The 71,334-nt window shown below is 48.2% G+C and overlaps 1 protein-coding gene across 1 annotated transcript; it reads right to left on the bottom strand.

The window, feature by feature from the left end:
• Positions 1–22,615: 22,615 nt before the first annotated feature.
• On the bottom strand, positions 22,616–57,741 carry Ttll6 (tubulin tyrosine ligase like 6). The gene is given in 17 exon segments (XM_057774110.1): positions 22,616–22,691; positions 26,615–26,696; positions 26,751–26,948; positions 29,133–29,463; positions 30,826–31,104; positions 32,430–32,604; positions 33,508–33,696; positions 36,030–36,205; positions 38,216–38,441; positions 43,220–43,305; positions 43,845–43,988; positions 45,324–45,480; positions 47,587–47,717; positions 47,838–47,956; positions 48,539–48,579; positions 49,537–49,755; positions 57,704–57,741. Coding segments are annotated over 15 exon segments (2,481 nt in total). The 5' UTR covers positions 49,713–49,755; positions 57,704–57,741; the 3' UTR covers positions 22,616–22,691; positions 26,615–26,643.
• Positions 57,742–71,334: the final 13,593 nt, after the last annotated feature.

The following is a 71,334-nucleotide window of genomic DNA, read 5'->3' as shown; positions in this document are numbered from 1 at the left end:
TGGGTTCTCTATCACTCCACTGGGCTGCATGCATTAGAAATCAGATTGAAGGCTCTTCTCTAGGGGTTAGCTTGGCCTTCTTTTGGCAAAATGACCCTCAGCTGCAGGCGAGCTCTTTAGGAACCCCCTTTCAGTTCCTTTCTCTCAGACACCCCCTTTTGGTAAGTAAGGGTTGCTTTGGGCTGAGGCAAGTTTCCAATTCAAGTCACTACTGGCCCAGTGCCACCCCTTTGCTCAGCCCTGTCTGTCTCCCTGGAGTCACTTAACACTTGACACACACAGACACCTTACCCAAGTAGATACCCTTCCACCATTTGTTCCTGTAACTGAAGGGAACTGAAGAAATGCCTAGAACTCTCCCCAGTCACCAAGCGCCCAAGTACGCAGGCTCCATTTAATCAGCATAGTAATATGGATGGGGCTGGGGCGTGTTGCCATCCATTTTGTAGACTAAAACACAAACAAACAACAACAAAATGGATGTTTAGAGGTGCTGGGGGCACAGCTCAGAGGTTAAGAGCTCTTGTAGCCCTTGCTTTCTGCACCACGTTAGAGCAATCCAGAGATGTTCCGAGTTTCTGGCCTTCTCAAGCACCAGTTTGGCTCCCGCGTGCTCTCTCTCTCTCTCTCTCTCTCTCTCTCTCTCTCTCTCTCTCTCTCTTTCTCTCTTACACACACACACACACACACACACACACTCACACAGACTGGAAGAGCATGTAACAGACCTTGACAAGTTCCAAGTGAGCACCAAGTTCAACACATAACCAAGAAGCCATTTACAATTGATACCAGCAGGGAGGGGGGAAAATCAGACTTCTCTGATGGAGTGGCACTGGCTATATCAATCACATCCCACGACAGGAGTAGTTGTCCAATACAAAATGGCTGGAGAGATGGTTCAGCGGTTGGGAGCATTGCCTGTTCTTCCAGGGGTCCTGAGTTAGGTTCCCAGCAACCACATGGTGGCTCACGGCCATCTGTGATGAGGTCTGGTGCCCTCTTCTGGCCTTTAGGCATACACACAGAAAGAATATTGTATACATAATTAATAAATAAATAAATAAATACATACATACATACATACATACATAAATACATAAATAAATATTTTAAAAAATGGACTTCATGGGGTTGTTTTGTTTTGGGGGTTTGTTTTTTATTTCATTTAGAGTGTGTGTGTGTGTGTGTGTGCTTTTGTTTGTTTGACTGGTTGGTTTTCATTTGTTTTTTTTCTTAGAGATGAAAGAATATGAAATTAATGGTTATGGAAAGAAAATCTTGGAAGAGTAGGTGGACTGAAAGACCGTGACTAAAATGTATAGTATTATTATTTTTAAAAAAATAAAAGTATTTTTTAAATATGATGGTTTACAGCCCTGCTGTGGGACTTGCTTTAAATCCCAGACACACACACACACACACACCCCACAAATGCACAAAGAAGGTTTGGAGATTAACTTATCCAACTAATAGAGGCTAATGAAGGAGGAGGTCTGAACATTTTCTTTCTTATTTTTCTCCCTTTCCTCTTTTCTCCCTTCTTTTGGGGGGCGGGTGAGTGGGACAGGTCCACTCTTGTTATCCAGTTGACCTTGAACTACTGGCTTCAAGTGGCCCCCTTCCTCAGCCTTCTCAGTAGCTGGGCTGACAACATGGGCCACTGTACCTGATTTCTCTCCTGCTCAAACACAAAGTTTTTGATAATGCTTAGAACAGAAATAAATCTCAGTAATCTAAAACCGATATTAAAAGCAAGTCCAAGGTTTCTGAGGAAATTACTGGAAGGAAATGGGGGAGGGATTTTATAACAAAATAAAATTTAAAAAGAAAAAAATACATATACACATATAAACTCCAAGATAAAAGAGCCCCTTTAACGTAGAATAGCTGTCCTTCAGTGCTCCCAGGACTTCTAAAACTACATCTTCAACATTGCACACACATACACACACACACACCTGCTCTATTCACTTCAGAAGCCTTTCCAGAAGCGGCAAGTGAAGTGTTCCTGGAAAATGCAGTTGAATGGTGGGAGACCCAAACTGCTCTACTGGCGAGCCTCGCAACTGCAGCACTTGGGGGGAGGGGAGCAGCCGGATCCAGCCCGTCTGCCCCAATTCCATCCAGTCCTCTCTCTCTCTCTCTCTCTCTCTCTCTCTCTCTCTCTCTCTCTCTCTCTCTCTCTCTCTCTCTCTCTCAGAAAATGGGTGTTAGGTGAACACTGAGTATTCCCACCCCAACCGTGATTCCACCTTAGCTGTCCACCCCTTGGGATCCTGGAAGAAAGTTGGCGTACCCGTGTTGCTTTCTGGGATATGAACCACAGCTTCCTGCAATACTTCCTAAAGGCAAATTTTACACAGACGAAAAATATAATGAAATATATCCCTGGCTCTACCATCCACCACCCAGCTTTGGCAATAACCAACTCAGAACTGGAATATTGCAACTTTTTCTCTAAAATATTTTAAAGTATTATTTATTCGTTATTTCACCCCCAAAACACTTCAGCTTGAATCTGTGGCTTATAAGAACGTCTTTGTTGTTATTGTTCTTGTTTTGCTTTGTTGTTTTAAATATAGCCTCCATGTGGACAGAAACGAAAGAATAAATAGGAAGTGATGTCTGTGTTAGCGTAGATAAGTCTGAAGTCCACGGATTACGTTCAGTTGATATGTTCTCAGCGCCCCCATAATGTACAACAATGTGTTTTCTCCATCTCTGCTCCTGGGATTCAAATGCCAACAAGTGTTCTCCCATCAGACCCTCTTTTTCTCCTTATTTCATGTCATTTATTTATTTAAAAACCTGGGTCTCCAGTCTTGGTAGTGCACATGCCTTAAATCCCAGCAGAGGCAAGTCGATCTCTGGAGCTCTGGGAGTCTGAGGTGAGCCTGTTCTGCATGGTGAGTTCCAGGTCAGCCAGAGCTACAGAGTGAGATCCTGTTTATAAACAGATAAGTAAGTAAGTAAGTAAGTAAGTAAATAAGTAAATAAATAAATAAATAATGAGAGAGAAAGAGAGGGATGGAGGGGGGAGAGAGAGAGAGAGAGAGAGAGAGAGAGAGAGAGAGAGAGAGAGAGAGAGAGAGAGAGGAGAGAAAGAAAGGGATTACTGCTTCAAGATTTACTGTATTGCCGGGCGGTGGTGGCGCACGCCTTTAATCCCAGCACTTGGGAGGCAGAGGCAGGCGGATCTCTGGAGTTCGAGACCAGCCTGGTCTACAAGAGCTAGTTCCAGGACAGGCTCCACAACCACAGAGAAACCCTGTCTCGAAAAACCAAAAAAAAAAAAAAAAAGATTTACTGTATTTTTAAAAATTATTTTTAAAGACTTATTTACTCGGTGTGTATGAGTGTTTTATTTACAGGTATGTGTGTGCACACATGTATGCCTGATGTCTGCAAAGGTCAGACCAAAGTGTCAGATTCACTGGAGCTGGAGTTACAGATGGTTGTGAGGCACCATGTGGGTGCTAAGAGCTGAACCCTGGTCCTCCAGGAGAGCAGCCAGTGTTCTTAACCTCTGAGCCATCTCACCAGCCGCCAAAATTGTTTTCTATTTACCTATGCCTATACTCCCTCATTTATTTTTGCAGTCTGGGGGTTGAATTCGGGGATTCTTACACACTGGGCAAGTAAGTGCTTTAACACTGAGCCCCCAATCACCTTTCCTCACTGTCTTACCTGGTCTTTCTGTGCCAAGCTAACACTGATAGGAGAGCGTGCACTTCCCAAAGAAAGGCAGCCTGGGCCTGGCAAGGTCCTGCCCCGGCTCCAGGACCCCTTTGGTTGGTGCTCCAAGCTCTTGCTTTGCAGGATCTCCCTTCTCCCAGCACCCCCAAACAGCCAAGCATGCCTACTTGATGTAAGCTTCGGAGAGTGTTGAAGTCTGAGTCATTTCTGTCCCTGCTGCACATCCTTGGACTGGCTATGTGCTCTCTGACCAGCAAACTTGTCATCTGCAAAATGAAATTGGTCATCCCTGTCTAGCCTTCCTATCAGGGCTGTTGTGAGGCACACAATAAAGGAAGCGGGGCTAGGATTAGTAGTTCAGCTGGTAAGTGCTTGTCTGAGATCTAGGGAGCCCTGGTTTTTAGCCTCAGTGCCATAGAAACTCAAGTCAGGACTCAGGGAGTGGAGACAGGGGATCAGGAGTTCAAGAGGCCCTCCTAGCTACGTAAAACCCTGTCTCAGAAACAAAGCAAAATAAACAATGAGAGAAGTAAGGACTCTGCAGAAAGGACTGTTTCTGTCCCAGGATCTGTGCTGGAGGAGGGATCAGCTGATACAGCTTCCGTTCTGATCCTAGTCTCCAAAGCATCCATGGTGCCACCCCTTCCTTTGAAGCTAGGAAGAGATCCGGGCTCACTGGTGATGAGACTGAGAAGCTGTGGCCTCCTGGCACAAAGAATGTGCAAGACACCTGCTGCTCTTAACCATCAAAGAGCTACAACCCATCCTTCTCAGCTGGCTTTTCCTCTCTCACCTTCATCTCTTCCTTTTTTTTTAATTTTTATTTTTTCATCTCTTCCTTCTTTAAAGGATGCCCAATTTTGATGCACCACCTACTCCAAAATCGTAAAGTCCTTCCCAGGAGGAAATCAAGAAACACTGACTGACCTCTTTATGGAAACCGAAGCATTGTCCAAACCAAGTGCAAGATGTCAGGCGCATGAATCGGTTCCACCTGCCCAAGCCAGAGCCTCACTCCATTAGGCTTTGCTTTCCATAAAGAGAGGATGTGTCCCCAAGAGTGAGTGCAGAACACAGCAGAAATGTTAGTATCAGAAAACCCTCACATTTTTCATTTCTAAACTACACCTAACTCATAAAAAGCCAGGGAATGTAATAAATTCTCCCCTGCAGGACATGGCTTTAATTAATTATTGGGTTATTCAAGGTGACTCATGTGTGAAACAAAATTTATACTTGTAAATGAGAAGCTCATATAATTCATTCCAAAAGAGACTGTCTGCTCTCTTCCTCGAAATACAAAAAAAAAAAAAAAAAAAAAAGCCCTCTCTCTCTCTCTCTCTCTCTCTCTCTCTCTCTCTCTCTCTCTCTCTCTTTGTAGCCCTAGTCTGGAACTCACCAAGATCCCATCCACCAGCCTCTGCTTTCCAAGTGCTAGGATTGAAGACATTCCCATCAGGTCTAGCAGGAATGTGATTTTAGCCTAAGCAAAACCCACTCAGCCAGCTCAACATCCTTAAGAGACTGGATCATTGTTTTTGTTTTTTTTTCTGGTAAGTTTCTTTTTCAGAAAAATCCAAGGTGTATGTGTGTGTGTGTGTGTGTGTGTGTGTGTGTGTGTGTGTGTTCATGTGCTTGCTCTTGTGTCTTGTGCCTGTTACTCCCTCGGTTTTGGAAGTCTGAAAAAAACAGAGGAAGCCGGCTCAGTGCAGAACAGAAAGAACTTCATGCCCAATAAGCAGCCACGACTCTTCCTCCTGCTGGGACCTCTGAAATTTGCTTTTATCATTTAAGATCAGTGTTTGCCTCACATCTCCAGGGCTGTACTGTAAAGTGTATGCAAGTGCTTTTTGTGGGGGAGTCACACTCCTTTCTGCTCAACTTTAAAAGTTCTTTACTCTGGGCCCCACATCTAGGAACCAGGCAGAGTGAGCATGAGAGTCTCCCTAGAGCCATTAGCGCGATGCCCCGCACATCCCGGAGACTCCAGTTTGGTTTTGTTTTTGTTATCCTTGTTGTCGCTATTGCTATTGTGTGTGCATGTATACTACTTGCCAGAGTTGGCGCTTCCCTTCCATCTTGTGGGTCCCGGAGGATCAAACTCAGATCTTCAGAGTTGTTAGCAAGGCAGAGCTGTGGCAATAGCTCTGACTTTTGCTTTATAAGCCATTTGGGGAATGGTAAGATGGGGGAGCTGAAGCAGTTCCACCGAGCAAAATCTGGAAACCTAGAGGGAGGTGTTTGCCTCCGGGCAGTGCTAGCGATTGCCGGTTCCTCTGGGTTAAGTAAAGCAAAGTCAGCTAAAGAAGAGGGGACAGTTTCAACACTGCGTCAGGGTTTCTGCAGAGCAAAGCAGTTTCCCCCTTCCTGGTTTTCTTTTCTCTTTTGCCTCTTTTAAGACCTGGAAGCTAGATATTTTTCTTTCTTTCTTTCTTTTTCGAACTCAGAGAGATCCACCTGCCTCTGCCTCCAAGTGCTAGGATTAAAGATCTGTGCCACCACCGTCCGGCTGGAAGTTAGATTTTTTTTTTTAAGTTTTATTTTTAAGTAATCATCCCTCAGTTCCCTTGGAACCCTAGGATTTTGAACTGAATATCGGAAGTTCCCTTGAGGTTTCTAAATAAACGGTGGTGGAGTCTCTGCTTAGAAGAAGCTTTGTCCTAAAATCCTGACCCCACTCCCTTACTCATGGCTAGGAATTGTCCCACCCCTGACTCCCCCATTCATTTTTGAGAAGAAACCCCCAGATGAAAGAAAACAAAATCCTTCCTCTTCCAGCCCCTAGGCTACTTGAATTTCCAGCTTTAGTGGGAAATAAATTATAAATTTCAAAACGAGCAAAAATTTAATAAATGCAAGGGCTGGAGAGTCTCCCTCCAAGTTTGCCTGCTCCAAAAGTCATTCCAGACTGCGCCAACACCACAAACCCAAAAATGACAGTGGACACACAGATGGGACAGCATACATGCACACAACATACAGCAACCATGTCATCACATGCAGAAGACCTGAGCCAGCCTTCAACACTTTGACAGAGCTAGTTTACACCGGAGTAATTAAAACCATCACTTGAACCCGAGGCTCCGAATACAGAGAATGCCCTCTGCAAAAATGGATGTAGTCTGTGACTGACAGGCAGGATGGAACTGAGGAGCATAGCGGGAAGAGTGGTGGAAAGCAGAGTTAAAGAGCACCCCCAGAAAAGGGGGTCCACCACAAGGGAGCTGGGACGGGTGGGTGGGATAGGATGGGAAGGAGGGCTGAGGGGTGGGAAGCTTTGGAAACCTTCTTGAGGCAGATATAAATCGATGGGCTCAGCATCCAATATAGTGACTGCCAAGATAATCAGCCAGCTCTGCCAAATTCAGGAGACCTCAGCCAGAGCCATTGTTTGGCCTTCCACAAAACAATAGTTGACCAGCTGGAATTTTCTCTGAGCAGTTAGTTCTGGGAGCGATCAGGGACGCGGAGCCTTATCTAGGATAGATGCCCCTTCGGCTCACAAGTCCCTCTGAGGGAGAATATTGGATATTGACAAGAAGTCTTTTCATTTCTTGGCTATAAACAGCACAACTTAGAGCGACCCTAGAATTTTATCAATTCTGATGTTATCTCTTTTACCAGGTTAAGCCTAGAAGCAATGCCAGGGAGCTATCCACGTGTTTTTGTTTTTTTTTTTTTTTTTTTCTTTGTTTGGTTTGGGTTTTGCCCTTGCAATTCTTGGGATGAGCTCAGGACCTCATCCTTGGCACTGAGTTAAATCATTAGCGGTGACCCACAAGTTTAAAGTCCTAAAATTCCATTTTCATTTTTTGTTTTCATGTGGCATGGTGTTGCAAAGCCACAACCAACCACAAAGAAAAACTGGTGCATTTGGGGAAATATCTGAGATTTTCTCCTTCCCCGTTTACCCACATCAGTACGGTGGGGTTCGGGACGGGTAGAAGGAACTAGATTCCAAGGATCTGCTTGAGTGACTAGGATCGTCCACCTTTCTTAGTTTGTTTGAGGGGAATCCAAAGGAGGGGAGCAGGACCTCTCTCGGGAAGGAGTGGGGGAGATGGAGGGCTGCCCTCTGCGCCAAGGAGAAAGGAGAGAAGGGAAGTTGCTCATTAGGCGATAAATTCGTTCTGTCTGCAATTCCCAAAAGTCTACACTTTGAGGGAACGAATACCCTGGATCCTGGGGGTAGGCTAGCTGGCTCCTAAACTGGAGCAACAGTATATCCTTCCAGGACTCCTTCAGGCGGGATCTCCGCCAAGCCCAAAGCCTCCTCGCACAGCCTAGCCCCCGCCCCACTCCCACCCCGCCCCTGCCCCCTGGGATTCATCCCCACAGAGTTTCTGAAGCCCTCGGGTCCACAAAACCGTCTCCAGGATGCCTTTCCACTGTGTCTCTTCATCTTTCTGTGCCTCAGTTTCCCTGCTCCCCCCACCCTCCAAAAAGGGGACGTTATAGACCGCTGAGACAACAATCCAGTCGGAAAAGGGAAGATTCCAGTAAACTTAAAGGAGGAGAGGGTTAGACCTCAGACTCGTGTTTGATCTGCCTGCAATGGAGGCAGAAAGCGTGTACGGACACGGAGAGCAAGCCGAGTCACGATTCCCAGGCTGGACCCACAGCCTGCGTTTATCTGGAGCTCCCAGTTCAGTAAAGGGCTAGAGAATCCCAGGCCTCTGGCTGACTTCTCACCAGACCCTCGGGTGCCCAGGACAAAGGGCCGCCTTGCTTTTAAATGAGGCTCGGGAGCAGCCAAGCCTGGGACTACTCGGGCCGCAGCAGTCAGGGAAGGGAGGGGGACGAGCAAGGGACTCCCGGTCTCCTACCTCTCCCCAACAACTCTGATTTCTTACGGGGCCGGGCCGTGGGGTGGGGGGAGCTCAGAGTCACGAAAGGGCAGCAACGCATTTTCTTCCCAGTGGGAACTTGGTGAGCACCCACGGCCGCGTCTCCATTCCAGGGCACTCCCTGGCGCCAAACCCGTGGCATCCCCAGCTTCCCCTTGATCTTTGGATAGATCAAGCCCTCCCACACCAAGTGTCTTCACCAGTGGGCTCTGGAGCCTCAGAACGCAAAGTTCAGAAGAGATGCCCTGTCAAGACATCCTAGAACTAGGGAAGCCCCGCAGGAAGAAACAAATTTAAACCTAAAACAAGACTATCAGAACCTGGAGGAATTTTTGGTCTAAACGGTACCAGTAATTTGTGGTTCGTCCCTTCAGCTGTACAGACCTGGTCTGGGATAAACAAGAATTGGTATTTATGCCCCCCGAAAAAATATTTTTACCCAGTCTCTCAGTTTAGGCATTGTTCTCATTGACTTAATCTCGGCAAACTTGCTTTCCGAAAAATAAGGTGTTTTTATTTTAAGAAACGAATGATCAGGTCAGCGATCAAAGAAAATCAGATTTTCTTCTTATTATAATTACCCGAGGAAAGATGGTGTAGACGCGCTCTTAACAAACAGGTAGTTAGTTAAACATTTTACATTTTGAACTTGTTCACTTTTGCCACCTATGTATTAGAAATAAAAACCACTGGAAACAACAATTCGCCTATTTTTATCTATCGTTTAAAATAGTGTATGCTAAAGCGCTCCAAAGTTAAAACGGTACGTGTATGTGAATAAGGAAAGATGCACCTCGAGGAATGCTTGAGCCTACTGTGACGCGGGAAGCTGAGCCAGGATTGTCACAAATTGTGTGTGTGTGTAAAAGCCACTGTTCTCAGAGCCACCCTTAGCGCAGAGGGCAGTTTATCAGATACAAAGCGTTATATTTTTGTTTCAAAAACCTAATGCAGTTGAAACTTAACGCTTCTTTCCTTTAAAAGGCTGAATTTTATTCTGTGGCTATGCCTTAATTTATTTGACTATCGGGAGGTAATTAGGTTGCTTCTGATTTTTTCCCCTTACATAACTTTATATTCTTAGGAATTAATAAAATTGAAGGACTTACACAAAGAAATTTTTCTTTTCGTTGAGGTTGAATATACAGTCTTTTCATAGGTTTCAAAGCATCCTGTAGCTTGCCTTGGTGGCTTATGCCTATAACCCTAGCACTAAGGAGACCAAGGAAGAATCACCACAAGTTGGAACTCCACCTGGTGTGTGGACACATGACAAGACCCTGTCTCAAAGCAAAGCAAAACAAAACAAAACATACAAAAACAAAATGACCTATTTTTATTTTATAAAAAGTACATTATTTGCTGACGTGCATGGCATGCCAAGCAGTGTGAAGGTCAGAGGACAGCTCTCTGAAGTCAGTTCTTCCCTTCCACTGTGGGGATTGGGGTTGAACTCAAGTCTTCAAGACTGACAAAACCATCTTTACCGGCTAAACCATTTCACTAGCCCGGCATGTTCTTTTTAGAAGAATGATCCCATTTTTTTCTATTTTAAAATACAATTTGTTAATAATTTTGTTTGTATAATATTTTGCTGAAATGCGAGGTCTGGTTCAGTCTACAAAGACTGTGTTCATGATAGATTGAAATTTTTCTGACAATTCTTCCTAGGAGGTGGAGGAGAGCCTGGAGGGAGGACAAAGGGTTAACTAGTGCTCATTTGGACACCCCCCCCCCTCGAAATGGCTTTTTGGAAAATGAGGAAAGAGGTCTGATTTTTCCTAACAATTTTCTTAACAATTTTTGCCATCTCTGACCCTTTAAAATTAGAGGACACGGAAAAGTCCCTTAGGGGGGCAGAAACCACTCCTCATTTCTTCCGAATTCAACTTCAGCTCTTGGGCAAATTACAGGTCACTAGCTCCTCTGAAGGAGCTTCCTGTGGGGAAAATTACTGGAAGGAGAAGTAGCTAGGGTTCTCGGGATCGTCCTTCCGTGTACCAGACAGAAGGTCATTTGAGATCCTTCCATCAGAGTTGTGCGGATCCTCCCAGACTCCAATTCTCAGTGAAGGGACAGGCATTCAGCACATTTAGGGTATCTGAAGATGGGGCTCACGGGAATGGGACAGCAAGAACCGGACTGGTGTTCACGAGGTTGAAGTTGGGGTGTAGTAGGAAAGTGAAGATTGACGGGTGCCACGACTCTAGGAAAGTTTTTCTGCTTTCCCAGGCTCTGTCCCCAAAGGCAACCCTGGGGAGACCAGAGAGGCCAGAATGGGGTGGGGCTTTAGGTTTCAATTTGGCATTCCCCTTACTTTCAGGGAATCTCTGGAAGAAATGCTTTTTGACTTTCCTCTCTTGGGCAGAAAAAAAGATGGCAGATGTTTAGAGAAAAGACAAAGAGACAGTTCTTGCCTTGCAGAACCCATCGGTTCTGAGAAGGGGTTACCCATGCAAGAAGAGATGCCAGGAGCTCATTGGTTTAGCTAGACAGGCTGGCAAGCCCCAGGGTCCCGCTTCCCCAGTGCTGCGGAACTGGCTGGCACACCTAGCTGGCACACCTAGCTTTTTACGGCTGGTGCTAGGGATCTACAACCAGGTCCCCATCTACCCAGAGCTCACCATTATTACTTTTAAAAAGGTCTCTCCCGGAAGCGGCCCTGAGGCTGAAGGCGCTAATTTATAACCAAAATGATATTCACCTTTCTAGTTAGGTTATTTCAAAGGGAAAAAATTGTTACATCCTAACCAAATAACTGTTTGAATGAATATAAATTAGTTCAATCGCTAGAACTGATATAAACTTCATATTCAAGACAGCTCAGAGAGTAAAGGGGTCCTTGCATAAAACTAGTAAGCTCAATTAGACCCCTAGAACCCATGTGGTTGAAGAAGAGAACACCCCCAAGTTGTCCTCTGGGCACTGCATGGGGACTGTAGCATGTAGGAGCCCACATGAATAAAAGTGTTTTTAAAATGTTATTTAATTCCCAGCACTCGGGAGGCAGAGGCAGGCGGATCTCTGTGAGTTCGAGACCAGCCTGGTCTACAAGAGCTAGTTCCAGGACAGGCTCCAAAACCACAGAGAAACCCTGTCTCGAAAAACCAAAAAAAAAAAAAAAAATGTTATTTAATGTTATTTATGTATGAATTTTTTTTCGAAGCAAAATTTCTCTGTGTAACTTTGGCTCTCCTGGAACACTCTCTGTAGACCAGGCTGGCCTCAAGCCCATGGAGATCTGCCTGCCTCTGTCTCCCAAGTGCTGGGATTAAAGATGAATTCCAACATCACTTAAAAATAAACTTTTGCGAAAAACCAAAAAAAATAAAAAATAAATAAACTTTTGCCGAGCCATGGTGGTGCACACCTTTAATCCCAGCACTTGGGAGACAGAGGCAGGCAGATCTCCGTGAGTTCAAAAAAAAAAAAACTTTCAGCTGGGAGTGTGGTTCATGCCTTTAACACCAGCACTCCAGAAGCAGAGGGCTTGAGGCCAGCCTGGACTACATAGTGAGTTCCAGGATAACCAGGCTACACAGAGAAACCATGTCTCAAAAAACAAAAACAAAATTACAACAACAACAACAACAAAAAAAATCAAACTTTTAAGATGGGGTTGGGGAAGCACATACCTGGGCTAAGGCCATCTGCCCTGTCTAGGAAAAGAGGTGGCCTTCCTAAGAGAGAAGAGCTCATCTTCCCTATCCTAGGAATCCACCAGCTCATCCTTGTGGATTCTGCCTCCCCCATCTCTCTGGGCAGAACCTGTCTTCCAGGGTCTCCCCAGAAGCCTCTTCCCTCTTTGGTGGGAGACTCAGGGGAAGGGGAGATTGGGAAAGATCTCCCTGAGGGTAGGGCAGTGTACAGGTCTGGCGGGAGCTTGACTGCCAGAAGAGAGCTGAAGGGAAAGACTGGCTTTCTTTCTTTTTAAAAGATTCGCTTTTGCCGGGCGGTGGTAGCGCATGCCTTTAATCCCAGCACTTGGGAGGCAGAGGCAGGCGGATCTCTGTGAGTTCGAGACCGCCTGGTCTACAAGAGCTAGTTCCAGGACAGGCTCCAAAACCACAGAGAAACCCTGTCTCGAAAAAACCAAAAAAAAAAAAAAAAAAAAAAAAAAGATTCGGTTTTAGCTGGGCGATGGTGGCTCACGCCTTTAATCCCAGCACTCGGGAGGCAGAGGCAGGCAGAACTCTGGAGTTCGAGGCCAGCCTGGTCTACAAGAGCTAGTTCCAGGACGGGCACCAAAGCTACAGAGAAACCCTGTCTCGAAAAACCAACCCCCCCCCCAAAAAAAGATTTGTTTTTATTTTTACTTATTTGAATTGAATGTCGTGTGTGGGTGTGGCCCGTGAGTGCAAGGACCCTTGAAGACTTGAAGACAGACAAATCCCTTGGGTGGTCTGCTGCGTGGGCTGACCCACTGCGTGGGTGCCGAGAATAGAACTACATCCTCTAGAGAAGCAGCAAGTGTTCTTAACCTCTAAGGCATCTCTCGAGCCCCATGACTAGTTTTCTAATGGCAGCTCCCTCCATCCTGACTAATGGTCTTAGAACCCAAGGCCTTGACCAAGATGGATTTTTGTCTACACTCCAGTATACCATGAGAAATCACGGTCATGTTTCTTAGCAATCAGTTGGCTCAGTGTAGACACTCTGTATCCTTTCGGTCAAAGCCCTATTTAGTTGTGCACAAGGTCAAAGAACAAAAACAAAAGAAAAAAATTCAGGAAATCGAAGATAGAATTTGGTTGTTCATCTTGTGTGGACAGCCCAGTCCCTTGCCGGACTCAGGGATGGGCTGTGATTTTTTTTTTTAAGTTCATTTCTCAAATCATTGTTGACATTCACTGACATCAATTTCCCCTTTCTCTCTTTTAGCTTTTACTATTTCCTGGAGCTCTCCTGAGTTTGCGTCCACATGGGCAAAGCTGGTTGTGGCGGAGAGGAGAGCGAGGGGACGTAGGATGACACAGAAAGTTTATTCCGAGACAGGAGCCTGAGGTGCTGTGCTTGAGTCCCGCAGACTAGGGAGGCAGACCATCCCATTTGGCCCCCTAGGCCCAGGGGTCGGAGAAAGGACAGGCAGTGCAGCCTAGAAAGGCAAAGAAATTAACGATGTTTGGCCGTCTGGGGGCTTATCAGCGTCGCTGGGGTCAGGCGGCGGCCGAGGCGACGCGCGCGGAGGCAGCCGCCTGCCAGGGTTAGGATTGTACAGGTGAGGAGGGGCTGCTCCGTCACCCCCACTGACCCTGTCGGCGACAGTCTTGAGACTTGGGATGTGTCTTTTTGGAGCTCGCAGGTGAAAGGAAAAGGAAGAGGTGGCTGGTGAATGATTAACACTTTCCGGGTCCTGAAGATGGGGGAGGGTGCCCGTAGAATTACACAGGAAGCAGGGCCGAGCCTCTCCTTGCCGCCACCCGCAGGTTCACTTCTAAATAGCTCAGAAGTACCCAGTCTCGGCCTTGGACAGCTAGTTCTCCGGATCACTTCCGTCCTCCTCGGAGTGAAGGAAAAGTGGCTCAGGTTGGGAGGGCTGAAGGGATGGGTGAGGGAACTCTCTTCTCTTTGGGCAAGGAATGCTCTCCGTAGGTTCATACAAGCCGGAAAGAGAACTAACTGTGGGGTGGAGTACATTCTGGGACATCTCTCCTATCAAGTCCGAGCCTCAATCCTGGACACCGGGTGACAGGGACCCAGTGGAGTATGAGGAAAGCTCAGGGTCCCCCTAGAGTCTTCCCACTGTATCGTTGCGGGCGCCTTTGGGAGGAAAGGCCTGTGGCTGTAAGCTGGCTGGAGTGGGGAGAAGGGCCGGGCCACACAGGACATTTCTTGGCCCAGCAGGGTGGGGTTTCCAGACCTCCATCCCCACCCTCCACCATAGAGCTGGATGCGGGCTAGGCTCGGGAGTCTCCCGGCCCTGAATCAGGCTTCTGACCTCAGCCATTTCGGCTTCGTTCTACAGGGTAAACATCCTCTACACTTTGGAAACTGGAGGGACAAGAAAGTCCGGGGGGGGGGGGGTGACAAGGAGAAGGAGGGAAGGAAAGATCTAGGCTTCGAGAAAGAGGGAGGACTGGAAATTCTCTAATATTCTCAATGGCTTTCCAGGGAGACCGTACTGCCGCCTACTTGAAGTAGAAAATGGAGCAGTCTGATGGGTGGTTGCCTGTCCCCAGCTACAGAAGGGCTCACAGGAACCGCACAAATTAGACAAAGACCGGTCAGGAGATCGAGTGAATGAGAGAAGCAGGAAGGGCAGATTCCCAGTCTTATTTGTTGAGAATCACCTTCTATGGAGGGTTAAGCGCAGGAATAGTCAACTTTCCCCAGAACAAGGGTGGAGAGCCTTACTCTTAGAAAGGGACCCAGGGAATTTAAAGGCAAGGGTGGCTGTGGCTACTCCCAGTGTTGGAGATGGTGCGGAGGCCTGTATGACTCCTATTTGCTCTCCAGTCTTGGTCCAGGGTCTGGGAGACGCTGTGAGGTCAAATAAACCCAGCCTAGGGCAGAGCTGACTTCTTCCCCAGGTCCAGGCCTCACAGCATTCTCCTCTCCCTCAGCATAGCCTCTTTTGTTCGCACAATTTCAGTGTCGATGCTGGAACCACATCAGTTCGGTGATGTTCTTAAGCACAAAAACCAGCCCCAGCACTCATGGGTTCAAAAAAAGCACGCCACTGTGCCTCAGCCTTTTTCTCTGACTTTGCCAAGATTAAACTGCATGCGATCCCCAAAAGCCTTGGCTGCTTGATCTCCACCCAATTCCAAACAATTGACGGGAAAGAATGAAAAGGGAAAGGATTGGAGGGTCTGAGAAGACTCTTTTCCACAGTCCCTGAGCAAAAGAAAGGGAGCAAAAGGGCTCCATTCCCTTTCCTTTGCCTTTCCCGCTGTAGCTGCCTACAATAGGAGGTTCAGTTGCTCTGAGCGGCGGTAGATTGAAGCATAGCGCAGTTAAGCCGGCAGAAACCCGTCTACAAGCAACCTGGCTTCACGACCCTCATTTACCCTGTAGATGAACAATTCAAAAGAGCAACGTAGAAGAAAACTTGGGCCTTTTGGGGTTTGGGGCATCAGAAGACTCGGAGCTCTCGGTTGAATTGGTTGGGAAATTTTCTACACTGTACAATTGGAGTAACTGTGTCAAGACACCAACGGGAACCGTGGCAGTTGAGGTGACCGCGTTGGAACGTCCAGCCTGTACCCTGAACGAAAGCAATTTCGTGCGTGCAGGGCAACTTAAACAACCCATTTGGGGTTGGGCAGGTCCCACTGGGACCTGGAGTCACCGTCAAATTCATTCTTGGCGCTGCAGACAGACACTGGTTTATTCCGGTGCTGCATCCCGGGTTCAATTAGATGCTTGAGGGGAGCGGGAGATTGGGAGGGGGGTAGTGATTGAAGGCGGCCGATTCGTACTCTGGGTGGCTTTGCCAAGAGTGAATTAGGCAGAGATGGGAGAGGAAAGAGTTTGGAAACCGGCGACTTGGCCCAGCCCTGAGTATTTCCACCCGAATCCAAGCTCTACTCCTTCCCATCTGGGGAGGATTCTCCTCCCACCCCGCTGGAGCGAAGGCCTGGCTTTACTGGGAGCCTTCAGGGGCTGCGCGGCGCTGGGCCGGGAGAGCGGAGTCAGAGGGCCACCAGGGACTCAGCGAGGGACCCTGAGCGCAGGGTCCGGGTACAGCTGCTACCCGGATCTAGGCCCTGCGCCGACACTAGCAGCAGCAATCCCGATTTAGGTGAGGACGAAGCGTCGCCGACTAAAATTCCAACTGAGAAAATTCGTCTAAAGGAGCCTTTCCTTAGCGATTCTTCTCTACAGGATGTCCAGCCCCTCACGGGCCTCCCTTTCCTGAAAAGGAGCCCAGGCAAACTATCCCCTAATCCTCCCGTGCAGAAATGGGGAAAAGAAATCCACCCACATGGCCCTCGGTCCAGAGCTCCTTATGAGAAGGAAATTTTCTGGCCCTTTCACTGGAAGCAAATAATTAGAAGGTCTACTAAGAGCCGGGCGGCAGTGGTGCACACCTTAAATCCCAGCACTTGGAAGGCAAAAGCTGTGGGATCTCCGTGAGTTCAAGGCCAACTTGGTTCACAGAGCGAGTTCCAGGACAACAGGATCCAAAGCTACACAGAGAAACCCTGTCTGGGGGGGGGGGGTAAGAAAAAAAAAGAAAAGAAAGAAAGAAAATCAACTAAGAAAATAAAGACCCAGAAGGAGCAATACCTCTTCCTTCTATAGGAAGCAGCCTTTCACTGGATATGAATATAGCTACTATATAGAAATTTCCAACCAGGCAGCTGTTCATGGACTCTAGAGACGGCAAAAGGGCTGCAGGTCATAAGGGACCCATTCAGACTCTGCCCAAACAGAAGCAAATGATGCTCAAGCTCCAATGGTCCTGAGATCGTTCACATTTAAATGCAGGAAAACACTGCAGAAATATCCAAATAAAGAAATATACATACGAAAGCATATTTTTCCTCCCCGGGATTCCATTTGTGTTGATGGGTGTGGAAGACAAAATGGGGGGATTATCAATTGGCTGTTTGCTGTAAAAAGCTAAATAACTGCCCCTGTTCTGTTCTTTTGCTTCTGAGCTACTAAATGGGAAGAGAGAGAAAAAGAATGCGAATTGCCTCTTAGAATGTGGGGGGCTCTGCCTGTGAAGGGGCTCTGGGATGCGGAATTTGGGGTGGGAGAGAAAGGAAAAGCGTTGCACACTGGGTCAGAACCTGACTGAAGACTCTGCTCTTGCTGTCCCCAGCCTCAGTTTCCACCTCTGTAGCATGGGAAGGATACTAAGCTCCTAGGGCTGCTGGGAAGAGCACATCAGGGCAATCTGAACCACTTTCATCTTCAGTAGCCTTTTTTCCATCTGGGGCTGAGCTGAAAGGAGGGTATGGGAACCTAGCCTGGATGCCAGGGCCTCGGGAATGGATGCCAGCAAGCACCCTATGGCTACTGGATGTTCTGACACGTGAGGTTAGCTGGCTCATCCTCTCCCTCTGCCACATCCAAGGGGAAATGAGAGTCCGTTGCAGCAAGCCTGTCTCAGCCTCTGTTTGCTTTGGCCACGTTGTAATGGTCTTGCTGGCTCTGCCAACAGGATTTTGGTGTTTGCTGTCCCGCTGGCATGGCTGCTGAGGCAGCTGGTGCTCTGCTTCTGATAACCGTGCTGGCTAACATTGCTCCAGGCAAATGAAATCTGTCTCCAGGCCGCTGCCCATTTTCTCATGCATCTGCCCCTTTCTCAGATGGATGGGTCCCACTGGGTCATCACCACCGCAAGGCTGCTGGGTTTTTTGAAAGAAGGGTGTGTGCTGGGCCCACAGCCCAGCCTTTCCCTTTGAAACAGCTGGCCCTGAGGTACAAACCCTACGACTAAAAGGAAGTAAACTCGGAAAAGGAATGAGCCAAAAAGATGTGGGAAGGCTTTGCTGCTCAATGTGCTTTTATGTTTTCTGGGGGCAGCAGTCAATGCTGGAGGCATAGCAAGGAGCAAGAAGGCAAGAAAGACTTGCACTGAAGGCTGTGCTGGACCAGTCCGGATGCATGGTTTTGTGGCAGGGTGGAGGGAGCATGATTAGCAGGTGCCTGACCAGATGGGAAGAACTTTTACTCACGACAATCTCATCCCCTCCCAGTCCAAGGTCACTCCTAGAGCCTCCAGCCACCTCGGGAGCAGACAGTGTGCTCACAAGAGAGATGAAGTGCCCTCCACACAACAGTTGCCTCTGGCTTTACCAGGCTGCTTGTTAATAACTTGAGAGTCATGGCGGGAGAAAGCAAAATAATTGAAAGCAATGCTTAGCGGATTGCAGTTTCAAGGTCATCATTGCCTTCCTAACAATTTGCAAAATTCACTTTATTGCTTTTTTAGATTCCTCGGGTTGAAATGCTACTGAGTGCTCTAATTAAGTTAAGTGATGTGCAATCTGTACGGACAAGGGTTGTGAATGATTGCATTTGGCTCATGTGATCATCCAGCTTGGCTGGGAGGGGGCCTGGAACAGCTGCCTATCTGCCTGACTTATACTCCCTACCCGGGTGGAGGGAAGAGGGAGTCAGCAGCCAGCCTTTTAAGGTCAGCAAGGGCCACCCAGCCTGCAGTGAATAGGGCCATCCAGGGCTGGGGCGGACCAAATCATTCCTAAAACTGGCCATGCATTTATCCAAACGATGGTCATGCATCAGAACCTTCGGGGAAGGTTTATTATTGATGGGCTTGGGAATGAGCCCAGGGCTCCACTCACACCAAGCACCCATTACTACCAGAGAGCAATGGTGTGTGTGTGTGTCTGTGATACATGTGAGCTCATGATCGGTCAGGTCTTGGGATCTGTACAACTCTACCCTCTGAGAGTTGGAATTACAGATACGAGCAGCCATGCCTGGTTTCTTGTGTGGGTTTGGGGAATCTTCAATCTTGAACAGCAGGCACTTTTACCCTCCATCTCCCCAGCTCCTAGTTCAGACAAGCATCTCTCTCAGCCAAAGGGACTCATTCAGTCTAGGGAGAAGCACATATACATGAACTGTTCAGGTCCTTTCCATGTGAGACGCTCAGGACTGAACCCGGGACATCAGCATGCTAAGGAGGCGCTCTAACACTGAGTCAAGACAACGCCAGCCTGATCCAGAGAATGTTTTGCTTTTATTAGTGTTTTACCTATGTTGTGCCTGAGGAGGACAGAAGAGGTCACTGAATATCTTGGAACCGGATTCATAGATGGTTGTGAACTGTGCTGGGGACCTAATCCAAGTGTTCTCCAGGACCGGTAAGGGCTCTCAACCATTGAGCCATCTCTCAAGACTCTATCTACATTGTGTCTGTGTGAAGATGTGTGTGGGCATGCAAGCTACAGCACATACATTGTGGGAATGATTTTTTTAAATCTGTTGTTTTTATTGGTTAATTAATTTAAAAAACTGCCTAGGCCCATTTGATAGGCCAACCCTTAGGTGGGTGGAGTAAACAGAACAGAATGCTGGGAAAAAGAAGCCAAGTCAATGAGTCACCATGATTTTCCCACTCCAGACAGACGCAGGTTAAGATCTTCCCTGGTCAGCCAGCTCGTGGTACTACACAAAATATTAAAAATGGGTTAGATCAATATGTAAGAGCTAGCCAATAAGAGGCTAAAACTAATGGGCCAGGCAGTGTTCAAAAAAATACAGTTTCTATGTAATTATCTTGGATGTAAAGCTAGCTGGGTGGTGGGACGCAGCCCGCCGCTCCACACAACAATACGTGACCATTAGAGGACAATCTACAGGGGTTAGTTGTCTCCTTCTACCATATGGATTCAGGGGCTTGAACTCAGATTGTCAGCTTGTTGGTAAGTGCCCTTTCCCACTGAACTATCCCTCTGGTCCCCAGGCTGGAGATATATATCAACTTAGCTGTTAGTGACATCACTTCTGTGCTTGGACCTTCTCTATCGGGGTTGCTCTTTGAGGTCTGCCAGAGATGCATTTAGATGCTTTCTGAAGCAGATGAGGTGATCTATGTCCTCCCAAGTCACCCTAGCTTTTCTCAGGGGACTCGCAATTCCTTTCTTTTTGCTTCCATGCACCCAGCCGCTGTGCGCCTGCTCTCTGGTGTGTCTGTCACTTGCTACTTTCTTTTTTGTCTGCTTCTCTGAGGTACAACTGTCCTTTCCCCACTTTCCCACAATCTCTCATCTTTTTAGGTGTTGTGAAGGCTGGAAGGCAGGAGCACCCTATAAAGCTTCCAGCTTCCTCCCTCTGTGGGCCTCTTCCTTCTAATCCATCATTCCACAGTCACTACTAACTAACACTGAATAAAATCTATCTCCCATCCAAACCCTTCGAAGGTCTCCACTACACTCTGGGTTAAACAGTTCCCAGGATAACATCTTAGATCCTCTTCATAATTCATTGAACAAACATTTATTGAATCCCCCTATGAAGTTCTTGTTACTTTGGTTTAAGCGCAAGGAGTAAGGGGCTGGAGAGATGGCTCAGTGGCTAAAAGCACTGGCTTTTCTTCCAGAGAACCTCAGTTAGAGTCCTACTACCCATGTGGTGGTTCACAACCATCTGTAAATCCAATTCCAGGGGATTGCAGCCCTGTTTTGGCTGCCACAGGCACTAGGTACACAGATAGACATACATGCAGGTAAAACATGTAAAAACATACAGTTCAGTCACAGACAATTCACTGTCATGAGGGAAGCAGTAAGGAGCAAAGGGCCCCTGGGGTCCGCAATGTGGTCTCTCAAGCTGTCGCTCCATCTTCATCTCCCAACATCCCTTGCTAATGCAGCCGAATGGCACCGGACCTTCCATAGTTATCATCTCCTAGGCTTCTGTACTGCAATCTACATCCCATACAGGTTTAAAATTTTCTTTATCCTTTTCTGACCCCTTGACTAGAAGTGGACTTGGCCACCAGGTGGACATGTTTCCTTCTCATCCACAGATACTGGCGTTTAACTCGGGCTCCATCTGTGAACTTGCGGTGTTCTCCTGCACACTCCACAGAGCAAGGCCTCCTTTGCCCCCATTCCCCCCACCCCCATCTCCCAGCCCCATTAGCATTCAGCAGATAGCTACTCTCTACAGCCTATGGATGGGTGGAGTCAGGAAGACAGCCTGCTGTTTCCCCTTCTCAGTGGAGAACCCAGAGGTTTTTAGCACTTTAGGCAGAACAGCACATGCTAATAACAGGGACGGCCAAGTGCAAGATGCCAGCACAAGACTCGCTGTCCAGAATTCACTGCACATTTCAAGATGGGGCCCGCATAAAGCTGCACCATGGGCAGAGTCCCTCTGTGCATGGGGCCCTGAGTGACCACACTGATTCCAGACGTCAGCGTGAAGCTGGCTGTGGCTCTGGAAGCAAGAAGCAAGGGTACTGGAACCAACATGTCTGCTAGGGAAAACAAACCTGGCTTTACCTTATTAACAGACTTCAATACCTTGGATAATTCAGGTCCTTTGCTAGGAGAGGGCTGTGGGGTTTAATGCCTCAGACCTTGCTGAGGTGGGAAATCCATTCCCACAAACACCCAACACTGTGAAGCGGTGCTTCACCCTTAGACTCATGTCTACCTTCCCCATACTTCCCTACAAAACCCTTCCCCTCCTCCCCTAGATCCAACTCCAGAAGGAGCAAAGGAGACAAAGGCCTCATGTCACATTCTAGAGAATGTAGGGAGAGCTAGCAGGTAGGACAAGCTGTTGCACTTGGAAACTAGCTTTCTCTTGCTTGATGGAAGGAGAGGGGGCTCCATTCTGCAGCAGACAAGGTTACTCCAGGCTCTTGGATCCTAACAAAAGGACAGGGCTTCCCGTGGATAATCCATGCCAAAAAGTCTTCCAAAGCTCCTGGCATATTTCAGTAGATCAGTGAGCGGTGCCCAAGGGAACTACCATCCCGCCTCCCATTCTGGACCAGGCTCCTTCCTAGTATCGAGCATGGCAATTTATTTTATTAATGTAAACATGAGGGAAGATATATAGTTTCTGCAGGTCAATGGAAGCATCCCCTGCAGGCTAGGCATTCTCACACTACCCGTCTTTGCCAGCAAGACTGAAGGGGAGGTGGCAGCAAGAGGCAGCCTGGGGCCCGAGGTGGCAGGCCTTTGGGCGGCTGCAAGGAGATGACCGCTTTTGCTAGTGAATTTGCAACTGTCCTGATTCTTTCCATCAAGACTCAGAATTGCACCACACTCGGTCCTAGCTCTGCCTTCTTTTCTTTAGAGGGAAGGGTGGACTAACACAGGCCAGCGGGTAGAATGAGGGCTCCGGACTCCTGGAGACAGGGAGTCCTCCCCTCACTCTTCCCTCAAGCTGCTTAGCCTGGGGGAATGTTCTGGATGACAGTGGTCATCGTGTGAGGGACCCAGAGGCGCTCCACAGCTGAGGCAACCGTTCTAGGGGAGCAGCACTCAATCCCTAGAAGTCCTGGTCCCACAGGCAGCACTGTGAACTAAGGGACAGTACGAAAGGCCGCTGTCCTCAAAGGTGCCAATGAGACCTATTTCTCAGACCAGAATTTCTAGATGAGGGAATGAATCTTCCAGTCCATTCTGAAGATACTGGCTGAAGACAAATCATTTCCTGGAGTAAGAGGCAGGAAAGGAAAAACAGCAAAGACCCACTCTGATTCTAGAAAGGAGAAAAAAACAAAGATTTTTCTTAGGTTATCTTTTACGAAGGCCTCTGGAATGGTAAAGCTAATTAGTCCCCCCTTTTCCCTCTTTGTGAAGTTGAGGATAAAGCAGGGCAAGTGCTCTGCCACTTAAGCCACACCCCAGCCCTGAAGTCATCGTCATCATTTCTACCTAGTGAATCAGGAGGTGCTCAGGAGTCACATCCCGTGCACCAGGAACTCATTTTACCCGGGTAACTACCACCCGCGTCACCTACAGCCTGACCACCCGGACATTTGATACCAATCGTCAAAAAAGGTGAGACGGCCGACTGCAGACAACGTACAGTACTGGTTAAAAGCTGCACACCTAATAGGGACAAGGGCACACGGGGCCCCTCCCTAACCAAGAAGCTGCCTGCAGTTCATGCCTGCTGGAAAAGGGGAAATCAGTATTCTCCAATGCAGTCTCACCGGATTTATCAGCCATATTCCAGTGCAGGCCCAATGCTCAGAGGCAGTTAGTCAATATAAAACAAACTCGGTGGTGTTTTTGGATTTTTGTTTCATTTTGTTTTGTTTTGGCACTCTTGTCTTATTGGTCTTCTCCCTGTTTGATTTTCATTTTTGTAGGGTTTGTTTGTTTTGGTGCTTTTTGTTGTTGTTTTGGTTTGTTTTTTTTTTTTTTGAGACAGGGTTTCTCTGTAGCTTTGGAGCCTATCCTGGAACTCACTCTGTAAACCAGGCTGGTCTTGAACTCACAGAGATCCCCCTGCCTCTGCCTCCCGAGTGCTGGGATTAAAGGCATGCACCACTATCACCTGGCTGGTTGGTTTTTTGGTTTTTTTGTTGTTGTTGTTTTGTTTTGTTTTGGTTTTGGGTTTTTTTTTTTGGTTTTTTGAGACAGGGTTTCTCTGTGGTTTTGGAGCCTGTCCTGGAACTAGCTCTTGTAGACCAGGCTGGTTGTTGTTTTGTTTTTTGAGAAGGAGAAAGAACAAAATTGGGTGGCAAGAGAGGTTCAGAAGATGACGGAGGAGTTGAGGGAGGAGAAACATGATCAAATATATTGTATGAAAAAAAATGTTTTAATAAAAAAACATGGCAGGGTGGTAGTAGCTCACACCTTTAATCCCAGCACTTGGGAGGCAGAGGCATGCAGATCTCTGTGAGTTTGAGGCCAGCCTGGTATAAAGAGGTAGTTCTAGAACAACCAGAACTATACAAAGAAATCCTGTCTTGAAAACCCAAAAAGAAGGGGTTGGAAAAAAAAAAAAAAAAGAAGGGGTTGGAGAGATGGCTCAGTGGTTAAGAGTACAAGCTGGTCTTTCAGAGGATCCGGATTCAATTCCCAGCACCCACATGCCAGCTCACAACTGTCTGTAACCCCAAGATCTGACACCTTCTCACAAACATACATACAAGCAAAACACCAATGCACATAAAGTAAAAATAAATAAATTAAAAAAGAAAAGAAAAGAAAACTAAAAACAAAGAAGCTGTGTGCCAAGACCTGGATGTCAGGGCACAGATTTGTAAGCCCAGCATTTGAAGAACAGAGATAGGAGGACGGGGAGCTTGAAACTAGTGTGACTTTGTCCAAAGCAATTTCTTGAAATAATAATGCTTTTTTTTTTTTTTAAAGGGGAGGAAAGAGGAGGCAGTGGCGGCATGCTTTTGGACAGTAGTTACTTAGCCTCTCTGCAGACCCGAGTTCAGTTCCCAGCACCCACACAGTGACTCAAGGGTGCTGCACGAACATGGTGTATAGACATATATGCAGGCAAAACACACCCACACATAAAATAAAAATAAAGACTAGAAGATTTTTTTAAAGATTTATTTATTCATTCAGTTTTTAAATTTATTATGTATGTCTGTATCCCTGCTCACCAGAAGAGGGCACCAGATCTTACTATCAATGGTTGTGAGCCACCCCCATGTGGTTGCTTGGAGCTGAACTCAGGACCTCTGGAAGAGCAGCAGCCAGGTTTCTTAAGTTCTTAACCTTCCATTCAATGCTCTTTTCTCTCTCTCTCTTTCTCTCTTTCTTTCTTTCCTCTCTCTCTCTCTCTCTCTCTCTCTCTCTCTCTCTCTCTCTCTCTCTCTCCCCTTTGGTTTTTCAAGACAGGGTTTTTCTGTGTAGCTTTGAAGCCTGTCCTGGAATTTGCTCTGTAGACCAGGCTGTCCTCAAACTTACAAGAGATCCTCCTGCCTCTGCCTCCTGAGTGCTGGGATTAAAGGTGTGCTCTTATCCACTGAGCTATCTCTCCAGCCCTAAAAGTTGTAAATAATTAAACTCTTTTTTTAAAAAAATTTGAGGGGCTGGGTAGTGGTGGCACATGCCTTTAATCCCAGCACTCAGGAGGCAGGTGGATCTCTGTGAGTTTGAGGCCAGCCTGGTCTATAGAATGAGTTCAAGACATCCAGGGTTGTCTCAAAACACCAATTTTTTTTTTAAACTTGTATTTATTTTGTGCATGTGTTTATGTGTGTGTGTGTTCATGTCATGGCACATATGTAGAGGTCAAAGGACAGCTTCCTGAAGCCATTCTCCTGTCAGGTTGTGGGATCTGGTGATTCAACTGGGGCCTCAGGCCTGTGGGCAAGAACCTGTACCCAGAGGCCCCCTTCCTGGGCCTGAACATGGATAAAAAGCTTTTAGTGGAATCTGTGACTTCCCGTTTTCTTCCTTTTTTGAGACAGGGTCTACCACAGCCTAGACTGGTCTTAATATCCTTAGATTTCTTTCTTTTTTTTAAAATTTATTATGTACACAGTGTTCAGCCTCCATGTATGCCTGCAGGCCAGAAGAGGGCACCAGGTCTCATTATAGATGGTTGTGAGCCACCATGTGGTTGCTAGGAATTGAACTCAGGACCCCCGGAAGAGCAGTCAGTGCTCTTAACCTCTGAGCCATCTCTCCAGCCTCCATCCTTGGATTTCTTTTACTTCCCATCTTCGATGCTTCCCTGGAGCGTGGATCACAGCTGTGAACCACCAGGCCTGTTTTTCTTTGAAACAGGGTCTCAGTCTGTAGCCCTGGCTGATCTGAAATTTGTTCTGTAAACCAAGCTGGCTTTGAATTTGTGGTGATCCTCCTGCCTTTTGCTTTCCAAGTGCTGGGATTACAAACCTATACACTCAACTCCTGGCTCCCTTGCTGCGTTTTAAAATTCATTTTACCGGGTCTTGTGGCGTCTATCCCTTGCTTGCTCATAGAGCTGCTGCTCCCCATGCCTCAGCACCACGAGGCAGGGAACACAGGCACAAGCCGCTATCTGAGCTGAAATATGCACTAAAAATTTCATTACATCACTGTGGGAGTCACATTTGTGGAGGGCAGAGGATAACTGGCAGGAACCAGTGTTCGCCTTCCGCTATGTGAGTACCAGGGATCAAACTCGGGTCTTCAGACTTGACAGCAGATGCTTTATGTGCTGAGCCAGCTCACTGGCTCTAGAACATGTGTTTTCACAAACACCCAGGCGACGCCCAGGGGGTCAGGGCAGCATATCTGGTAACAATCTCGTTTCTGTGGCAGGAATGAGGGTGACTGAGCAGCGCTAGCCTCTTCTCATGGATTTTTGTATATGACGTTCCTTCAGAGACACCTAGGCTTTGAAAGAGCACTCCTTACGGTCTCCCTGACCCTCCCACACAGTGGAGACACCAGGTTCCTGTCGTTTTGTCCCTTCTCTTCTCATTATGGGGCCAGCCTTATCTGACAACAGCCATCTAAAGTGCACTTCGTGGTAGAGGCGGTCAGCACTATAGAAATAGGCCAAGCCAGGGTCATCTTTTGAGGAGAATCTCAGCTGTTGACTCACGCATAGGTCTCCATCAATCCATCCACCCTCTTACATACTCAACACTCCAGAAAGATCAAGAGAAGAATGGACAGCGCACCAACCTATCCAGGGAAGAAGGGGGGGGCACCTACCTGAGCTCTCACATCCTTTCTGACCAGAGTCAGGCAGTGGCAGTGTGTTGTGGGTCCTGTGTGCGCGGGTCCCTTGTCGTACCTGGGTCTCTTGTCGTACCTGGGTCCCTTGTCGTACCTGGGTCCCTTGTCGTACCTGGGTCCCTTGTACCTGAATGGCTTCTGCTAGGCCGAGGGTCCAGCCGGGCCTGAGTGGCAACTACTAGAAGGTCATTCAGAGATTTGGCATGGCTGTGAGAGCCCTGCAGGAGGAGGACGGAGGGCACATCCATCTCTCTCTTCCTGCCAGAGCTGTGGCTGTGGGAGCACCACTCCTTGGGCAAGGACAGGTTTTCTGGAAAGGTAAAGTCATTGGCATCATCAACTTGTGCTGCTACAGTTAGCAAAATCTCCTGGCGAAGGCCACCTCCCACGAGGCTCCCAATGGTCTTGGTATCAGAGTCAGCCATTGCTCCTTCCTTCACATAGTTTCTGTGGCCCAAGATTGGCACAGACAATGGGTCTCATGTGAACAAGAGCTGGGAATACTGACTATCAGCCAGCACTCTATTAACTCTTTGGTTCAATGGGGATAGAGACTCTTTAATAAAGAGTATGGGTCAGGGGCTGGAGAGATGGCTCAGTGGTTAAGAGCACTGGCTGCTCTTCCAGAGGACCCATATGGCAATTCAGAATTGTCTGTAACTCCAGTTCCAGAGGCTCTGACACCCTCACCCAGACATATATGCAGGCAAAACATCAGTGCACATTAAATAAGTAATTTTAAAAAAATATTTATTTATTATGTATACAATATTCTGTCTGTATGTCTGCATGTCTGCAGGCCAGAAGAGGGCACCAGATCTCATTACAGATGGTTGTGAGCCACCATGTGGTTGCTGGGAACTGAACTCAGGACCTTTGGAAGGGTAGGCAATGCTCTTAACCACTGAGCCATCTCTCCAGCCCCCAATAAATAATTTTTAAAAAATTAAAAAAGAAAGAGTATGGGCCATTTCTCCATCATCAGACAGAGAGAAGGATCTAACCCTTCTCTTGCTCTGGGACTCCCCAAACCTGGGGCTTCTTTCAACCGGTTCCTCTCTCTCTAATGTTGCACTAGTTTGAATTTGCCATTGCTAGTTTTGTGATTGTTTTTAGTAATTTTTTTTATATTTTTATGTATGTGGGTGTTTTGCCTTTATGTTTGTCTGTGCACCTGATGTCTGCCTGATGCCCACAGAGGCCAAAAGAGGGCATCAGATTCCCTAGGATGGAGTTATAGACAGTTGTGAGCAGCCTTGTGGGTGTGTCAAAAATAGCCAATGATCTTAACTGTTAAGCCATTTCTCCAACCTTTAGTTTTATAATTGAAAATACTTTATTATTGTTGTGTATGTGGGCATATGCGTGGGTTAGCATGCTACAATATATAAGTGGGGGTCAGAGAATAATTTTGTGAAACCAGTTCTTCCCACCCACCCACCTTTATGTAGGTTCCAGTGATCAAACTCAGGTCACCAGGGTGGTGTGGCAAACACCCTCTCATCTGCTGAGCCATCTCACCAGTCCTGTTAATTTTTATTTATTTTTCTAAAAATTTTAATGCCAAGCAATGGTAGCACAGGCCTTTAATCCCAGCACTAGAGAGGCAGAGGCAGGAGGATCTCTGTGAGTTTGAAGTCAACCTGTTCTACAGACAGGCCAGCCAAGGCTACACAGAAAAACCCTGTTATCCCCGCCAAAAAAAAAAAAAAAATTAAAAATTGTTGGGGCTAGAGCTATAGCCCAACAGGTGAGACACTGGCTACTCTTCCAGAGAACCCAGGTTCAAATCCTAGCACCCATAGAGTGGCTTGTAATTATCTGTCAGGCCAATCCCTCTTCTGGTCCCCACTGGCCCCCAAAGGCATCTGGTACAAACGTGGTATGCAGATATATATGTAGACAAAACACCCATACACATAAAACCAAGAAATAAAATTAATTAAAATAAATTTTATTTGTTTTTACGATGTGTATATACCCACACGTCTATATGAGAACCACTTGGGTACAGGTACTCAAGAAGGCCAGAAGAGGGCTTTGACTATCCTGGCCCTGGAACTACACAGACAGTTCTGAGCCATCCAGCATGGGTGCTGGCCATTATTTATCTCTTTGAGAAAGTGTCTTGTTGTGTAGCTCAGGCTGGCTGCAAACTCATGGTCCTCTTGTCTCAACCCCCTGATTCTGATTACTGATATTTCAGGCATGCCCCACCTGACCTGGCCCTGATGCTAGAGTTAAGGTTTAGTTACCCGATGTTCCTAAGGGAAAACGGAACCTACAGTGGCTAGCCATGGGTGAGCTTCATTCCCCTTCCGCTCCCCACCATTGCTGTCCAGACACTCTCACATCCAAGACCCTAAAGCGATGTCTGCCCCATCACCAACGCAGACCTCGAAAGCCATGAGCCTGCAAACAATATTCTCTCCAGAAGCTAATGACAGGAGTCGTTTTGTCCCAGCGATAGGAGCTGGGACACTCCAGCACTCACGTGACTTGGGGGCCGGGAACAAGGAGCGCCTCTTCTTCATCTGAACCTTCTGCAGAATCTCTGACATCAGGTGCTGCCGCCTCACTTCATTCTTGATCAGGGTCAAACTCACGTCCAAACTCCTGGGTTTGGAAGACACGGGAGGTTTGGATTTTTTCTCCTGGACCAGCTTCTGGGGGGCCCTCCACTGCTTGCCCTTCCAGGAGACCGTGTGGACACTCTCCGAACTGCTGCACTCAGGGCTGGAGGTCAGGCTCAGGCTGGCCAGGGATTCCAGAGAGGTTGAGAGCTGGGCTGTGGGTTCTGGGGAAGTTTCTACAGGTGTTAAGGGCTGAAAGAGAAAACAGCCTGGAATGAGATTACAGGAGGTGGAGGACTCCCTTCTAGCTCCTCTAGAAAGAAAGGGCGGAAATGGTCCCGGTGGTAACGGGAGAGGTGGCCCGGTGGTTAAGAGCACTGGCTGTTCCAGTTCCACAAGATCTGATAACCTCTTCTGTGAACACCTGGCACACATGATGCACATGCAAACACACACATACACATACGCACACAATTTTTAAAAATTAATCCTAAACCGGGTGGTGGTGGCACACGCCTTTAATCCCAGCACTCGGGAGGCAGAGGTAGCCAGATCTCTATGAATTCAAGCTGGTCTGCATAGTGAGTTCCAGGACAGCCAGAGCTACATAGAGTGTCTCAAAAAAAAAAAAAAAAAAAAGCCGGGCGATGGTGACGCACGCCATTAATCCCAGCACTTGGGAGGCAGAGGCAGGCGGATCTCTGAGAAACCCTGTCTCAAAAAAAAAAAAAAAAGTTGGTTCTAGGATAACCCAAGCATTGTTCCATTAGCATACAATAACTTTATCATTTATTTTTATTTTGTGTGCATTGGTGTTTTGCCTGCTTGTGTGTCTGTGTGAGGGCATCAGACCCCCTGAAACTGGAGCTACAGACAGTTGTGAGCTGCCATGTGGTCCTCTGGAAGAGCAGTTAGTGCTCTTATGCACTGAGCCATCTCTCCAGCCCCTGTAGGTCAACTTTTTACTCTCTTTATTGTTGTTTTTGCCAAGAGTCTAAGTTCAGACAAGTCTTGCTTGTCTAATGCTTTTGCTGCTATCCTAGACAATTTCTGCCAAACCCAAGGTCATGGAGCCCCAAGGCACATTCTTTGTTTAAGTGATTTGAGTCTAAATTTTTGTTGTTGCTTTTGAGATAGGGCCCTTTCTTTTCTTTTTTTTTTCTTTTTCTTTTTTTTTTTTTTTGGTTTTCCGAGACAGGGTTCCTCTATAGCTTTGGAGCCTGTCCTGGAACTAGCTCTTGTAGACCAGACTGGCCTCAAACTCACAGAGATCTGCCTGCCTCTGCCTCTGCCTCCTGAGTGCTGGGATTAAAAGTGTGCACCACCACCGCCCGGCACACGGTGCTGACAGCACCTAGATTTGTGACACCCCTACCCCACCCCACCCCCACGGAGAAAAGGAGCATGAAGGCAGAAACCTGCCTAGGAAAGCAGGTGGGGAAGAGTCTTCCTCAAAGCCATTCCAGGCTTACCCTCCAGCAGGTAATGCCATCCTACTGTGTCAGCTCCACAACCAGGGAAACTGAGACTCCAGTAGCAACAGTGGGTACTCAAAGAGCTACAATTTAGGGACAGGGAAAGCCCCTCCACCCCTCAGCACGGCTCTTGACTTACCAGGCCATTGCTGACTACATTCACTGAATCGGCCGACTTCACTTCCTTGATTGTGGAATTGCATTTTCGGAGCTCTGTCCCAGAGCTGATGGGATTTGAACTCCTCAGGTCAGGGACAGAACTGTAGTGCCTCGCAGACATGGGCTTGCAGGGAGCAAGGGTGGCTTCCTTCTTGGAGTCCTTCTGGTGGAGGTCACCAGCAGTTTCAGTTTTCCTTATGCCTCTGATGTTCAAGAACAGGCCAGGTGTGCAGGATACTAAAGCCACTGGGTGGTAGCTCTGGGAAGGAGGAAACCAGACACACAGCCCATGGGGACCGCAGTCCCGTCCGCCATCGGACTCATCTGCACCCCAGGGAAGGTGCAAAAGAGGTGAAGAGAAAGGAAACAGGATGCACCAGAGACTTTATAGTCTGGAACTCTTAGCCCGGGGTTCCGGAACCCTTACAAAAGCCCGTGGCTGGATTGGGGAGCGAGTCGTTAGCAACTTGAAACTGAGATTTCAAACAGTACGGTGTGTACTTGATGGAAGGTACTCCACAGCTTTCACCAAATTCCTAAAGAGTCTGTGACCCAACAAAGTTGAAAACCCCAAGCCATCTCTAGTCCTGTCCTTCCAGGCGAGTCTTCAAGACTAAGGAGACAGGAATGGTGGCACACTCCTGCAATCCCAACACTCCACTAGCAGGAGCAGGAGGATCACCACAAGTTATAGCATGGTCTACTGAGTGAGTTCCAGGCCAGCCAGCTGGGTTCGACAGCGAGAGTGAGACATTTTGAAAAAACAAGATTAGAGGGAGGGGACTGGCGCTCTAGAGCTCAGTTAGCAGCTCAGGGTACATGAGGCCCTGGTTTGGTCTCCAGCGCTTTACTAACCAGGCCTTGTGCCCGCACACCTGTAATCCCAGCACTTAGGAGGTGGAAGCAGGAGAATCAGTTCTACATTATCTTGTGCTACAGAACAAGTTTGGGGTCAGCCTGTGCTACACGAGACCCTCACCTTAAACAAGCAAAAAAAAAAAAACACAAAAAACAAAACCCAAGAATGGTACGGAGATGTACAGAAAGTCATTCACTAAGAACTGGAGGTGGACGAAATAGAAGTCACAGACTTAGCTCCCAGGACAATGAGGCAGCTCACCAAGGGCTGGGCCACCTTGTGCAGAGAGCGAGCAGGCAGGGAGCCCCTTTTCAGGCATCCCCAAGGAGTATTCTGAGGACTATGTCTCCCAGCAGCCTTCCTCAGGAGCCTGCCCGAGGGCCATTCCCAGCCAGGTCGGAGATGAGGGCAGTAAATACGTGTGGTTGTGGAGCACACTCCCTACGGGGCTCAGGTCAGGCCCCAGCACAGCGAGGCTGCTCTTACTTCCAGAGGCAGAAAGGACAGACAGACCTGTGAGCATTCTCTACTGTCAGGATGGAGGGATCCTCTAACACATGCCAGGTCTGTGTGCCTTCTAGATCCCTTCTTTGTAGTTCAGCCCTTTGGGCAGCCCATCAGTGAGTCTGTGCCCGGAGCAGAGGTCTCCGTGGTACCCTCCCACGGATCGGCCCGAGCTGGGGCAGGGTGCTTGTTAGACACACACCCCCCTCATCTGAGTTTACTTGTTTGGGGGGATGGATGGCTGTCTTGCACTTCTGCTGCTGTCTCTGTTGCCCGGTTTTCAGGATCCTGTCTCTTGCCTGCTCACCCACAGACTCGCCCGGCATCTCTGTCTTCTTTTCTTTCTTTAGGAATGATTTTTTTTCCTGTTTCTGCCTCAGCTCCTGGATCAGTTGCCTGTTGATTGAAGAGCAGGTGAGTATCATGGACAGCGTGGAGAGGGGCTAAAGAGATGGCTCAGTGGTTAAGAGCTCTTCTATAGGACCCTGGTTCAAATCCCAGCACCCACATGGCAGCTCACTACTATCTGTAACTCCAGGTCCAGGGGATTCTGCAAACACTGAATGCACACACCGCACAGACGTACATGCGCAAAACACCCACAGACATAAAGTAAAATGAAATAGATGGGATGGAGAAACAGGGTTCCTGCACACGTGACTGAAGGCCAAGAACGGCATTGGGTAAGAAGGAGCCATCCTTCCGATCATCCCCAGGCTAGGGAATAGCACCCTTTCAAGGCAGATCGCACAGTAAGGGGGGCATTTACTTCCCCCTTCCCTGGAAAGAGGGCTTGGGTAGGAGGACTAAGGCCAGGGGCTCCCATGTTGGGTCACTTCATATGCTGGGCTCTCTGGCCAGTGAATCCTGGGACTGGACGAAAGGTGGTACACCAGGGCATATCACCTGGTCTCAGGAGTCAGGAGACAGGGTAATCCTCTGGGGTCATCTTGTTCTATGACCTAGTCTCTGCTCTGGCATCCCCTCTCATCGATGGGGAACTGGGTGGGAAGTGGACCTAATCGGATGGCTCCCTTTGAGCGCTCGGATTTCATATAGCCTGAACACATAACACACTTCTGGGCAGTGGGGCGGGGCATCTGTCCACTCACTGCACTGTGGAATCTTCCAGTTCCTGGTCTTTATGAGACCCGGACCGAATGCTCTTCTGTCACTGCAAGGTTGGGAACTGAGACCCGGAAGTTCTCCCTACCACCTGGGCCACCCAGTGGAGCAGATCTAGCACAGGTGGTCGCAACAATCCCCAGCCCACCTCGGCCTGAGCGGAAGTCTTCCTACCGGGCATACAGCTCTCGGGCTCGGGAAGCAACAGTATTCTGGAAGAGGGAGCTATTGTCCTGGAAGAACTTCTCATACTTCTCCAAATTCACACCCGGGTAGATGAGCCGGAACCCGCCACAGTTTTTCTTTTCATATTCCTCGGTTTTCTGTAACCGCACTGCCTGGAAACCCTTGACCTCTTCCATCCTGTTGGGAAAGTGAATGCAGGGCTGCCCTTGTGTCTTCTTGGAAGGGTCATGTCCAAGTTGGGTGCCATCTTGGAAGGGCCTTGCATGTAACAGTGGTCAATCAGGATTTGCCAAATAAAAGCAAGAATGTTTGGGACCCGGGTTCTAGCACTCCTAGGTCAGCCGGCGTCACATTGCTCCAGGGAGGCGCTTGCAAGGCCTGACAGTTCCACCCAAGTCTCATCACCTCTGCCTTGGCACAGTCAGACCAGGCAGACTGTGGCCACCTTCCCATTCACGGCCCCCATTGCCCCTCTCTGGAGAACAGCAGCTTGTATTTTGCTAAATGTGAGGACTTCTGAGATGGACTTAATGAGCCTTTGTGAGCCAGGATGCTCTGAAGCATCCTCACCCCACCCCCCAGGAGGAGCTCAGGTAGAGAAGCTTCCTGTCAAAAACCACTGAGCTTTCCAGACAAGTAACACAAAGGAGGCCTTCGGTGTGCCAGCTGACACCTTCTTCCTGAGGGCATCAGGGACAGCAGCACCGTACAAGGCCTTCTGGGGTCCCCCGCAGCAGGGACCCTGGGCTCTGGATCTAATTGGAGCTGTCCCCAGCCAGTCGAATCTCCCCATGACAGTCTCCTGATGGGAATCATGGTGTCCTTGTTCCTTGGACAGAACCACACAGCACGACACTCTACCTCCTTCCCACCCGGCACATAGAGCAGGAATCACATGATAAAGTGGCCGTGAGCAGACACGTGATGTACTGTCCTAGGCTCTGAGAAGGGGTGGTGCAAACTGAAAAGCAACCAGGCTCAGGGCCTTCTGGGGGCAGAATCTCTCTGAAGGAGGAAGACCCTGGTTCTAGTGCAAATGCTGCCCCAGGAGAGGCCAAAGCGCCAACTTCTGTCAGCACACAACAGGTCGAGTTGACAAAGCTTGCTCTCCAACAAAAACAAGAATTCTTTGGTTTCTTATACTGGTAATGTCTAACTCCACACATGATACTAATCAATTTATTTCATATAATTATATGTGTCCATTTTAACCTCCAGTTTCCAGGAACAAAGACACACACAGTCTTAGCAGAACTGTTCAGATTGCTAAATTCTCCACCGTAAAGCAGCTTTCCATACAGGATTCCCATTTGTTAGCAATGATCCACTCTGTTGGGCATGGTGATACACATCTCTAATCCCAGCACTTTTGAAGCTGGGGCAGGAGGATTGCAAATTCTGTGGGAGCCTGAGGTACCTTTGATGCTACCTCAAAAAACAAAACAAGAACACATGAAGAATGCATCAAAAGAGTAAACAAAACTCCAAAAGATAAAAACCAAGGACTGGCTGAAAAGATGGTTTGCTAGCTTGAGGCTCCTTGGTCAGAGCCCAGCAGTATCGTAAAAAGCTGGGCGTGGCTGAGCATGCGTGGCTGAGCAGACATAAGCATGCGCATGCGTGCAACCAGCCTAAAACCCTGATGCGGAAGTGGGTGGAGACAGGAGGCTCTTTGGGCTCGCTGAACAGCTCTCTAGCTCCAGAATCAGGAAGGGACCCTGTCTCAAAGGAATGAGATACACAGAATAAGATACCTGATGGCCTTCTGTGGCCTCTGCACTTGTGCACATACCACACACACACACACACACACACACGTGCATGTGTTAAAGACTACAACAGAGACCCTGTATCAAAAATTAAAAAAAGACGAAGAAGACCACCACAACAGCAAGGCCAGGAAATGTAGCTCAGTGATTGAGTGTTTGCTGTTTGCCTACTATAGGTAATGCCCTGAGCTTGAGACCGGTATTTCTTCCTACCAATTCCAAACCATATTCTCTCTCTCTCTCTCTCTCTCTCTCTCTCTCTCTCTCTCTCTCTCTCTCTCTCTCTCTTTCTCTCTCTCTCTCTCTCCCAGGACCTTAGGCTTACTATTCAAGTGCTTCCACAATAGGATACAATTAGGACTTTTTTTTTTAAAAAAAATGTATTTATTTAGTACATACGTATGCATATATGTATACATGCCACAGAGGGCACACGAAGGTCAAAGGACAACTTGGGGGAGCTGGTCCTCTCCTTCTGTCACATGGACTCTAGGGCTGAAATTCAGGTCATCCAGCTGACAGCATCTCACTGGCCCAACAGTCTAGAACCTTAACTTCTAACAAACTATGGTGCCAGGCACTGTGGTAAAGTTTCATACCATGATGGCATTCAGTCCCCTACTAGCTCGTGTAAGTGCAGTCCCACTTCACAGACAGAGCCCCAAAGCTTAAGGAGGTGACAGAGAGGCCACAGAATTGGTAGACTTTAGTCACAGCTGTGGGGACGGGGCGCTGCCGCACCTGATCTCCCGAGACGGGCACTGCTGCAGGAGCCGTCCCCGCTGCCTCTCTTCCTCCAAGACTTTCTTCTTGTCGCAGTTCCCCAGGTTGATGAGGACCAGCGCGTCGTAGAGGAGACTGTCTTTCACCTCTTTATCCAGCTTGGAGTCAGTGGAGAAGCTTGGAGAATGGTTGACCTGTGGGGACAAAACAGCATTTGGGGATGAGGCAGACCAGTGTGAAAGCGGAGGTGAGGTCAAGATGCCACCTCCAGGCACCACCAAGGCCTGCCTCACAGCCACGGCTGTCAAGGTGATCGGCAGGGAGCTGAGAGAGGTCAACACTGGAGCCATTGTGAAGAAAGCAGGGAGGGCAGGAAGTAGAATTTCCTCCAGTGTAAGCAGGTGGGATTTTGTTTGTTTGTTTTTGAAACAGGGTCTCTCTCTATTGCCTTAGCTGGCCTGGAACTCAGGATGTAGGCCAGGCCGACCTGGAACAGAGATGCGCCTGCCTCAGCTTGTGACAATTCTCTTGCCTCAGCCTCAGCCGCAAGCCTCCTGAGGGGGCTTACAGGCGTGAGCCCCTTATTCTTGTCTCAGTCCTGCCAAACTAGGCAATGCATTAAGTTCCAGAATAACTTGTGCTCTGAAACGGCACCCTATTTCAAATAAACAAGCAAATACAAACAAAAGGTAGGAGAGAAGGAAGGTCGGGAGGAATAAGGAAGGGAAGGGAAGAAGAGAGAAGTGAGTCCAGCAGTGGCTGTGCACACCATAATCCCAGCACTTGGGAGGCAGAGGTGGGTGGATCTCTGAGTTCGAGACCAGCCTGATCTATGTAACTAGTTATACATAGAGAAACTCTGTCTTAAAAAGCAAAAAGAAAAGGGGGTTGTGGAAGAGGAGGGGAGAAGAAAAGAAAAAGAGAAAAGAACACCAGAGGAAGTGACGCATGCTTTATTTAATCCCTGCACTAGGAAGGCAGAGGCAGGTGGATCTCTGAGTCTAAGACCAGTCTGGTCTACAAAGTGAGTTCCAGGTCAAACAAACAGGGCTACATGATGAGGAAGGAAGGAAGGAAGGAAGGAAGGAAGGAAGGAAGGAAGGAAGGAAGGAAGGAAGGATTGGGAGGCGGTGGCGGGGAGGAGGCAGAAATCTTTAATAAATAAATTAATTAATTAAAAAAAAGGAGGAAGGAAGGAAGGAAGGAAGGAAGGAAGGAAGGAAGGAGGGCTGGAGAGATGGCTCAGTGGTTAAGAGCATGGGCTGCTCTCCCAGAGGACCCAGATTCAATTCCCAACACCCACATGGCAGCTCACGCCTGTCTGTAACTCCAATTCTAAGGGATCCAGCATTCTCAGACATATATACAAGGCAAAACACTAGTGCACATAAATTAAAAATAAATACATTTTTAAAAAACTGTAAAGAGAGAGAGAGAGGGAGAGAGCATAAGAGAGAAATACAGAGGCCTACTCTAAGTTTGGAAGCAGAGTGATTCACTCTAGAAGAGACAGCTGAAGAAGGCCAGAAGCCTAGTTCCTGCCCACAAATAGTCAATATTGCCCATTTACATTTGTGTTACATTTGTGGGTTTCCAGCAGCTTCTGGAGGCTCGCTGCTGCCGCTTGTTCTCTCTCTGGGGTGGGAGCTCCAAATGGTGCCCCCTTCATGGACCTGAGAATAAGGGTTTAGTATAAGGGAGGTCACAGCCCCTGGTATTCCAGCTACAACTCCGTATCCTTGTTCCTCGTGCATGTTGAAAGGCTGCTTAAGGTTCCAGAGGATCAATCTAGTCAGGAAGTGAAGCTGCTCAGAAATCTCTCCCTCTTTCCACTCTCGCACGGGGTTGAATCCCCTGGACTGGTGTCTGGAACTGGGTTGCTCAGGTCCTCGAGAGCCAGGAGGCAACGCTGAGAAGGAACAGCCTCTTTGTGGGGAACACAGGAAGCAGAATGGTCGTCGCAATCACTCTGGGCCTGAGACTGGAGGCAGCTGTAAAGCTGGCTGGACCGCAAGAAGGCACAAGGAATTCTCTAATTTCCCGCCGTCTACCCCCCTCTGGTGGCCACTTCTCAAGCTATGCATCACACCCCAGGAACAGCAAGCACCAGGGGAAGGAGGGGCAGGATTGATTGAAACAATACAAGTGAGCCTGGAAGATGAGTCCCCAGGAGCGGGGACAGCTCACACCCCTAACTTCCTTACCTCCAGCAGCCAGGGTTTGAGTTTGCGGTCCAACAAGATGTCAAAGCCCAGGATTTCGAAGCAGGCGCTGTTGAGCGTGTGGCTAGGGAAGCAGGTGTGGTAGTTGTGCTTGATGATGGGGTAAGCTGAGATGAGTGTTTTGATGATGACATCCTCAATGGCCCTCCATATCTGCTCGACGTCATAACCGTGGGTCTTCATGTACAAGTTGAAGGTGGAGAGTTTCCTGAGAAGGAAGTACAGGGCATCAGGCAGGCAGGAGAGTTACTCCCAGTCAGCGACACCGTGCACAGCATGGTGAAATCCAGAAACTTCTGGAGACGAAGGCTCCAGGTGCAGGGCTGAAGACCACCCAGAATCCAGAGCGATACTGAGGCTGGATCCAAATGGGAGGGGCCCTGGAGGAGTCACAGCGGCAGACTCCTCGGGTATCCAGAACCTCAGGGCAGGCAGATACACAGCCTGGGACCATTCTTCTTTTTTTTTTTTTTTCCCGAGACAGGGTTTCTCTATGGTTTTGGAGCCTGTCCTGGAACTAGCTCTTGTAGACCAGGCTGGTCTCGAACTCACAGAGATCCGCCTGCCTCTGCCTCCCAAGTGCTGGGATTAAAGGCGTGCGCCCCCACCGCCCAGCTAGCCTGGGATCATTCTTTAAAAAAAAATAAAAATAAAAATAAAAGCATCTGTGGACTGGAAAGAGGGCTGGGTATTGGATGGAGAGCTACAAGAACAAACACACGCACACACACACACACTCACTACTGTTTTGCTTCTGCTTTGGCAGCAGTAAGTTTCTCAGCCTTTGGTGACCTTTGGAAACGTGGGATGGCTGGGTGGTGGTGGCGCAGGCCTTTAATCCCAGCACTCGGGAGGCAGAGGTAGGCGGATCTCTGAGTTCAAGGCCAGCCTGGTCTACCGAGCAAGTTCCAGGACAGCTAGGGCTACGCAGAGAAACCCTGTCTAGAAAGGAAGAAAGAAAGAACCATGTGGGGGCCTTTGAAGGACACTGACACCTTGGTCACACTTCCGTCCTCTGAGGAGATTCTGGGATCACTGAAAACAAAATCCTGCTTTAGGACACACCTACAGACAAGAGCAGCCCCAAGGCATTTCCATACCTAGAGTCACTACCTGTCCCAGGCAATCTTTACTGTCCCCAATTTAAACACAAAGTCCCACGGTCCCGGAAACCTCTCCATCTCTGGTGGCCTGCGGTGCCTGGTCACCCAGCTATAGAGAGAGGCAGCTGCCAAGGCTTGCAGCCAGAGTTTGGTCTCAGCATCCACACAGTGGAAGGAGGGAGCTGATTCCTATAGACTGTCCTCTGTCCTCACAGGTACACTGTGGCATCATGGCGTCTGCCCATCATGGCACCCCCCCAATAAATAAATGTAATTAAAATTTTGTTTCACCAGGCAGGAGAGATGGCTCAGAGGTTAAGAGCAGTGACTGCTCTTCCAGAGGTCCTGAGTTCAAGTCTCAGCAACCACATGGTGGCTCATAACTATCTATGAGATCAGGTGCCCTCTTCTGACCTGCAGGTGTACATGCAGGCAGAACACTGTATACATAATAAATAAAATTTTGTTTCTTTGTTTTTCAAGACGGGTTTTTCTATGTAGTGCTGGCCATCCTAGATCTCATTCTGCAGACCAGGCTGACCTCAAACCCAGAGATTCACCTGCCTCTGCCTCATAAATGCTGGGATTAAAAATGTGAGCCACCAGGCCCAGCTAAAAGTTTTGGGTTTCAGTGTTGGTTTTTTAAACGACACAGGGTTTCTCTGTGTAGCTCTGGCTGTCCTGGAACTCGCTTTGTAGACCAGGCTTGCCTAGAACTCAGACATTCACTTGCCTCTGCCTCCTGAGGGCTGGGATTAAAGGTGTGCATCACCACTGCCTGGCAAAATATATATATATATACATATATATATATATATATATTTTTTTTTTTTTAAAAGTCATCTCACTGGACTGCAGTTAAGTCCAGTTAAGGTCAGAAAAGAAGGAGCAGGCCTGCCAGCCAAGGAGCTGATGTTAAGGGTCGTGCAAGTGAAGGTCTGTACAGCTGCCACTTCTGTCCTAGGAAACCCGAGGACCACAAATCAACATGCGTGAAACACCCAGGATGTGTTTATGTAAGGACAGATGAGCAAAAGTTCTCAACACAAAGGCCATTTCCCTCCCCTCCTTCGTCAGGTAGAAGCATTGTGCTTAAACGGAATTTCTATATTGTTGGAAAAGCCAAGACTTTCTAGTAGGAAAAATAACATTTAATTTGCCTAATTGGCAAATAAACTTTCCTGGAATAGACTACACGGGTTACAAAGCACAACATAACCTTTTCTTGATGACTCAGGGTCCATCACCATGAATATACTCTGCCTGGGAATTTCCTGATGCCCAGCGGTGGCTCAATTCACTTTAACATCGGGTCTGTGCCAGGCACGCCAAAAGATGACAATATCTGGTGTCTGACCAGAGTCCCTCCGTGCTCACAGGTTTTCTCTTTTCCTCTCCAACCGACTGGAGTCCTGCTCCCACTGACCTAGAACCCCACAGAGAAGGTGGGGGGAGCCTGGAGTGCCTCAGTTTGCGTCAGTTGCTAACTTTGAGGAGACAAGAGAGCATGAGGGAGGAGGCCTTTCAAGAAGAGAAAGAGAGAGGAGGAAGAAGAGGAGGAAGGAGGAATGGGAAAAAGAGAAAGGAAGGGGGGAGGAGTAAGGGGCAATAAGAGAAGCACACTGAAGAGCAGGACGCATTACAGGCTGAATATGTCCCTCCAAGTTCAAGCGTTAGAAACAGGGCCTCCAGTGCCATACTGTTGGGAGACCTGTCCTTTGGAAGGCCTCTGCCCTCTTAAGTGGATTAATCTGTGTGTGGTTGAAAGGGTTGTGGGTGTGGCTCTATTATAAAATCAGGCTCTCTGGCACACTTGCCGAGCTGAGGAGAGATGGGCCTCTAGGGGACAGAGAGAGAGAGAGAGAGAGAGAGAGAGAGAGAGAGAGAGAGAGAGAGAGAGAGAGAGAGAGAAGACTGAGCCAGAAGAGGCCAAGGTGGAAGCCCTGGGGGCAGATGACTGCTCCAAAGGAGAGCTGACCCAGAGAAGATCAGAGTTCAGAGGGGGAGAGAGGAGAAGATGGGCGGTATGTGAGGCTCCATACAAGAACACCTGTGTAGCATGAGAGAGGCCCTGGGTTAAATGTGTGTGTTTCTATCTCTATATAACCCATATAAGCTAGCCTGAAACTTATAATCCTCCTGCCTCAGTCTAGAAAGCCCCTGAGTCCTAGGACCCAGCACCACCGTATGCCAGCCACACCACAATACCTGGAAATATTATTATTAAAGAAGGCAAATAAAGTCTCCTAGACTACAGGAAATTAGCAGTGCCAGAATTCTAGGCTGCAGCGCAGGTCACTTGAGTCTCACAGGGACACCATGAAGAGGGCAGGACAGGGCAGGTTATCTCATTGGTTGTATCTTAAAATCCAGGGATGGAGGCTCGGAGACAAAGAAACTTGTCTAGGCTAACTCTGCAGATAAAGATCAAAGTAGGGGTGACTGGCAGGCCTGCCCCACCAGGGATGCTGAACACACATCAGTGCAGGAGGCTCCATGGCACCCGCACTGGGTGGGAAGAAGAAGTGACAGTTTCAGACACAGCACTGGCACCCTCTAAATGGCAGCGTGGCTGAAGTTGCGCATGATAATTCACACCTGCAATCTCAGCCCTCGAGGCAGGAGGATTGGGAATTTGAGGCTACCCTGGGCTACAGAATGCCTTCTAACCAGCCTTAGTTACATATCAAGACTTGTCTCAAAAATACTAGCGGACCGGGCGGTGGTGGCGGCGCAGACCTTTAATCCCAGCACTCGGGAGGCAGAGGCAGGGGTCTCTGTGAGTTCGAGGCCAGCCTGGTCTATAAGAGCTAGTTCCAGGACAGGCTGAAAAGCTGCACAGAGAAACCCTGTCTTGAAAAACAAACAAACAAACAAAACCACTTGGGGAAGTGAAGGCAAGACGATCACCTTCAACCATAAGCAAATTTGAGGCCAGCTCTGGTACAACACGTGCACGCGCCTATACACACACACACATCCTCCTCCCAAGAAGGCTCTACCAGTCATAGTCCATGTACTAAGATGCCCTATGCCTCCCTGCTCCATGACGTTGGCACAGTGAACAGAGCTGATCAACCCAATTGTAGCACTCAGAGCTGAGTGGTGTGACCTTGGGCAGTTTAACCTCTCTGTGACTCAGTTCCCTCATCTGTGAATTGGAGATAGGACCTAACACCTCCCTACCCAAGTTCCTGAGTGCTCTGGTGTCGCCCTGGCCAGCGTGGTGGTGAAAACCCAACAACAAACACACAGGCACCTGCACCGGCACCCTGATGCTCTCTTGGCCTCCCCATCTCTGCCCAGCCAAGCTCATACAACTCGGTCTACCTTCCTCTCAAACGCAAGCTGCTAAGGCAATACCACGAGCAGAAAAGCTGCTTATGGGGGGAAGAAACCCAAACCCTCAGGAATCCCTTCATTTCCCCAACCTGAAGGCTGGCTGGCCACGGGTCAGGTGACTCCAGGGCATCATGACACATGGGTTGAGAATCTGTAATGGACCAACACCCCAGGGAACTACAGCGCGAGGGATCACAGCTGCCAAGTCCTTCTCACTTGGCAGCCTAGCAATCCCTAAAGACTGTTGGTCTGGAAACATCAAGAGGGCAACTGTCACAAGGTATGTTTCAGTGTGTGTATGTTTTCTGCCGGGGAAACCGTTCAGTTTATCTCCCTCCTCCCAGCCTCCCAGGGTTTACAGCATGGCCTCCTTTTAATGATTAACAGCCCAGAACTCTGACATGAGACGAACTGTCTGTTCTAGGCTGAGAGGCAAAGCCGGCTTTGCCAGATCGTGTGACCCGAGGCAGAAATCCTGGTAGGGTCTGAGTGGGTTTGGGAAGAACCCTGGAAAGCCGAGTGAAGCATCTATCCCTCCTACCTCTTGCTGCCAGAATGAGCGTCTTGAACGAAGTTGGAACTGTGCTTGTTGATGGAATAGTTCGTCAGGTGCATGCAAATCTCATCCTGGGGAAAGAGACACAAGACTGGGGGTCAGGCTGAAGCACGGGCCTCCTGTGTCCTCTCCATGCACTGTTCCCCACCCCACTCCATCGTCCCTAAAGCCTAAAGGGATGGGGGAAGGGATTTATAGGCATACGTAAGGGGCGGACAGGAGGTAAAAAGGGCTATCCCATAGCCTGGAGTACAAGAGATTCCAACTCTTTCTGAGACTGAGGGAGGGAGAGGAAGATTGGAAACCACCCGTGACCTTCTCTCCTTGAGCACCTCTGTACTGTAGTTCTGGTGCTGGTGTCAGGAAGGCCTGGCCATGCGTCCCACTTTCTAGCTGAGTGACCCCAGACAAGTCCCCTATACCCTGCAGGTTTGAACCTCATCTGTAAAACGGGGAAAAAATCCCCTATCTTGGGGGGCTCCTGGGAGGACTAAATGAGAAACCCCTGGAACCTGGAACACAATAAGTGTTCATGGGGTGTCTGCCAGCTCCGTGGTATCTGAGGATGCCCTCGCGCCAAGGGAAAAGGGAAGGCAGCATGTCAGCTCACCAGGTTGTCTGTGCTGGGGTGGGAGTAAGAGGTGGTGGCAAAGCGAGCCAGTCCTTCATTGTACACAAAAACCCTGAGAGGGTCACAGGAGGTCACCAGCACGTAAACCCGCAAGTCAAACTTGAACCCGTCGATGATAAAGGGCTGGGTGGAGAGGAGAGAAGTCATGCAAGCATCTGGAGGTGACAGTCACAGGGAAAGACGGCTAGCTCCCACCTCTCTCTTGGAGCCAGCTCCGGCATTGCCTAGTGGTATAAAGTGTGGGCATGCCCAGTGTGGGGAGCAGGATCAAGAGGTTTGGTCTCTCTGGGTCCTGACATTGACGAGGCATTGGGGAGGTCACCCAACCACACTGTGTCTTGAGTTCCTGAACAACCGAACAGAGCAGTTCAGAAATCCTTCCAAGACAAGACCCGTGGTTTCCAGGGCAACATCACAGGTGCCTTCTCCAAGAGCTCTTCTTTTTTTTTTTTTTTCTTATTTATTTATTTATTTATTTATTTATTTATTTATTTATTATGTATACAATATTCTGTCTGTGTGTATGTCTGCAGGCCAGAAGAGGGCACCAGACCTCATTACAGATAGTTGTGAGCCACCATGTGGTTGCTGGGAATTGAACTCAGAACCTTTGGAAGAGGCCGGGTGGTGGTGGCACATGCCTTTAATCCCAGCACTTGGGAGGCAGAGGCAGATGGATCTCTGTGAGTTCGAGACCAGCCTGGTCTACAAGAGCTAGTTCCAGGACAGGCTCCAAAACCACAGAGAAACCCTGTCTCAAAAAAAGCAAAAAAAAAAAATGAACCTTTGAAAGAGCAGGCAAGCCGGGTGGTGGTGGCACACACCTTTAATCCCAGCACTCGGGAGGCAGAGGCAGACGGATCTCTGTGAGTTCGAGACCAGCCTGGTCTACAAGAGCTAGTTCCAGGACAGGCTCCAAAACCACAGAGAAACCCTGTCTCGAAAAACCAAAAAAAAAAGAAAAAAGAAAAAAAAGAAAGAGCAGGCAATGCTCTTAACCACTGAGCCATCTCTCCAGATGCTTTTCTTGCAAGGGGCTCCTGGACATTTTGTCTTGGGAAGGCCAGCGCTTCCTCCTCTCACCCACACTTCTAGAAGGACCCCTGTCTGTAGTGGGCTATATCACTGTGGTCTGTGACTCCCTCTGCCCCAGGCACGGGGAAAAGCTGGTGACTATGAGCTCTTTCAGATGACTCCCCTCTCCCAAGTAAGGCGGACCCCCCCACACTCCACGCTTTCATCCACTCGAGGGGGAGGTCAGCCTGGGGAGGCTACATCAGTGGTAGAGACTGCCAGGGCGAGCGAGGGACATGGTGACCCCAGAAGGCTTGGGTCTGAGCAAATCCAAGGCACGAGGCAGACTCAGTTTCATCTCCGCCTCTGCCTTCCACTGCTTTCTGTCCCACAGAGCCTGAAGCTGCTGTGGGCAATAAATCCATAACGGCGGCGAGGAAGTACCTTTGAAATATAAAGCTGACAGATCATATCCTCCCCGGGCTTGATCTCTTTCACCGTCCGGGTGATGAATATGCCTCTCCCTTGGCAGCCTGAGTCCGGTTTGCAAATGTATGTCTTATTTTTTCTTGACCTGCTGTAAGTCTGCAAATCTCCCCAGCTGCCATAGCAGGGAGGGGACAAGACACACCGTTAGCTCGGGAGCAAGGCGAAGGAAAACTATTTATCTTCATTCCTTTTATGTGTATGGGTGTTTTGTCTACATGTCTGTCTGGGCACCGTGTCTGTGTGTCCGGTGCCTGGGGGGGCCAGAAGAGTGTGTTAGGTCCCCTGGGACTGGAGTCCCAGGCAACTGTGAGGCACCATATCTGTGGATGCTGGGAATTGAACCTTGGTCCTCTGGAAGACCAGTAAGTGCTCTTAACTGTTGAGCCCTTTTTCTAGCACCAGGAGACTCTCTATGAAAACAGAAGAGAGAAGCTACTGATGGGACAAAGCCCTGGTGTTGACAGACAGACACGCAGTAGTCCAGCAGTGGGAGACACTGAGCTTTAAGGAAAACTGACACTGGCTTCGAACCCAGCCTACACCACATCCCAGCTGTGTAACCCGTTACTGGTTTTGTCTCTTCATCTCCATCATGTCCACCTTGTGAATAATGAGACGTGTCTCATGTGTTCCTTAGTTACATGACAGAAATTGGCCTGGGTGATGTGAGTTGCTCCAGGTAGCTTGACTTGGGCTTATGCATGGGAGATTTGGAGTTTTGCACCCGGCTTACAAAAATGTGACTCGGACAAATGTCGCTTCCTCCTGTCTGGACTTTAGTGTCTCCCTGTGATGCCTCCACTGAAGCCAGGAGGCCAGGAAGGCAAATCACACCCTTGAATGTAGTCTGAAGAAAGTATGCTTAAGGCTGGAGGTGGAGGTCAGCGGATAGAGTGCTCGCCTAGCATGCACGAAGCTCCGGGTTCAGTCTCCACAACCATACAGACTGGGTAGAATAGCACACATCTATGATCCCAGCACTCAGGCGGTGGAGGCAAAGGATTAAAGAGCAGCTCCAGAACCTCCTTATTTACAAAGCAAATTCAAAGCCAGCCTGGGTTACATGATGCCATGTCTCAAAAAAGAAAAAAAAAGTGTACTCAGAAGAAAGAAAGAAACTAAATTAAAAGTGACATGGTCAAGCCGGGCAGTGGTGGCGCACGCCTTTAATCCCAGCACTCAGGAGGCAGAGGCAGGTGGATCTCTGTGAGTTCGAGACCAGCCTGGTCTACAAGAGCTAGTTCCAGGACAGGCTCCAAAACCACAGAAACCCTGTCTCGAAAAACTTAAAAAAAAAAAAAAAAAAAAAAACATCTTCTTAGATTTTTAAAATTTTACGTGTGAGTTTTGCCTAGAAGTACGTATATGAACCGTGTGGGTGCCGGGCCCGAAACCTGGGTCCTCTGCAAGAGCAACAGTGCTCTTAGTTGCCGACTCAGCTTTCTAGTCCGTTTGAATGTAATTCTGAAGGTGACATTTCTTCACCACCACCACCCTTTCACGAGGCCTCATTGTACCCCAGGTCTTTTTTTTTTTTTTTTTTTTCTTGCTACTTAGGGAAGGATCTAGAGCAGGGTTCTCAACCTGTGGATTGCAACCCCTTTGGGGGTTGAATGACCCTTTCTCAGGGGCTACCTAAGACCAGAGGAAAACACAGGTATTTACAATCTGATTCATAACCGCAGCAAAATTACAATTATAAAGTAGCAACAAAAACAAGTTTATGGTTGAGGTCGTCACAACACGAGAAACTGTATTAAAGGGTCGCAGCATTAGAAAGGTTGAGAACCACTGATCTAGAGAACTGCACATTCTGGAGTGGAAGGAAGGGTTGGTGGCTGTTCATGCCGTCAAATGGGACAGGCTAGGCAGCCTTCTTTGCTCCTGTTCTAGGACCCAACCACAACCTCACTTTCTCCTTAGAAATTCAAAAACTGCACAAGGAAGTGGTTGGAATAAGTTCAAATCCAACAGCTTTCAAGGTCAGAACAAACTTTCATCCTCACTGTGGGTCCAACCTCCAGGGCACTCAGCCGCTAATGGTCATTTTATTTTACAGGCAGAGCCTGTGTTTTCTCAGCCTTGGACACACCCCTTACCTTTTTCTCTCCGAACAGTAGGAAGAATATAGAAGGTAATATGGGAAGGGAGAGTGGCAGCCAGGGAATCAGGGTGAAGAGCGGTGAAGAGACAGAAGTAGCAAGTAGTGAGGACTTACTCAGCAGGAAGACACCAGGTCCTAGGGAAGAAGTGGAAGTCCTTAGGAAATAGCTTTAGCATACGACTCATATTCCGGGCCAGCAAGTCCTTGCGACAGATCTCACTCATGCCAGGAAAATGATTGATTTTCTGCAAAGGAAGCCGGAATTCACAAGCAGTTCTGGCTGCGTGGAAGCGGGGTTGCAGGAGGGCCGTGATCAAAATGGGGTCAGCTTTGGCTAGACGCCACCCATCCGGGGAGGAACGCACCTGGTAACTCTTCATTTCCATCACGCGCTCAAGCGACACTGAATAGTCGGTCCAGTAGAGAGTCCAGTCATCATTGTCACCGGCCTCTCGAAGGCCGCACTGCTGGGCAGCCCTGCGCACTGTGAGGTGTTGAAGGAAGAAAGGGCTGCGGGTCACAGAAGCAGACATGAGCTCCATGCGCTCCCAGACCCGAGTACTGCAACAAGAGAGCTGGCTCCTGGGGACGGGAAGACATCTTGCCTCGTAGGCAGGGCAGTGAAAGGGTGTAACAGTGGAAATATCCTAGGCTGTGTGGGATGGATGTCAGGCCTAGCCTGGCTTCCCTTTCCCAGGAAGCAGGCCTCAAGCCAAACACTAAACCCTGAATGTAGAGCAATCGTTAGCCATAATCTAGAGCCAGCCTTAATCACTGAGATAAACTGGTGGGGAGAAAACACGATGAGCCTCGGGCTAGCCTGAGCTACCTAGTAAAACCCTGTCACAAATACATACATACATAAATTAACACTATAAGTGGTGCACGCCACTGTGGCCCAAACTTGCGACTCCTAGAATGAGATTTCCCAGTTTCCTCTAACAGTCTGTGGAGCCAGGAGAACCAAGGATTTGAGGCTCTGTTTTTCACCCTCGGGGAACACACAGGGGTGACCCATTCCCGCCCTTCGGTCCCCAGCCTGGATCCCTTGAACACAGATGCTCACCACTGTCATACCGGCAGTTGGATAAATTGATCACCAATCATCTGGAAAAGAGAAAAAGGCAAACAGCAAGACAGAGACAGATCCCCTGACCAAAACACGGGGCTGGAACCGGACACACATGGCCCGGCTGCCACAGGGAGCCCGCAAGCCTACCCAATCCCATCACTGAGGATGGGGGTGCAAAGGGGTGCAGAGTGGCAGGAACTGTGGACTTGTAGTTCCATTATCACTTATCTATTCTGTTATTATTTGTATATACTTATACATTCTGTTACTGTCTATGAATTACAATTAGGGTTAATTTTGCTTTCGGCTTCATGTTAGCATCATTGCCCCCACCCTCTTTTTAATTTTGTCAGCAATGGAATTTGAACCCAGGCCCTTCCACCCGAAAGGTAAACAGTCTTTAACTCTAAGCTACATTCCCATGGTACCTCTGCTTTTACACCATCAGCTCAACAGGGACAGGGATTTTAAAAATCACACATTTTGGCTGAAATACTGTCTCCTTCTCTCCCAACTAAGGGAAGCTATTTAAAAAGTAGAGAAGCTCTCGGCAAGGCACAGCCGAGTGTGAACCCAGAACCAGAACGCACAAGCTGCAGCCGGGGGCTGGAAGTCACCGTGGTCCTGTTTCCCTGGAAGTATGTCAAATTCCCAGGACCTGCACGCACCCGCGCTGCGCTTACACTCCTTCAGCAAGGAGCTCCCTCCCCACCCAGTCTTTAAAAAGCACTTACACACAAATAGCGCGAACACTAGAACAAGGTGTGACTCCAGGTTATACACGCTATTATGAGATTCCATAAAACAGGATACACTGAGTGTGGCTTCTTTTATGTCAACTGAAAGCAGTGTGATCTTGGCAAGCCAAGCCCGTGGGGTCTCCTTCTCCTCTCAGCCGCCAAGGCCCTCTTCCCTCCGGTCCTTCCTGTTCTTATCAACACTGACCCCGTCCCCATCTCCCCCACCCTGCCTCCTCGTTTTCCGATACTAACCTTTTTCTCTTCCTCTTCTTGCCATGCTGCTGGGCATTCTGAAGCCTCTTTTGTGTGTTCTCTCTCACAAAAGCCAGGGTGACGAGTTCTTTCAGCTCTTCTAGATCTTCTGTAGAACTTTCCTCCCTCTCTTCGCCCCCTTCCTCACTTTCCGAGGAAGTCAGGCACTGTGGCATCTTCCTAGCCCTGGAGGAGGCTCTGGGGAAACACCAGCCCTCCCTGGAGAGAGGGCAAAGCGAACAGAAGTTGCGTGGTTCCACCTGCAGGGGGCCCTCCTCCCTTGCTCATCTGGGCGGTGAACCAGGGTTCCCAGACAACGGACAGTAGTTTATAAAAAATGTAGCCCTCTCCAGCTAAGCTCTCGGTGCACGCTAATTTCACCTTTGCCAAGGGCTCTGACCTTGGGGACTCACTTAGCCAACTGCGGCCTTGGTTTTGGCCATCTGGGGTTTTCGGAGAGAGGCTGAGCGGCTCTGCACGGTACCAGCTGGTAAACAATCTTATTATTAAAGCGTGTGTCTGGAGACAGCCTCAGAACAAAGCCTCAAGTTTTCCTAGCTAAGGGTATTGAGTCCCGAGGGTGCACTGGAGGCGGGCTGAGTCTGTTAACCGTTGCCAGGCTACGTTCAGTCTTCCACACAGCAGGACGCAGGCATGAATTAGGTAGGGCACATAGGTGGTTGTAAATCCATGGATGTGGGTACGGAGCTGGAATGGAACTCAGGGCTTCTGGAAAACTAGTACCGGCTCTGAACTGCTGAGACATCTCTCCAGCCCCCAAATATATATTAAAATATATCCAGTGTTCATCCTCCACAGCTCTTTAGGAATGCACTTAGTCCACCCTCTACCTAAGCCGGTCTTTGGGCCCCATTCAGATTACACCCTCATAAGTAAGACTCCTATGGCCATAAACTGCTCCCACTTCCTCCCCTCCCCCAACCACCCTCATCACCCCAGCCCCTCTCCTTTGATGGCCACAGGCCTTTTGCTCCTTGCTACCTGTTCTGTCCACACACTTGCTACCTGTTCTATTCTTTGGATTAAAAAGGGAAAAAAGATTATTATCATTCAGATTATTAGTGCAATCATGTTAAAGACGACCTTAAAAACGAGAGGGCAGCCGGGCGGTGGTGGCGCACACCTTTAATCCCAGCACTCGGGAGGCAGAGACAGGCGGATCTCTGTGAGTTCGAGACCAGCCTGGTCTACAAGAGCTAGTGCCAGGACAGGCTCCAAAACCACAGAGAAACCCTGTCTCAAAAAACCAAAAAAAAAAAAAAAAAAAAAAACGAGAGGGCAGCTGGGTGATGGCGGCACACGTCCTCAATCCCAGCACTCAGGAAGCAGAGGTAGGCAGATGTCTGTGAGTTCGAGGCCAGCCTGGTCTACGGAGTAAGTTTCAGTACAGTCAGGGCTACACAGAGAAACCCTGTCTTAGAAAACAAACAAACAAACAAAAACAACCAACAAAAAAAAGGAGAGTAGACACCACCTGTGGCTTGCCTACTCTAACAAAGCAACTTTGCCTTGGCTATGAATTCTCTTTAATTCTTAAATTCTGATTGTAATTATTCTGACATTATATTAACTATTTTTATGGCTTCTTTCTGCCCATTTAATGTCACACCATAAAGGTAAAGGCCCATTTATGTTGGCAAAATTTGCATGTCCCTAGACGTGAGTTTGGATTCAAACTCAGGTAGGTAGTCAGGCTTTTGGTAAAGCACACTTAACCTGCCGAGTCATCTTAATGGCCAGCATATTCCTGGCTTTTAATGGCCATGAAGCATTCTATAGAAGGAATGTGCCTAAAGTGAAACAACCCTTTCCTTACTATTGGACAAATAAGTTGCTTCCAATTTTGATGTTATCTAAATATCCTAAAACACATTGTCAAGCTGGGGGTGGTGGCTACAGTCTCGGCTACTACAGAATCTGAGGCAGAAGGATCCCTGAACCCCATCTCCTAAAGAAGAAAAACAAAAAACACATTTTCATGCACAGAGAGTCTTTTACTTCTTTGGGGATTATTTTGTCTCTTGTTTGTCTGTTTCTTTGAGACAGAATCTCACTATGTAGCCCAGGCTGGACTGCAACTCATGGCAATTCTCCTTTCTCATTCCCCCCAAAGGCTGGGGTTACAGGTGTGTCCCCACACCCAGCTTTTGAAGCTGATCCTTGAGCCTGCGATCCTAGCACTTGGCAGGTGGCTGCAGGAGGGTCAGGAGTTCAAGATCATCTTCAGTGAAGTTAGTAGAGGCCTGGACAACGAGACTCTGTCTTCAAAACAAAAGGCAAAAATAAAATAAAATAATAAAAAGGCAATATTCAGGGATGAAATGGCTCAGAAGGTTATGTAGCTCCTGGTTTTGTGTGTATGTGTGTGTGTTCACCATGTTACATCCCAAGGGAATTTTAACAATTTCAGCTAACTATCTTCAGCAATAGGCAATTATAGCAGTCTCACCAGGGCCACTGGATCTCCTAGGAATTATCTCCCTTTTCCATCCAAACTCGCTAATTCTAGGCAACACCTGTAAGCCCACAGCTATGTCTTTGACACCACGGCACCCTTTCACTTTGCCTGACCCTAACCTGGTGGTGACAGGTAAAATTCTGACTATGAAGGCCACCTATGAATAATTTCACAATGACCCGCCGTGCGACATATTGCTATGGCTTTGCCAAGGATTTTCAAATACATCTCATGAGTAAATGCCCACCACCATCCCTGGGAAGGAGGACAGAACTGGCCAAGGGTTGTGCTTATTCCTTCACTCTTGGAAAACATGGTTGCCCTCAGGACAAACGACTGAGAAAATCTCTGCTGGTCATATGAGTCAACGTCCCCAGTGAACTTGGCACCGTTCAAGAGAACAGGGGAACATCAAGTCTTGGCCTTGGGCTGCTCCCTTCCTCACAGGAACGACCAGTTCCACTCCCCAGGCCTTCAACAATGCGCCTCTTCACCAAGCCCTTGTATAGGAGTGGTTCGTTTACCTAAAGGTTAATGTTAACTTAGGGAAAAACTGACCCCAAATTTGAACTCTGGAATTGTGGGTTGTTGTTGCCTTTTTTTAGGACCTTGCCCCAAGTGGTAAGAGTACATCACATCTGCCTCAAAGAACAGAACACGAGGGTGTCAAAAAAAAAAAAAAAAAGCAGTTGTGGGGCTGCAAACCATGAATTCTAGACCAGAGTGGCTTAAGTGATGGGGCCCCGTGACAAACACACACAGTCAGACTCCGTTTGCTCTTGTGTGGCAGAGCCCCAGCACACAGAACAGGAGACCAAACCCATGCACTTTTAGAGGGATGGGTCATCATGGCCCTTCTGCCTCCATCCGGCCTGGCCTGTACTCTAGGCTACACACAAGAGCCACCTAGGGGGAACCTGAGACAGGTGCAAAATGGCAAACAACAGTCCTTGCTACATGCAAATGCCCTTTCTTTCTTCATGTAAATTAGCTTGGTCACTTTCTTCAGATGTATCTATTTATTTAATTACATATTTATATATTATGTATGCAGTGTTCTGCATGCACACCAGAAGAGGGCACCAGATCTCATTATAGATGGTTGTACGCCACCATGTGGTTGCGGAGAATTGAACTCAGGACGTCTGGAAGAGCAGCCAGTGCTTTTAACCTCTGAGCCACCTCTCCAGTCCTCATTTATTTTCATTTTATAATGTGTATGGGTGTTTTGCTTGCATCTGTTTGGGCAGCACATCTGTGCAGTGCCTGTGAAGGCCAGAGGAGGGCAGCAGATTCTCTGGAACTGAAGTTACAAATAACTGCTAGCTGCCACGTGGATGCTGGGAACCAAACCTGGATCCAGTACGCCCAGCCCCTGGTGGTTGTTGTTTCTTGGCTCAGATTCCCAAAAGTTAGAATTACAGATGTGAGCCACCATGCCCCCCTTCCCTTGCTTTCTCCCCTTAGACTCTGCAACCTGTTTCATGCCCAAGACTGAATCCTTCTGCCTTCTCTTCAAAGACTCCTAAAAGAACATCATTTGCGGACTTGCACCCCAAATCTAGCCTGCAGAAGCATCCCCCTGACTCATAGGAGAGTTTGGCTATTGCTACAGTTGCTCAGTAGGAGTACTTTCCAAGTAGAAAATGCACCTTTTTATTAAAAACACAGATTCCTATTTCTCTTGTCAAAGTAGGTCTACATTCCTTCATGCCAACAATTACGAGCAGCCGAGTGACTCTCTCCTTAATATTTCTTTCACATTTTTGTAGTGTCTATGACACAGAAACCACGTGGCAAGTAGCTCTGTTTATAGCAGCACTCAAAGAATTGACTTTTTTGGTCTGTGCATATGTGGTGTGTGTGTGTGTGTGTCTACATTTGTGCAGGTGCATCTGCCCATGCGTGCATGTGGTAGAGGTCAGAGGTCAATGTCTTCCATTGCTCACCACTTCATTTTTTGAGGCAGGATTTCTCACTGAAACTGCAGCCTGCCATTTTGGTTCAGTGAACCCGAGATCTGCCTGTCGCTGCCCCGCCTGTGCTGGAATCACAGATGCACAGGGGACTCAGGTCCTCATGGTCACCTGGCCTCCAAGTGCTGGGATTACAAGCTTGTACTACCACACTTAGCTTCTAAGATCTCAAGAAATTCCTCAACTTTACCGGAGGGAGAGACCTTGAAGAAAGTCTAATCAACCACCCACTTACTCTCGGAACAGCTTTCTCTCGGGCAAAAGCCTGCACACTCCAACACGCGCCTGGATTAGGGGAGGGGAACTGACCATAGCTAAGAGACCAAGTCATAGAAAACAGAACCAAAATTCAAGCTCCTGTCCATTGTCTTTCTTTTAGCGAAGACAGCAGGCAGACAAAATAAACCAAGACCCAAGGAGAGCTCAGGAGAGAAGGTTAAAGTCAGACACGGTGCTGTGTGCCTTCAACTCAAGCGTGTGGGAGGCTGATAAAGGAGCACCAGGAGTTCCAGGCCAGCCTGGGTTACAAGCAAAAAGTATGTATATAAACATATATGTATGTGTGTGTGTGTATATATATGATATACACACACATTAAGCAAGATGATACACACCTTTAATGGCAACACTTGGGAAGCAAAAGCAGTCAGATTTCTGTGAGTTCAAGGCCAGCCTGGTCTAATTGTAAAGTTGCAGGCCAGCCAGAAATACATAGTGAGACCCTACCTCAAAAACATAACAAGTGGGGTGGTGGTGGCGCACGCCTTTAGTCCCAGCACTTGAGAGGCAGAGGCAGGCAGATCTCTGTGAGTTAGTTCTAGGCCAGCCTGGTCTACAAAGTGAGTGGCCAGTACAGGCTCCAAAGCTACAGAGAAACCCTGTCTCTAAAACCCAAAATACAAAAGCAAACAACCCCCCCGCAAACAGAAGACCAAAAAACACTGATGACTCCTCCTCCCATGGTAGCATGGGTTTGATTTTGAGACCTTCCAAGCCAATCGTAGACTGACAGCATGGCAGTGCCATGCGCTGGCCACCAGGGGGAAGCAATGAGTACCGCCATGGCCAGAGCAAACGTTCTGCAGGTTGTTTGGGAGAACAGTTGGTAACTAGGTTCTTTTTCTTTTATTTACTTATTTTTTTTTTTGAGGGAAAGTTTGTGTTTGTTTTTTGCGTTTTTTTTTTTTTGTTTTTGTTTTTGCTTTGTGCCTTGGGGTCTCGTCTAACCCAGGCTGGTTGGCCTTGATCTCCCACCAAGCAGGCTTTTGTGTTCACTTGTGAGGGACTGTAAATGCTTTCTACACTTCGTCCCTTGGCACTGATCCAAAGGGCGGAAAACTTTTTAGCGCTTTCTTTTGCAAGACTGAACGAATACCAGAGTCCCCTCCACAGCAGGAAAGGATGGTTGGAGGGTTAACATGAACGATGGGGGGCGCTATCTCAACAGTCAGCCAAGCTCTTTCATCTCCCAGTCTCACAGGCCACACTTTTGAGTCCGCAGGAACACATATAGTCAAAGGCTTTCCTGTATTGTCTGCCTATGACTTCCTTCTCCTTCCTCAACAATAGACTTTCCTTCATCAACCCTTTTTCGTCATTTCCCTACTGGCAGATTCCTTATGAAGGTCTCCAGCCAACTGTGGGGAAAATATCCAGTGGATACAAGAAAAAAAGAGTGACAGTGAGCTCTCCGGATCTAGTTTTGGCTTAGCCTTCTGAATAAACAGAGCACAAACAGCTGAGTTATTATTTCCTTTTTCTTTTGTGTGTATGTGGGTGGGCAGGTTTCGAGACAGGGTTTCTCTGCATAACAGCCTTGGCTGCCCTGGAACTCACGCTGCAGACCAGGCTGGCCTCGAACTCACAGAGATCCGCTTGCTTCTGCCTCCCGAGTGCTGGGATTAAAGTTGTGTGCCACCACCGCCTGGCCAGAGTTATCATTTCCCTATTCATTCTCATCTTCTCTGTGAATACAGGAGCACCAGGAGGATAGAAATGTCACACCTGGAGGCACAGTGGCTCCTGTGTGTAAGCCCAGGACTCGGGAGGCTTAGGCAGCAAGAGGGCTGAGAGCTGGGGCTACATGACAAGCTCCAGGTTAGCTGAGAAACATAGCAAGACTCTCAGAAAGGAACCGGAGGAGGACCTAGTGATTTCGTTAGATCTACCCAGGCAGTCCAGCTAGTGCCGAGATAACAGGCCAGCCAGACATACTGGAGACAGTAAGATTCTTGCCCACTCCGATGTCACCTTTTATTCTGCTTGAAACAGGGTAAATTTGTGATATTAGAAGATGCAATTTTCTTTCTTTCATACATTTGTTTGTTTTGAAGATGCAGTTTTCAGGGCTGGAGAGATGGTTCAACAGTTAAGAACACTGGCTGCTCTTCCAGAGGACCCAGGTTCAATTCCCAACACCCACATGGCAGCTCACAACTGTCTGCAACTCCAGTTCCAAGGGATCTGACACCCTCACACTAATGCACGTAAAATAAAAGTAAATTAATTATTTTTTAAAAATGCAGTTTTCAGGCCAGGGTCATGGCCAGCCATTTCCTCCACAACACACAGGAGAATATTAGCCAAGACAAACCTGGGTCCACATCCCTCCTCTATTGGCTTTTCCTCTTCACAGGGTCTCCCTACGCAGCCTAGGCTGACCCCAGTTTGAAGTTCTCTCGCCTCAGCCTCCCACGAGGCTGGGATGACAGATGAGTGACAGCCATGCCTTGCACTCTCTTGCTTTCTACAGTGGGGACCCTGGGTAACAGCCTCTCTATACCTCGCTGTCCTAAATAAATGGACACTATTCATCTCGTTTTAAAGACCCAGCTAGTATTTCTACTGCTCTTCAAGCTGTGCATGGCTCAAAATAAGTACCATATTGTCAAGTTAGGATATGGGGAGGGGGTCAGTGTTGAAGCACCTGTCCAAGTCCCTGGGTTCGATCCCCTGCACCCCAAAATGATGATGACAACGACGATGATAGAACTGGTACAAACTCTAAATAAAATTGATGGAGCTCCTGGCACATAACAGTAATTAATGAACATTTAGTTCCCTTTCATTCTCAAATGTAAAGGATCTATTTCCCTGGGGCTCAAATTCTAGATAACTTTCTCGAAGGTAGAAGATTATTCAGGACGGGTCGATGTAGGCATAGGGTTATTCAAGGCATGAAAAATAAACAAACAAAACTGTCTTTCTGGAAGGACTCTTCGGACAAAGGAAGAAGGCTGGGCGGTGGTGGCGCACGCCTTTAATCCCAGCACTTGGGAGGCAGAGGCAGGCGGATCTTGTGAGTTCGAGACCAGCTTGGTCTACAAGAGCTAGTTCCAGACAGGCTCCAAAACCACAGAGAAACCCTGTCTCGAAAAACCAAAAAAAAAAAAAAAAAAAAAAAAAAAAGGAAGAAAAATGATGACGGACCCGGGGGAAGGGGGAGGGAAGATGTCCCAGAGATGTTGGTAACTAAGGGCCTGCCCCCAGGCTGCCTTAGGTATGAAAAATCGGAAAGAGCGAGAAGTGAGTACTAGCATCAGGGACAGAGAAGTGATGAACTACATCCGGAGCCTCATGAGGGTAAGAGGCTGACTTCGTGGAACGCCTCCGAGAAAGCCAGAGGGGTGGCCCTGGGTACAACCAGTATTTAGGGAGACGGCACCAGGAGGTGGCGATTTAGGGCCAGCACCCGGTTTCCGAGCTTCCTTACCCGCGATTGCTACTGCCCCGGCTCTCCCCGGCTGGACGACTCTGATCCACCCTATCTGGCCCACACCTCACCGGTGCAAGGAGCCAGGTTCCCTTTGGCTGCCACAAGATCGGTACCGCGACCCCAACCCGCGCCCCTCCTAACCTCGGGTCCGCCCGGCCCCCATATTTGCATATAGGGCCTCCCAGGGTTTCGATTGGCCCCTGCAGCAGGTGGCCATGCCCCCTCCGTCGGGAATCTGATTAACCGTCGCAGCGCCCGCAGAGGGTAGCGCCTAGGTTGTCCCTGGAGACGCGGAGGACGCTCTGACTGGCCCCGCCCCGTCCGCGCCCCCTGCAGGCGTGCCACTGGGTTCGGCCGTTGTGGGGACCCCTGCGCAGATGCGGGTGGAAAGCCACAATCCAAAGCTGCTGCTCTTCAGGTCGACTGGGAGAGAGGCTTGCTTTGCTTTTAGATTCTCTAAAGACGGTACTTACTCCAGATTAGAAGCTGGATGCTCTGCGAGAGAGCCGTGGATTGAGGGGACGAACTCAGTAGTTTATCAAACATATTTGTAACTGTGGAGGCCTTAGGTTCTCCGAGGGTTAACTTCTTTCACAGTAAAATGAGTATTGTAAAGCTATAATGATCCGCTCGGACATTTTGAATCATGACGTCCCCTCCAGAATTTGGGTGGGTCGTGGTTTGCCCTGAACTGACCAGTAAAAAGATCTGCCCACACCCGACTGAAGAGTCGGTGAGACTTAAGGGGGCAGGCAGGAGGGCAGGGGTCTGTCATCCCAGGCTGCAAATAAACCCCTGTCTCAAAGACAAAAACAAAACCAAAAAAAACAAAACAACCACAAAAAAAAAAAAAAAAAACAACTCACCAGTGAGGGCTGGAGAAATGGCTCAGTGGTTAAGAGCACTGACTGCTCTTCCAGAGGTCCTGAGTTCAATTCCCAGCAACCACATGGTGGCTCATAGCCATCTATAATGAGACCTGGCATCCCCTTCTGGCATGCGGGCACATATGGAAGGAATGCTGTACACATAATAAATAAATTAAAAAAAAAAAAAAACTCACCAATGAAACCTGAGGCCAAGAGGCACTGAAGGCTCACCTCCCTGTCCCATGTTGACCTCATCTGCTTCGCACTGACTCTGGCCTTACCCATGAGTATCATGTGTTGATCACTGAGAGGCCCAGCTTCCTTCTCCTAACTCTCTTCCATAACCATACACAGGACAATTACCAAATATGACTGTAGTTCTGTCCCCAAAAGCTTCTTTCTCATTGCCCAGAGGAGAAAGGTTCGGAGCACTTAAGTTAGTAAGTCAGGAACAGCAACAAAATCCCCACCAACATGGGCTAAAACCATTTCAGAGTGAAAGCAGTCGAGAGGCACTACAGGCACAGTGACTGGATAGGGATTTCTTTTGTTTTTGGTTTTCAAGGATAGAGGTTATCTGTAGCTTTGGAGCCTGTCCAGCAACTCACTCTGTAGACCAGGCTGGCCTCAAATTTACAGAGATCCACCTGTCTCTGCCACCCAAGTGCTGGGATTAAAGGCGTGCACTGCCACCGCCTCAGAATTTCTCGTTATCTGAATAAAGCATTCACCATAAAGATAGTTTAGCCCTGAGGACAATGGCAGCCTGCTTCCTGTTTACATTTATCCTGGAGTGAATAGAGGAATCAAGGTAGAATCAAGAGCCATCTGCTACTCTTCCATAAACCTCCATACCGTCCACACCCCGCCCCCGCCTGCCTTCTCTCTTCCCAGCCTCCTCTCTGGTGCCCTAAGGGACCGAGTGACCACCACTGACTAGCCAGCCACCCAGCAGCTGCTTCAGCTCTGTCACCCTCCCCACCCCTCCCCCACCATCTTTTTACTTTCCCAGTATTTCACCAATCTGTTCTACTGGGCTGAGGTTTCAGCTTCCCTGCATCCCACCCCCACCCCGTCCCTCTGGAGTCATATTGTGATGGAAATGAAGGAGAGGAACTGGACGAACAGCAAAGATTTATGGTTTGCAGAGGATCTCCATAAAACCCCTGACGGCCAGTTATTTATGAAAGAATAGGCTGCAATGGGAACTAATAGGCTCATGTCTTGCGCGCTGTCCTTTCAGGGGTGATGACAGGAACAAGCAAGGTGAGCCTTAGAGCCGCCCCAACAGTAGGCCAAAGCAGGCTCCAACATTCAGGCACACCCGCAGGCCCAAGACCAGTAGTTGAGAAGTCCTTTGCGCTACCTGTGTTTTCCAGAGACTGGGAAACCAGCTGGGTGGAGTGTGTCACTGATTCATAAGGCTAGAAGCAACCTGGAGACAGCTGAAGCAGAATTGGGAACCCAATAGCCTGGATTACAAGAAAATTCTATCTCAGCGTAGGTGACAAAGGGAGACCCTGACTCAAAAACAAAAATGTAAAAACCCAAACAGAGCCCATGTGGTTTTATATACCTCTATTCCCAGCACTCAGAAGTGTCTCAGCACAGGAGAAGTGTTGAGGCCACACCTTGGGCTGCATAGAGAGTTCTAGGACAGCCTGAATCACAGAGTGAGACTCTGTCTCAAAGAATAGGTTCATCCATTGCACTCCCAGATGGGCTGTTCCCCGTGATTCCCCAAACACGGGAAATTTGACAGCGTGGAGTGGGAGGTGGCGTGTCATGCACCCTTTCCCCCAAGAACAAAGTAAAACTACATTAGTAAATAAATAAATAAATAAATAAATAAATAAATAAATAAATAAATAAATCAGGGAAGGGGAACCGAAAGAAGAGAGGGGAGTGGAAAGGGAGATAAAGGAGGGAAGGAAAGGAGCGCTGGAGACATAGCTCAATTGGCAGATGCTTCCCTAGCAAGCTCGAAGTCCTGGGTTCGATTCCCCGGCACCTCTTAAACAGGGTGTTGTGGTACGTGCACTCAGTAAGTAGAGGCAGGGGAATCAGAAATTCAACATCATCTTCAACTATATCATTAGTTCGAGGCCTGCCTGGATACTGAGACTCTGTCTCGGGACAAAGAGACAAAAAAGAAACACCTCTTTGAGTTAGGAGCGCTTTTTAGGCCTAGGTGTGAGAAATTGAAGCAAAGCGATGAGAGTCTTCCCAGCTGTGACAATATTTGAATTGGGTCCCCACCTGAACACTCCAAATAAGCAACAAGTGCGTGTGTGTGTGTGTGTGTGTGTGTGTGTGAGAGAGAGAGAGAGAGAGAGAGAGAGAGAGGGGGAGAGAGAGAGAGAGAGAGAGAGAGAGAGAGAGGGAGGGAGGGAGGGAGGGAGGGAGGGAGGGAGGGAGGGAGAGAGAGAGAGAGAGAGAGAGAGAGAGAGAGAGAGAGAGAGAAAGAGAGAGAACAAACTACTATTTTTACTGTTGCTTTTGTTCCTAAGGCACCGGCTTGACTCTGACTCAGTAAACAGCGAGGCAACAAAGAACCTCAGAAGTTTCCTTTGCCCAGCAACCGACATGCGGTCTCTTTCCCAGGATCAGGATCCTTTCAAGGGTTTCAAGTTGTTAATTACAAAAAAAAAAAAAGATCTTTATTCTGATCCCCAAATCAGAGCCCATCCCACCATCCCAACAACGCTTTCTTCCTGGGATGGTCGAAATAAAGCCAACGACAGATTCAGGGTAGAGTGGGGAAGAGGCAGGGGTACTGAGGCGGTGAAACTTTGCATACCACCGATGTATTTTTCTTCAATATAATTCCCGTGGGGATGTTGTAGAAGTGTCTACAACTGGGCGGAGACAATATCTCGGTCCATTAAGTACCCATAGCACAAACATAAATTCAGACCCTTATGTTAGAAAGTCAGGCATGGTAGTGTGTATGTGCCTATAATTCTAATATGGGAGAGGTAGAGATGGGAGGATCGCTGGAGCTCGCTGGGTAGTTAGTCTTGCCTGATTGCTGAGCTTCGGATTCAGTAACAGACCCTGCCTCAGCGAGTAAGGTGGAAATCATGGAAAGCTATGATGACGTGGGTTGCCTCCTCACAGAGAGATTTGCCCCACTTGAGCTCTTACATATTTGTTGTTTCTGTTGCTGAGATAAAACATCATGACTGAGGAAATTAGAAGGAGAAAGGGTTTATTTGATCTCACAGTTATCGAAAGAGGACCCATGATGGCAGAGTGGAGGCAGTAGGCATGGTTGTTGGAGGAACAGCTAAGAGCATACATCCTGTACCGCAGCAAGAAGCAGAGGGAACAAATTAGCAACGGTGTGAGTTTTTAAACTCTCAAAGCCTGCCATAGGCAGACTTTATGGCTGTCAGTTCACAAATACAGAGACTTATAATAATTTAGAAATGCTTGCCAGGTGGTGTTGGCAGCACACACCTTTAATTCAACACCTGGGAGGCAGAGGGAGGCAGATCTCTGTGAATTCGAGGCCAACCTAGCTACAGAGCAAGTTCCAGGACAGGCTCCAAAGCTACAGAGAAAATCTATCTCGAGAAACCAAAAAAGTAAAAAAAGAAAAAAATTATAAATGCTTGACCGGTAGCTCAGGCTTATTACTAACCAGCTCTTACAACTTAAATTAACCTGTTTTTATTAATCTATGTATTGCCACGAGGCTCGTGGCTTTACCTGTCTTCCAGCATGTCTTACTCCCTCTGTTTCTCCTGGCAAGCTCTCAGACTTTTCCCCCAGTGTTCTTTTTTTTTTTTTTTTTTTTTTTTTTTTTTTTTGGTTTTCCGAGACAGGGTTTCTCTGTGGCTTTGGAGCCTGTCCTGGAACTAGCTCTTGTAGACCAGGCTGGTCTCGAACTTACAGAGATCCGCCTGCCTCTGCCTCCCAAGTGCTGGGATTAAAGGCATGTGCCACCACTGCCCGGCCCCAGTGAATAATTCTTGATATCAGCTTTGAACCTCCACATGTGTTCACACACACATCCACACAAGTGTGCCTACACACACAAAAAAAAAACCATTTTTACATAAACCCCACACACACTTACAAAAATGACAAGAAAAAAAGGGCAAGAAAATATGGTGAGGTGTGATGGGGAAGGCACCCACCTCACCTCTGTCTTGCACATGTATACATTCAAGTGTGCACACAGATTGCATGCATACATCATGCACATACGTAAAAAGAAATGTATGAAGCTGGGTGGTGGTGGTATACGCTTTTAATCCCAGCACTCAGGAGGCAGAGGCAGGTGGATCCCTGTGAGTTCGAGGCCAGCCTGGTCTACAAGGGCTAGTTCCAGGACAGCTAGGACTGTTACACAGGGAAACCCCGTCTCGAAAAACCAAAAGTAAAAGAAAAAGAAAAGAAATGTTGCAATCACACAGTTAGGATTTTAGGATTCTTGCTAAGTCATAAGAATTATTTTTGCTGGGCAGTGGTGGCACACGCCTTTAATCCCAGCACTCGGGAGGCAGAGGCAGGCGGATCTCTGTGAGTTTGAGACCAGCCTGGTCTACAAGAGCTAGTTCCAGGACAGGCTCTTGTTCGTTTTTATTTTTTGAGACAGGGTTTCTCTGTAGCTTCGGAGCCTTCATCTTCTTGTCTTCCTCCTCTTATACCTTCCAGGGAAAGAGCTCTTCATGGCTGTTCTTCAGGCATCCTTCCTTGTGTGGAAGTCTCACTGAAACAAAGAAACATGTTCTATAAAAGCACCTGCACCACAAGGGAGATCATTGGCAGATTCCTTTATTTTTTCTTTGGCTTTCCTGAGACAGGGCCTTGCTGTCTACCCCATGATGGCCTCACACTGAGGGCAGTTCTAGGCCTCCAAGTACTGCTGTTATAAGCATGAGCTACAAGCCCAGCATCGCCTTTCTTCCCTCAGAGCTAGGGATATAACCCAAAGCCCCGGGAATACTAGGAAACTCCCTGTACTGAAGGAGCAGAACAAACTCCATTTTGAGAAAGAACTCCATTTTAGACAGGACCTAACTGGGAGAAGGGGTGGGGTTGGTGAAGCATATGCCTGTAGTCCCAGCACTCAGAGGTAAAGGCAGGTGAATCTCTGTGAGTTCGAGGCCAGTCTGGTCTACCAAGAGAGTTCCAGGACAGCCAAGGCTACACAGAGACACCTGTCTCGAAAAACCAAACCAAAGCCGGGCAGTGGTGGCGCACGCCTTTAATCCCAGCACTCGGGAGGCAGAGGCAGGCAGATCTCTGTGAGTTCGAGACCAGCCTGGTCTACAAGAGCTAGTTCCAGGACAGGCTCCAAAACCACAGAGAAACCCTGTCTCGAAAAAACCAAAAAAAAAAAAGAAAAAAAGAAAAACCAAGCAAGCAAGCAAGCAAAACCCCAGTGATATCTCAGTGGAATCCGCAGACTCTTCTTCCCTCTGATCATTCATTCAGTGCTGTCTTCCTCAGACCCAGGCTCGGAAACAATCTACACCCTGGGAACCCTGTGTAATTCCAGAGACAGGAATCTAAATGTTGGAGAAAAGTCCCTCTGCACCCTCTTGTCCCAAGGAACTGAAAGTCCAAAAAGCCCAAGTCATTTCCGATGGGAAGGGCCTGGCTAGGCAGGACTAAAGGTAGAGAGAAGGTAGCAATTGCTACCAAACAGCTAGTATTAGCAAGGATGCTCTCACACTGGCCTCTTGCTCCTCCTTCTTCCAGCTGTCCACATCTGGTTCACCCAGATGCAGTCAGATCTGTACTAGCCAAGACAATGGCCACTTACCTCTGTCTATTTTAATTTCAAATACATAAAAATGTATTTTCTCTGGGCTAGCAGGATGGCTCCTCAGGTAAAGGCACTGGCACCATAAGCCTGATGACCTGGTTTTGAACCCCAGAACCCACAATAAAGGGAAAACAAAGAAGCAGTTCCACAAAGTTATCTAAGGCTTCTTTAGGAAAACACACTGGGTGGTGATGACGCACGCCTTTAGTCCCAGCAGAAGCAGGTGGATTTCTGTGAGTTCAAGGCCAGCCTGGTCTACAAGAGCTAGTTTCCATGACTACAGAGAAACCTTGTCTCGAAAAACCAAATAAATAAATAAATAAATAAATAAATAATTTAAAAAAGGGAAAACACCAAATAGAAATAGTAGGTAACCCTAGTGCTGCTGGAGAGCCGCCATGACCAGGGACCCCAGGATTGGGCTGAGGTGGGGGCATCCTTGAAGGCATCCACCTCACCAAGCTGGGCCTCCTGTCAAGGACAAACAGATCCAGTCCCTGGGAGAGATCAATCTCTGTTCTCCTTGCCATCAAGCAGTCTGAGGTCATGAATTTTTTTTCTGGGTTGCATACTTTAAGGTTGAAGTTTTGAAAAATCATGGCAGTAGAGAAGAAATGAACCAGGTTCAATGTTTGTTTGTTTTGCTTTTTGTCACTGCTAGGGACTAAAATGGTCACCTTGGTTTGGGCATTGAGTCCTCTAAGGAGGTAGCCACTGGCCATTCCAGGGCTTGCCATCTTGCCAAAGCTTTCCAATGTTTTTATGTGGAGAGACTATCAGGGGAACAAGAGTGGAAAGTCCCATGCTGTACGTGCAAGGTGACAGACCACCGCCCAGACTGCACTGCCACCCTGGGCAACTTCACCAAGGCCACCGTTGATGCCATCTCCAAGACCTACAACTATCTGACCCTGACCCGTGTAAAGAGAATCTGTTTCAGCCGGGCGGTGGTGGCGCACGCCTTTAATCCCAGCACTTGGGAGGGAGGCAGGCGGATCTCTGTGAGTTTGAGACCAGCCTGGTCTACAGAGCTAGTTCCAGGACAGGCTCCAAAACCACAGAGAAACCCTGTTAGGAAACCACCAAGCATGATGTGAACCCCAGGACTGCTGGTGCAAAGGACCCAGGCTCCAGCTGGAACTATCACATAGAGGTTTTTTTTTTTCTCCAAAGATTCTATGCCTTAGCCCCATGGGAGTGGCAAAGCCTCCTCTTGGCCAGGTTCAGAGGGGTGGCAAAGGCTTCCTGGAGGTCCAAGTGAGAAAGATTGGTCAGAGTGTACAAAAACTAGCAACTGCTGTTTCCCCCTCCCAGATGTTCACAGACTGAGACTGCCCACCCACTGGTTCTGCCTGTGTGGACCAACTCCTGCCTCTGTGCCGAACATAACAAACACTCTAGGTTCTGGGTTGTTATTGGTAGGACTCTGTCTGAGTGTAGCTACCTGATCTCAGCTTTGCTGGTCATGGGCTGTGCATCTGTCTTTTCTTCATCTCCTCACGGCCTCTAGTCAGGTTCCAAGACAGAGTCACATGAGATATGGCAAAAGAGAAAAGAACATGAATCAAATCTTCAAACCAATTATTTAACTTAATTTAATTTAATTTTGGTTTTTTTTCCAAGATAAGCTTTCTTTGTGTATCTTTGGCTGTCCCTGAACTCGCTGCATAGATCAGGCTAGCCTTGAACTCAGAGAGATTTGCCCACCTTTGCCCGCCGCACCCCCTCCCACCCCTCGCCTCTGCAGAAGCATGCCACCACACCCTGCATGCCTATTTTAGTTTATTTGTGTGTGAATGTTTTGCCTATGTATATTATCTATGCAGTACTTGGTATGTTATCTATGCACACCTGGTCACCAAGGAGGTCAAAAGTGGGTGTCCAGGAAGTAAGAAAAGGACACCCCTGGAACTGGAGTTACAGTTGGCTATGAGCTATCATGTGAGTGCTGGGAATCAAACCCAGATTCTATGCAAGATTCTAAGCACTTGAGCAGGTGCTTTGTTTTTTTATTTTGAGGCAAGGTCTCTCTATGTAACTCTGGTTAGCCCAGAACTCACTATGTAGTTCAGGTTACCCCAAACTCTCAAAGATCTGCCTCTGCTTCTGTCTCCCTAGTGTTGAAACAGGGTTTCTCTGCCTAGTCCTGGCTAACTTCAGCTTGCCTTTGCCCCCCAAGTGCTGGGATTAAAGCCGTGTGACCCTGTACTTAGCATTTCTCATTATGTATACAGTGTTCTGTCTGCGTGTATCCCTGCAGGACAGAAGTTACCAGATCTCATTATAGATGACTGTGAGCCATCATGTGGTTCCTGGGAATTGAACTCAGGCCCTCTCAGAAGAGGAGTATTCAATGCTCTTAACCTCTGAGCCACCTGTCCAATTCGCATCCCAACCCCACTTTCCTGTACTTTAGCTGTCCTGGAACTAGCTCTTGTAGACCAGGCTGGCCTCGAACTCACAGGGATCCACCTGCCTCTGCCTCCCGAGTGCTGGGATTAAAGGCGTGCGCCACCATCGCTGGGCCCTCCTGCACTTTTCTTGATCTTAATAGATTTGGCAACCATTTGTCTGATTGTGGGCAGAAAGTCCTTATTTTCTCAATTTCTCTTTTCAAACATTAAAATGTATTTATTGTTACCGTGTGCTCGCATGGTCACGAAGGGGGTTGCCTCATACCGCTGCACACATGGTTCACACACACGGTTCACACACACGGTTCAACTACTTTGTGGTGTTCGTTTTCTTCCTTTTGCCTCGACTTGGGCTTCGGGATAGAATTCACGTTCCCAGGATTGTACAGCAAACGATCCTCCTGTAGAGCCATTTTACCAATCTGTCTTCCTCAGACTTCACAGGAGGCATTCAGAGAGCAAGCGTGAGGGCACACAGACGTTTGTAAAAGGCAGAATTAGAATGTTTCTTCCCCCGCCTGTCTGGAATCTAAGATAGCTTCAGAAGCCTAAATGCTCTGGTTACGTGACACAGAGCATTGGCTCCCAGATTCAAGCCTTTGGGAAGGGACACTTTGAACCTTTCATAGACAGCATGCATTTAGTATCTCATGGGTAATTAAAAAAAAAAGAGAGTAGCAACCATTGTGAGGGTTCACATCTGTAATATTGTACTTGGGAGACTGAGGCAGGAGGACTGCCTTGAGCTCAAGACCACACTAAGATAGAGTCACAGTGAGAGCCAGGTTAAGAAGACTTTTGTCAAGACTGAAGGAGGCAGAGATGCTGCTCAATTCGTGACTACCAGAAAGCCAAGTGAGGACTTAAAAGCCACAGGCTGAGCGAAGAATTCCGTGGGTGAGGCGTATGCTTTAGTCTTAGGACGTGAGGGGATCTGGACCACAAGGCCAACCTTGGCTACATATCAAGTATAAGGCTAGCCCGAAAGAGGTCCTGTCTCAAAAACCCAACAAAGGGGCTTAAGAGTTGTAGCATGAACTGCATGGAGACCATTGCTGCTTGACAAAGTTCCAGTATTCAGACTTTTTGGATCACAATTTCCCAACACTTTTTCACTTTCATTTTTAATGATTCTCCCTATGTGTTCTGGGAGTTTCCGTTGGGCCCAGCCGTGACAAGCTCAATAAAGGCCTGAGTCTTAGAAGTTTGCCCTAAGGCAATACCTGATTCCACAAATGAGACCATCCAGGCACCACCCAGGAACAGACCACCCAAGGGACATTCCTAGATTTGTAGATGGAATTACCTGACGTCTCTTAGCCCAGCACACCCATCCTCCTTCACCAAGACACCCCTAGACAAATGTCAGCTAATGAGGGGTCCTGAACTTTAGAAATCCCTCACCCCAACCTTTGCTATCATAAAAACCCTACCTCAACTGAGCCCAAGGCTCTCTGATTGTGCTAATGTATTGGGCACATAGGGAGTCCAAATTTGAACTTGAATAAATAAAGGCTCTTTGCTTTTATACACAGGACTCGGTGTTCTTGTTGGTTTTGGGGGGGACCCTGCAAACTGGGCATAACAGTTTCTTTATGCCCTTTCCCTTTGGGAAATTTAGTGTGGACTTTCATTACACCTAAATCCGTGGGGTCCCCACAAAGCCAACAAAGGAGACAGAGTCCCATATGTAAAAGCAAAGAGCCTTTATTTTAATCAAGTTTTGCAAACTCGGTCTCTCCGCATGTCCAATGTATTGGAATATCCGGAGAGCCCTGAGTTCAATTAGAATTGGGTTTTTATAGTAGAAAAGGTGGGGGTGGGGGTGAGGGGTCTCTGAGGTTCAGGACCCCTGATTGGCTGACATTTGTCTAGGGGTGTCCTGGTGAAATACTGGCAGGTGTTTCTATCTACAGTGCTTGGAATGCAGGGATTTCCTTTGATGGTCTGCTCTTGGGTGGGAGTGGGGGGTAATCTCAGTACCAGGCATCATCTCAGGGTAAACTATTGAGACTCCAGACTCCATTTAAATCTATGGATGGCCAGAGTCTCAGGTGATGATGGTTGGAAGTAAAGAACTTCCTTTGGACGACCTGCCCAGACTTAGCTTTCATGGCCCCCACATTTTGAAGGATGAGAATGTATAAAATGTCAGCTTCTTTAAGCAAATTAATTCTTTGGAAAAAAAAAAAATCTCTGACACTGTGGAACCATCCAGTGTGCTCTGACCCCTCCCACACACACGACCACCAAGTGGCTAGAAAATGTAGGTAAGTGACACATGCTTGAGGAATAAGGGATATTTAATAATCAAGATTTATAAATTCTTAAGGTCTACGCAAGTTCACCGTAATATTTGTCTAGCTTCCTTGTCTTTGCTAGCTATTTAGATAAACTAAGCCATATTTAAAAACACTGCAGCTGGGTAGTGGTGGTGCACACCTTTAATCCCAGCACTAGGCAGGCGGAGGCAGGCAGATCTCTGTGAGTTCAAGGCCAAAAAAAAAAAAAAAAAAAAAAAAAAGAAAGTCCTTTGCCCAACGTCAGGCCAAAGTCCCCATTCCCTCAGGGGCAGAAGAAAGTTCCTCTTTACTAAAAACAGAGCCAGTCTTATCTCAGGAGATCAGGAGAGAGAAACTCCTGACCCTCGCATTAACATTAACTGGTGTCTGTCACCCTTCAAGGTCAGTGGTTCCCTCCCACCCCCACCCCAGATCTCAAGCCACACCCCCAGCTCACATTCCTCCTCTCCTAACCCCCACCCTCCAATCCCTGTGCAACTATAGATTACAAAAGGTGTATTATTTTCTTAAATAAAACTGGCGGGCAGCCATCCCGGTTCACCCTCAGGTCCTGTCAGCCTCCTTTCTACCCTCTTGCCCCACACGTCCTCTTTGGGACCGCTGTGTTCACAGCACCCATGTGGTAGCTCACAATCATCCATAACTTCAGTTCCAAAGGGCCCAGCGTCCTCTTCTGACCCCCCCCTCCCAGGGGGGCACCAGGCACACACTGGGGGCTAAAAATATATACAGAAAAGCACCCATACACACAAAAACAAGGAAACAAAAACTTAATTTTTGAATCAAGTCACAGGAGATCCAGAAAGATTTCAGGATATATAGATTTCCTTTAAGTCAGGTGTGAGACATTTTTTTAATTTTTATTTTTTTATTTTTTATTAAAATTTCTGCCTCCTCCCTGCCTCCCCCACTCCCCTCCCCCACTCCCCTCCCCCTCCCTCTCCAGCCTGAAGAGCAGTCAGGGTTCCCTGCCCTGTGGGAAGTCCAAGGTCCTCCCCTCCCCCCACCCCTCGATCACAAGTTCGAGGCCAGTCGGAGACTTTTTTTTTTGGTTTTTCGAGACAGGGTTTCTCTGTGGCTTGGGAGCCTGTCCTGGAACTAGCTCTTGTAGACCAGGCTGGCCTCGAACTCACAGAGATCCGCCTGCCTCTGCCTCCCGAGTGCTGGAATTAAAGGTGTGCGCCACCACCGCCCGGCGACATTTTTTTTTTTTTTTTTTTTAAGACAAAGTTTCAGATAGCCCAGGCAGGCCTCAAAACTTGCTTTGTGGAAAATCTGGCCCTGAACAACAGCTGACCTCCTAAATGCTGGGATGATAGGTGTCTACTACCAAGCCGGATTTCTGTGTGTGTGTGTGTGTGTGTGTGTGTGTGTGTGTGTAAGGCAGGATGACATCACAGAGTCTAATCTCTATCTATAGGAATATAGTTTTTATGTAGAGGCAAGAAAAGTCAAACTCTGAACGCTTTTTCTTTTTTTTTTTTCTTTTGTTTTTTCGAGACAAGGTTTCTCTGTGGTTTTGGAGCCTGTCCTGGAACTAACTCTTGTAGACCAGGCTGGTCTCAAACTCACAGAGATCCGCCTGCCTCTGCCTCCCGAGTGCTGGGATTAAAGGCGTGCGCCACCACCGCCCGGCATGAGGCAGGGTTTCTCCATAGCTTTTTTGGTTCCTGTCCTGGAACTAGCTCTTGTAGACTAGGCTGGCCTCGAACTCACAGAGATACGCCTGCCTCTGCCTCCCAAGTGCTGGGATTAAAGGCGTCACCACCACCGCCCGGCTTGCTTTTTCAAAAATACAAACTTTGATTTAAAAAAGGGTAGATTAAAGAGCAATTAATTCCCGGCGCACCACCCTAGGCACTATTGGGGCAGGGCCCGTGACTGTTGTGACGACGTGGGCGGGGCCTAGCCGCCCCTCGCCTTTTAACCCCGTGCAGGCCTTCAGGGCTTCCTATTGCTGTTGCACCGCTGCTGGCTGCGGTACCTGGTGAGTACCTGAAGGGATGGGGGACGATTAGAATCTTGGGTTCTGCCAAATTCGGACTTCTGGGTGTTGAGATGGGACCACAGGTGGGCCACGGCATCCGCTTCACTTCAGTCAGTCCCGGGGAGCGTGGGTCAGCGATGGTGGCTCCAGGGGGGCCGGGGCTGATTTTTTTCCAAAGGAGGTCGTGACTTGTGGACTTTTGGGTTACCAGGCTTCTGACACCAGCCTTAGTTCCTGCATTCTTGCTCACATGCTCAGGCACACATAGATGAA

Source organism: Chionomys nivalis, chromosome 7, assembly GCF_950005125.1.
Source record: "Chionomys nivalis chromosome 7, mChiNiv1.1, whole genome shotgun sequence".
Lineage (NCBI taxonomy): Eukaryota > Metazoa > Chordata > Mammalia > Rodentia > Cricetidae > Chionomys > Chionomys nivalis.
The sequence above is the reverse complement of the archived record's forward strand: the minus strand, read 5'-3'. Positions and strand labels throughout refer to the sequence as shown.